Below are 72,089 nucleotides of genomic sequence, written 5' to 3' on the forward strand. Positions count from 1 at the left end.
ACTATACCACTTTCATTTATTGAAGTTAGCCCATGTTTGGGCCTAAAGGGAGAATTTTCTGAAACACATGTCTATTTCACTGTGGCAGAATGCTTCCCTTTACAAAGCAATAATATGGGGAAAAAAGTAGAAAGTAGATATTCAGAATTCCCACATCCCTTGTAAAATAAAATGAAAATGCAGATATCCTTCTGTCAAGGTCCTGATCCTGGACAAAATTATATACCAAAATTTGACAAAGCACGTTCTGAGAGATTTGTATTCATTATTATGCATTAACTTAACTAAGTATTGATTACTCTGAGAGGAACAGATGGAAACAGCTATTTTTGTGGATTCCAGATATTGAACTATGAGAAGTCAGGGGAAAAAATCTCATTGATAGCTGAAAACAAAATAATTCAAGAAACAAGATAAGAAAGGATACTATTTTATGTACAGTATATCTGGTTGAAAAAAATTATCTCTTTTGTTGCCTCCATATATTATTAAAGATTTCTAACCATAATAGCTAACTGTCATTGACAATATAGGTGAGACATAAAAAATTCTTAGTATTTTATCAGGAATGCACATAACAACTATTTCAATTAATTATATGTATTTTCTATGAAAAGATTTTTTCACACATTCATTCTATCTTTTAATTAGTTATAAATTGAACAACTTAACATTTGTTTCAACTGTATATCTCTGTAAAATTCAGGTATATTTACATGTAATACATATTTGCATGTGCAATATACTCCTTGAAATTGCATAGCACACAAACTACTATATTCTGTGGCCCTGATCTACTCAGAAGCAGAATTGAGGAGTCATTTGGTATTTATTTAAATACTTGATTTCATTAACGACTGCTAGATTGCTTTCTAGACCAGCATTTACCCTCCTACCAACACTTAATACTTTCCTATTCTCTAGCTTGGGGGAGCGTTTAATCTTATCTTTCTGATGTTTGCCAGTCATGTGAGTCTTTGCTATGTGGCCCTCTCTTATTTGAAGTTACTGGTTTTCTCTGGTATTAGAACCCAACCACCTTTTATCTTCCTCAGGACTTTTCAGAATAAGCTTCAGAATCCATCACCATCCCTGTTCCTTCTGAGACGTATCCTGGGTTAGGTTTAGAGAAGGAAAACTGAGCTACTGAGCTAATTCCAGATCACCAATGTTTTGGAAACATGCGTTGTCCAAAGTGTGTGTGTGTGTGTGTGTGTGTACACAAATATTAAGTTTGAATCTGCTTGAGTGATCTCAGTTTTTATTCAAGCTGTGTTTTTGCTTCCACCTCAATTCTCTTTCAAACAAGTCACCTGTTTTGAGTATTCTGCATATCTCCCCCTTCTTGTGGGTCTCCTTAGATGTGTTGCTTTCTTCTCTATATATAATATGTCCTAGGTCCAACTGCTAGGATGCAATAAGCAGCAGCTATCCCATAAGTGAGGACAGACATAGGAGCCAGATGTTTTGCCAAGTGATCATCCCCTCTCAAGGTAACAGGAAAGAGCTTCTCTGCTCCCTACATCTGTAAAGGCTAAGACTCTCCCAGCCTCCGCTGACCAGATTGATCAGGTGGTCCTTGCAGGGATGCTCATGGATGGATGCCCTGTCCATTTTCTTACAGGTTTGCAGATTGTCAAAGACCACACAGCAGTCAGGGGAGAGAAAATTTAAGAAGGAATGTAAAACTGGGACAAATGCTGAAAGAATTTTTTAAAAATCTGAGAATTGGAAAATAATCTTTGAAGTTCGACATTTTGGAGGAGATTCATGATTTTTCCTTATAGTAATCTTGTAACATATTAGAAAAAAATAAAAAACAAGCATAAGGATATAGAAACTGCTAGTAAGAATTGTTCTTCCAGAGGAAACCTCCAGGATGGTGGAGGAGTAAGACGTGGAGATCACCTTCCTCCCCACAAACACATCAGAAATACAACTACATGTGGAACAACTCCTACAGAACACCTACTGAATGCTGGCAGAAGACCTCAGACTTCCCAAATGTCAAGAAACTCCCCTCGTACCTGGGTAGGGCAAAAGAAAAAAGAATAAACGGAGGCAAAAGGATAGGGATGGAACCTGCACCAGTGGGAGGGAGCCGTGAAGGAGGAAAGGTTTCCACACACTAGGAAGCCCCTTTGCGTGCAGAGACAGCGGGTGGCGGAGAGGGGAAGCTTCGGAGCCACGGAGGAGAGCACAGCAAAGGGTGTGCAGAGGGAAAAGCAGAGAGATTCCCGCACAGAGGATCAGGGCCGACCAGCACTCACCAGCACGAGAGGCTTGTCTGCTCACCCGCCGGGGTGGGCGAGGGCTGGGAGCTGAGGCTCGGGCTTCGGTCGGAGTGCAGGGAGAGGACTGGCGGCGTGAACACAGCCTGAAGGGGCTAGTGTGCCACAGCTAGCCGGGAGGGAGTCCGGGAAAAGTCTGGAGCTGCCGAAGAAGCAAGGAGCGTTTACTTCACTCTTTGTTTCCCGGTGCGTGGGGAGAGGGGATTAAGAGCCCCGCTTAAAGGAGCTTCAGAGACGGGCGTGAGCCGCGGCTATCAGTGCGGACCCCAGAGACGGGCATGAGACGCTGGGGCTGCTGCTGCCGCCACCAAGAAGCCTCTGTGCGAGCACAGGTCACTATCCATACCTCCTCTCCCGGGAGTCTGTGCAGCCCGCCACGGCCAGGGTCCCGTGACCCAGGGACAACTTCCCCAGGGGGAACACAAGGCGCGCCTCAGGCGGGTGCAATGTCACGCCGGCCTCTGCCGCCACAAGCTCGCCCTGCATCCATACCCCTCTCTCACCCTGGCCTGAGTGAGCCAGAGCCCCTGAATCAGCTGCTTCTTTAACCCTGTCCTGTCTGAGCGAAGAACAGACGCCCTCAGGCGACCTACATGCAGAGGTGGGTCCAAATCCAAAGCTGAAAACCCCAGGAGCTGTGCGAACAAAGAAGAGAAAGGGAAATCTCTCCCAGCAGCCTCAGGAGCAGCGGATTAAATCTGCACAATCAATTTGATGTACCCTGCATCTGCGGAATACCTGAATAGACAACGTATCATCCCAAAATTGAGGTGGTGGAAGTTGGGAGCAATGCCCTGTGGCTAACAGGGTCTTGGTGCTCCAGCTGGGTTTCAGGCCTGTGCCTCTGAGGTGGGAGAGCTGAGTTCGGGACATTGGTCTACCAGAGACCTCCCAGCTCCACATAATATCAAATGGCGAAAGATCTCCCAGAGATCTCCATCTCAACGCTAAGACCCAGCTCCACTCAACAACCAGCAAGCTACACTGCTGGACACCCTAAGCCAAACAACTAGCAAGACAGGAACACAACCCCACCCATTAGCAGAGTGGCTGCCTAAAATCATAGTAAGGTCACAGACACTCCAAAACATACCACCAGACATGGACCTGCCCACCAGAAAGACAAGATCCAGCCTCATCCACCAGAACACAGGCATTAGTTTTGCCCAGCCAGGAAGTCTACACAACCCACCGAACCAACCTTAGCCACTGGGGGCAGACACCAAAAACAACAGGAACTACAAACCTGCAGCCTGCTAAAAGGAGACCCCAAACACAGTAAGTTAAGCAAAATGAGAAGACAGAATAACACACAGCAGATGAAGGGGCAAGGGGAAAACCCACCAGGACAAACAAATGAAGAGGAAATAAGCAGTCTACCTGAAAAAAGAATTCAGAGTAATGATAGACAAATGATACAAAATCTTGGAAATAGAATGGAGAAAATACAAGAAACGTTTAACAAGGACCTAGAAGAACTAAAGAGCAAGCAAACAATGATGAATAACACAATAAATGAAATTTAAAATTCTCTAGAACAAATCAATAGCAGAATAACTGAGGCAGAAGAACGGATAAGTGACCTGGAAAATAAAATAGTGGAAATAACTACTGCAGAGCAGAATAAAGATAAAAGAATGAAAAGAATTGAGGCCAGTCTTAGAAACATCTGGGACAACATTAAATGCACCAACATTCAAATTATAGGGGTCCCAGTAGAAGAAGAGAAAAGGAAAGGGACTGTGAAACTATTTGAAGAGATTATAGTTGAAAACTTCCCTAATATGGGAAAGGAAATAGCCAATCAAGTCCAGGAAGCACAGAGGATCCCATACAGGATAAATCCAAAGAGAAACACAGCAAGACATATATTTATCAAACTGTCAAGAATTAAATACAAAGAAGAAATATTAAAAACAGCAAGAGAAAAACAACAACTACCATACAAGGTAATCCCCATAAGGTTAACAACTGATCTTTCAGCAGGAACTCTACAAGCAGAAGAGAGGGGCAGGACATGTTTAAAGTGATGAAAGGGAAAAACCTACAACCAAGATTTCTCTACCCAGACAAGGATTTCACTCATTTTCGACAGAGAAATTAAAACCTTTACAGAAAGGAAAAGTTAAGAGAACTCAGCACCACCAAACCAGCTTTACAAGACATGCTAAAGGAACATCTGTAGGCAGGAAACACAAGAGAAGGAAAAGACCTACAATAACAAGCCCAAAACAATTAAGAAAATGGTAATAGGAACATACATATCAATAATTACCTTAAATGTAAATGGATTAAATGCTCTAACCAAAAGACATAGACTGGCTGAATGGATACAAAAAAAAGACCTGTATATAAGCTGTCTACAAGAGACCCACTTCAGACTTAGGGACACATACAGACTGAAAGTGAGGAGATGGAAAAGGTATTCCATGCAAATGGAAATCAAAAGAAAGCTGGAGTAGCAATTCCCATATCAGACAAAATGGACTTTAAAACAAAGACTATTACAAGAGACAAAGAAGGACACTACATAATGATCAAAGGATGAATTCAAGAAGAAGATATAACAATTGTAAATATTTATGCACCCAACATAGGAGCACCTCAATACATAAGGCAAACAATAACAGCCATAAAAGGGGAAATCAACAGTAACACAATCATAGTAGGGGACTTTAACACCCCACTTTCATCAATGGACAGATCATCCAAAGTGAAAATAAATAATGAAACACAAGCTTTAAATGACACATTAAACAAGATGGACTTAATTGATATTTATAGGACATTCCATCCAAAAACAATAGAATACATTTTCTTTCTGCTCATGGAACATTCTCCAGGATAGATCATGTCTTGGGTCACAAATCAAGCCTTGGTAAACTCAAGAAAATTGAAATCATATCAAGTATCTTTTCTGACCACAACGCTATGAAACTAGATATCAGTTACAGGAAAAAATCTGAAAAAAAATACAAACACATGGAGCTAAACAATACACTACTTAATAACCAAGAGATCATGGAAAAAATCAAAGAGGAAATCAAAAAATGCCTAGAAACAAATAATAATGAAAACACGATGGCCCAAAACCTACGAGATGCAGCAAAAGCAGTTCTAAGAGGGAAGTTTATAGCAATACAGTCCTACCTCAAGAAACAAGAAACATCTCAAATAAACAACCTAACCTTACACCTAAAGCAAATCGAGAAAGAAGAACAAAAAAACCCAAAGTTAGCAGAAGGAAAGAAATCATAAAGATCAGACCAGAAATAAATGAAAAAAGAATGAAGGAAACGACAGCAAAGATCAGTAAAACTAAAAGCTGGTTCTTTGAGAAGATAAACAAAATTGATAAACCATTAGCGAGACTCATCAAGAAAAAAAGGAGAAGAGTCAAATCAATAGAATCAGAAATGAAAAAGGTAAAGTAACAAGTGACACTGCAGCTATACAAAGGATCATGAGAGATTATTGCAGGCAACTATATGCCAATAAAATGGACAACCTGGATGAAATGAACAAATTCTTAGAAAAGCACAACTTTCTGAGATTGAACCAGGAACAAATAGAAAATATAAACAGACCAAATGAACACTGATATTGAGACTGTGAGTAAAAATCTTCCAACAAACAAAAGCCAGGACCAGATGGCTTTACAGGTGAATTCTGTCAGACATTTAGAGAAGCGCTAACAGCTATCCTTCTCAAACTCTTCCAAAATAGAGCAGAGGGAGGAACACTCCCAAACTCATTCTGCGAGGCTACCATCACCCTAATACCGAAACCAGACAAAGATGTCACAAAGAAAGAAAACTACAGGCTAATATCACTGATGAACATAGATGCAAAAATTCTCAAGAAAAAACTAGCAAACAGAATCCAACAGCACATTAAAAGGATCATACACCATGATCAAGTGGGGTTTATCCCAGTGATGCAAGGAGTCTTCAATATATGCAAATCAATCAATGTGATAAACCATATTAACAAATTGAAGGAGAAAAACCACATGATCATCTCAATAGATGCATAAAAAACTTTGTACAAAATTCAACACCCACATAGATTAAAAACCCTCCAGAAAGTAGCCAAAGAGGGAGCTTACCTCAACAATAAATGACAAACCCACAGCCAACCTAGTTCTCAATGGTGAAAAACTGAAGACATTTTCACTAAGATCAGGAGCAAGACATGGTTGTCCACTCTCACCACTATTATTCAACATAGTTTTGGAAGTTTTAGCCACAGCAATCAGAGAAGAAAAAGAAATAAAAGGAATCCAAATTGCAAAAGAAGTAAAGCTGTTACTGCTTGCAGATGACATGATACTATACATAGAGAATTCTAAAGATGCTACCAGAAAACTACTAGAGCTAATCAATGAATTTGGTAAAGTAGCAGGATACAAAATTAATGCACAGAAGTCTCTTGCATTCCTATACACTAATGATGAAAAATCTGAAGGTGAAATTAAGAAAACACTCCCCTTTACCATTGCAACAAAAAGAATAAAATACCTAGGAATAAAGCTACCTAAGGAGACAAAAGACCTGTATTGCAGAAAATTATAAGACACTGGTGAAAAAACTTAAAGATGATACAAATAGATGGAGATATATACTGTGTTCTTTGATTGGAAGAATCAACATTGTGAAAATGGCTATACTACCCAAACCAATCTACAGATTCAATGCAATCCCTATGAAACTACCAATGGCATTTTTCACAGAACTAGAACAAAAAAATTCACAATATTTATGGAAACACAAAAAACCCTGAAGAGCCAAAACAATCTTGAGAATGAAAAATTGACCTGGAGGAATCAGGCTCCCTGACTTCAGAATATACTATAAAGCTGCAGTAATCAAGACAGTATGGTACTGGCATAAACACAGAAATATAGATCAACGGAACAGGATGGAAATCCCAAAGATAAACCCCGCACATATGGTCACCTTATTTTTGATAAAAGAGGCAAGAATATATAGTGGAGAAAAGACAGCCTCTTCAGTAAGTAGGGCTGGGAAAACTGGACAGCTACACGTAAAAGAATGATATTAGAACATTCCGTAACACCATACACAAAAATAAACTCAAAATGGATTAAAGACCTAAATGTAAAGCCAGACACTATAAAACTCTTAGAGGAAAACATAGGCAGAACACTCTGACATAAATCACAGTAAGATCCTTTTTGACGGACTTCCTAGAGAAATGGAAATAAAAACAAAAATAAACCAATGGGACCTAATGAAACTTAAAACCTTTTACACAGCAAAGGAGAACATAAACAAGACAAAAATACAGCCCTCAGAATGGGAGAAAATATTTGCAAATGAAGCAACTGGCAAAGGATTAATGTCCAAAATATACAAACAGTTCATGCAGCTCAATATCAAAAAAACGAACAACCTAATTCAAAAATAGGCAGACCTACATAGGCATTTCTCCAAAGAAGATATACAGATTGCCAACAAACACATGAAAGGATGCTCAACATCACTAATTATTAGAGAAATGCAAATCAAAACTACAATGTGTTATCACCCCACACCAGTCAGAATGGCCATCATCAAAAAAATCCACAAAAAATAAATGCTGGAGAGGGTGTGGAGAAAAGGGAACCCTCTTGCACTATTGGTGGGGTTGTAAATTGATACAGCCACTATGGAGAACAGTATGGAGGTTCCTTAAAAAACTAAAAATAGAACTACCATACGACCCAGCAATCCCACTACTAGGCATATACCCTGAGAAAACCATCATTCAAAAAGAGTCATGTACCACAATGTTCATTGCAGCTCTATTTACAATAGGCAGGACATGGGAGCAACCTAAGGGTCCACTGATAGATGAATGGATAAAGAAAATGTGGCACATATATACAATGGAATATTACTCAGCCATAAAAAGAAATGAAATTGAGTTATTTGTAGTGAGGTGGATGCACCTAGAGTCTGTCATACGGAGTTAAGTAAGTCAGAAATAGTAAAACAAATACCATATGCTAATACACATATATGGAATCTAAAAAAAAAAAGTTGTTCTGAAGAACCTATGTGCTGGATAGAAATAAAGACGCAGCCATAGAGAATGGAGTTAAGGACACAGGGAGGGGGAAGGGTAAGCTGGGATGAAGTAAGAGAGTGGCATGGACTTATATACTTATATATACTACCAAATATTAAATAGGTAGCTAGTGGGAAGCAGCCATATAGCACAGGGAGATCAATTCAGTGCTCTGTGACCACCTAGAGGCGTGGGATAGGGAGGGTGTGAGGGAGATGCAAGAGGGAGAAAATATGGGGATATATGTATATGTATAGCTTATTCACTTTGTTATAAAGCAGAAATTAACACATTGTAAAGCAATTATACTCCAATAAAGATGTTAAAAAATGAATAAAAAATAAAGAAATATAAGCTATGTTCTCTAAGAAAAAAAATAATTGTTCTTCCTAGGAAATCTCTGATAAAAAATGATATGCAGGTATAAAAAATGCAGATGGCTAAAAGTAGACACAGGGCTAGAGGTCAAGAGATGTTTTTAATTTCACTGATGGGGGATCTTGTATATGTGTATACAAATGGAGCTAGCAGAGAGAGTATTTGGAAATACAGGAGGCAGGGGGAAAACCAAGGACACATAATTCTGGGGTTAGTGGTAAAGAAATCATAACTAAGGTAAACATCTTGAGCAGAATAAAAGACACCTCTGAAACAGCTGGAAATGAGGTCAGAGTGAGGAAAACTACAAAGAAATTTGTAGATATGGGGGAAAGAAATTAACAAAATTATGTACAGTCTGTTTTCTCAGTAAAGTATGAGGCAGGATCACTGGCACAGAGAAATGAAGGTTTGCCATGGGAGAAACAATGATGTGCTGGTGCTGGCTAGCATGGGCTAGCAAGAGCTAATTTCTGAGTTTTCAAGAATTTCGTGAACCAGTTGTAAAACATGGCCATTATTGCAACACAAATTACATAAATTTACAGTTGAATTATTGTAAAAAAATGTAATAAATGCTCAATATTCATCACTTCCTTTCTACTTTCTGTGCTCTTGGTATTATATTTATCTATTGTGTCTGAGCACCGGTACACTATTGTATCTGGGAATGCCATAAAAGTTGTGCTACTTACTACACACTGCTTCCCACTCTGCTTTTAGTGGTGTTGCTGATGCCTTGAAATGTGCCCTGGTGGAAGTATCTGTGACTTGAAGATCAGCAAATGCTATTGTACAAATCAGGGCTTTTTTTATTTCGTTTTGTTTTGCAAAGAGCTGTTGATTGACCATATACTGGCAAACCACGAGGTAAAGTTTTTGAGGCTAACAGTAACTATTTTGAATGAGTTCTTTGAGGAGTAGGAAACAGCTGATTATTGACTGTTAAAGGATGGTCACAGCTGCTTGGGCCAGGCTGAAGTTAGGGGCTACATTTGTAAAGGCAATCTACCCCACGAGCCCCCCAGCTTTGGAAACAGCAAAATAGTTGGGTTGAATTTCTTGGATGCAGGGCCTGAGGTGGAGAGGTGGGACTGGTTGAACTGGAGCATGTTGAGACTAGTTATAGAGAGTAGGGAACTCAAGAGGAAGCTAATGTACTGGGAGAAAAGGGTGAGAGTGTGGAATCAGAAACCTTAAAGTCCAGGTATAGCTGAAATGATGCAGAAGAAAAGTAAAAAGGATGCAGAATTGTAATCAGAGAGTGGGGTTTTGGAAGTTATTATTTCATATAAAGCCATTTCCAGACCTTGGGTGTGATGGTACTTATGAGTTTGCTCAAGTTATCATGACTGTAGATACAGTGGGATTAGAAGAAGAGTTGCTGGTTTAGGTTGTTGGATGAGTTGATCTTATGGGCTGAAGGCACCAGGGATGATGGCAGGAATTAGAGTGAAGAGCTGAGAGTTATGTAGGTGTTAGAGTGGAGAAATGGGGATGATGTGGGTGTTGGAGTGGAGAGCTGCATTGATTTGGATCAAATAGCTCTGGAATTCCTTGTGTGCAAGGAAATCATTCAGTGAGAATGGCTTCTGTGGAAATACACGGACAAGGCTACCTTACCAGCCACGGTCATCCTTAAGCTATAGCTGCACTGGGTATAAACAGTGTATTGGAGTGCATAAGGAAATAGTATTCTTTTTAAAAAATTTTTATTGGAGTATAGTTGATTTACAATGTTGTGTCAGTTTCAGGTGTACAGCAAAGTGAATCAGTTATACATTTTTTTTTTTTTTTTTGGCTGCACCGTGTGGCATGTGGGATCTTAGTTCCCAGACCAGGTATCAAACCCTCACACCCACTGCATTGAAAGCACAGAGTCTTAACCACTAGACCACCCAGGAAGTCCAGGAAATAGTATTCTTAATGTAAAAACATTTTTAGTGTTTTGCAAAATTTAATTTGCTTAACATTCTATAGCATTTCTGATGAAACTGACATACAGTTGTACTAATGGGTTGGGGACTGTGGCAAGGATGTCTCTTTTAAAAAAGATTTACTTTTTCTAACCCACTTCTTCCAGGCCACTTCAGAGAGATTTTTTTTTCTCTTTTGCATGTTCATAAACAGTTAAGGAAATATCCCACTTATTTTTTTCTCTGTTGAATTCTTAAACATTTTCAAATTCTTGGTATTGCGGTATATTCTCCAGAATTTATTTTAGTATTTATTATGTTTCATTTCCTTTACTGTTCCCACTAGGTATCATTTTCCCTTTCTACCTTTAGTAAGGGTGTCATATTAGCTCTATAGAGCATAAGCTTTCAATTTTACCTTTCATTTTTTTGATACAAAGAGCATATATAAAATATCATTTTATCCTTTAGTGTTGCATCCCCTTGTAGCAGTTTTAGCTATTATTTTTCACCAATGCTTTGAAAGTAGGCACTTAGCACATATTTCTTAATGATGTATTTTTCAAGATGTAGATGACATTGTTAAACAGGTGTATTTGTAATAAAAAATTTTTCCCCAAACTTCTGTCTAAATCTCTTGCTCAGTGCTACTCAACTGGGACTCAAAACTCAGCAGTGTAACAACAGGTTATTCTCTTTCTACATTTTCTCCTTCATTACAAGTATAGCCATGGTTTTAACAAGGGCCAATGGCTTAACCCGAAGGATTGATCTGGGACCCTTTGACAGGTCAGTGCATGGGTATCAAGGATATCTATCCCTCAAATCTCATTAGCAAAGCATTTCTTAAACAAGGCTATGCAAAGAGGGAGAAGAAAAGCAACCTTGAGAGAGAGAGAGAGAGAGAGAGAGAGAGAGAGAGAGAGAGTGTGTGTGTGTGTGTGTGTGTGTGCGCGCGCGCGCGCGCGCGCGCGCGCGCGCGTGAACTTACAAGAAACAATCTTTCTTTTATACTCACAGACTCAGTATCTTCATGCAAATTCCCTTCTATTCTCTACCTGAAGGTAAACACTTGAGTTGAGTTGAGTCATTCATATTCCTATGTAGTTTAGTTTACTCTTTTGCCATTGCTATGTGAAAATGGTGAGTTTTGATAAGACATCAGAGAGAAGAAAGTAGTATTTTTAAAGTCCAGGCCAAGTTTGGATGAGTGATTTGGGCAACTTGGGCCTCAGCGAACTGCCAGGTGCTTGAAGGGTGAAGCATGGTTCCATTTCCATGACAAGGAGACGGTTTGATGTGGTGAAAGATATCAGATTCAGCCCCACAGTCATGAGTTGCAGCTCTTTCTTGGCTTTGCCTTACTCTGGGATTTTTGGCAAGCTGTTTAGCTTGTTTAAATCTCAGATAAGATCTATAATTTGGGGATATTAACATATGTCTCAACTGTTTTTTAAAGGATTATATGAGGTGTTTTATTAAAAATCCTTGCCACTCACCTGGCACAGAGTAGGCCTTCAATAAATAAGAGTTTCCACATCTTTAATACCCTGAAGGTAAAAAGTTGCATTGCTTTGCCATGATCTATCAAGATGCTAAAGCACTGCAGTATTTATAACTCTAATTTCTACAATTTGAATTAGATTTCCAATATAAAAACTCTTGAAACAGGATAACTGGGTAGTGTTTACGATTCAGATTTCTTAGAAGTACATAAGAAGTTTAAGAAACACCTACATAGAAAACAATAAACTATTAGTGAAAAAAGAAAAATTGTGGAAATGGCACTCTTTCTTATATTCTAGGTGTAATAGCCATCACAGCTGAATTGGTAATTTTATTTTTCTTATGAAAGATTTGCTGCTTTATTCTTAACTCTGGGAAAATATTCTATTATCTTCACCAAATGATTCAACTATAGGTTTTTATTTTTGAATCTTAGATCTTTTAATTGTAAAATATTATCACTTTTATTCTTAATAACCTAATAACTATTATTGATCTGTGATTGTTCTCTGCTGGATTAAAATCCTAATGTGACATAATAAAATATTTCCTCCTCTGGTTTCAGCCACCTGTTAAGATAATCATTGTATACTGTTGGTCAGTTTATTTAATGTTATTGAGATGATTTATTATACATGTTATAACTTCTCTTATGTTTACTCTCCATCCAATAATACTTTAATATTAGTAATTGTTATTGGAATTTACACAGTAACATTATTTAAGAAGTAGAGAGAAAGATGTACATTAACTTCCCAGTAAAGTAAACTTTAATTGAAAATTTGGGGTTTATATTAGTTTTGTTCAAAGATGAAAATTAATTACAGTGTTCTGTAGGAAAATTTACTATATTCTGTATATAACTAAACTGGCCATTAGAAACCAGACCTATTTGTTGTCTACGTCTCACACTGACAATTACAAAATGACATAAATTCTGGATTTATTTAAAATACATAATATATATTCCTCTACTGTCAAGATCATCTGTGTTATAAATGGGGGTGTGTCCACAAATGCAAACTTATAAATCAAAGAAATGGCGATTTTCCCAAGTAAAAACAACAGTAAAAGGCAATTGGCTGAAATTCCTTTTAAACATATGAAGGAATCACATTATAGCTTTGCTTAAAGACTATTAGTTTCTGTTCATGGTGTTGTAGAAAGTCTAAGCTTCTTTAACAGAAAACAGTCTTTTACAAAAGTATCTAATCCTATCCTAACACTGGTTGCTAGGAGAACATTTGATGCAAATTAATCAGTAAACATCTAGCAGCCAGCTACCTAAGGAGATGGGGAAGGGGAGAGACTTTGAAGCTGGCCAGCAGGGAAACCGCTGACGGGAAAATGACTGTCGAGGGTTTTTTATACACACCAGCAGCATCACACTGTGATATGAATTTTTTTCCCTTTATCGTTCTTGTAGGTAAGGAGGGGAAAAGAAAGCAGGAAAAATTGAAAAGATAAATGGGGTCTTCCCAGTGAAGGTGAGCATGATTGTTTTCTGTTGAACTTTGGCAACAGCAAGGATTAGATTAATTAATGATTAATAACAAATGAAAATTAGTGAGAATGGAGTAGGGTGCTTAGTCCTCCCTAGATATTTGTATTTAAATTTTACTCTACTTCCATCATGTGTTCTATTTGCAAATAATGTTTCTATAAACGACAACAACAACAGAACAGTTTGAGTGTGAAAAAGAATCTCCTTCACCTAAAATTTCATCTGGGACAAGATCCTAGAATATTTTAGAGATAATAAAGGATAACTATCTAGCCATTTTAAAATGAAAACTATGCTTTAAAATATCAACATGAGAAATACATTTGCTTTCTTAAATTTTAATGGAATTTAGGTGTGTCCCACAGAGAGATTTATGTCATTGATCAATATTCATATCTGTAGAAGCAAAGTATCAGTCTTAGTAGAGCTGAAGAAATTTACACACCAGGAAATTGTTATCTTGGTTTACTGGACCTGGATTAATTCCTAACCTTTAGTCTTTTCGAGCAGTTTTTTTGTTTTGTTTTGTTTTGTTTTTACTACTGAAGAAAACCAAAAATTGGAATTCAATTTATAGAATTTTCATTTTGTAATGAATATGAGAACATAGATGCTTTATGTTTAGAAATGATTATCTATGGGACTATATAAATACATAATATCCTACAAAATCTGCAAAGGAAGTAACATAATGAAAAATATGTTTATTAGTTTTACATAAACCTATTAAATTATCTTTTTAAAATAGGAACAAATTTGGTGTGGTTAAAGAGTTTATTATTTTTAGACTAAAAATAAATCTTTTTAATTTTTCTATAATAAGGAAGTTAACTTTATTTATATTATTTCTCTTTTAAATGATTTATACATATACATATTAAAATCATGCCATGTATTTCAATCATAATCCAAGGTTAAAAGTCATGAATTCTGCTCAGCATTTTGCCACACATGGTACTTGATCTAAGGTCTACAATGTTGACTAAGATTTTCTATTTTCTCTTCTGTACAAAATTGTGAAGTGTTCAGTAAGTTTAACTTTCTGCTTCACTTTTAAATTATCTGGCAATAACATACAGAATATTATCTTATTTCCCTTCTTTCATTCTTTCCTATGTATGGCTCAGGATAAATAAATCAACCAATATACAGAGCACAAAAATATAAAATCAAATGGTTGCAAGGGGCTATGGACCTCAAAGTGAGAGATTAGGCCCTGACCTCAAAGATATTACCATCTGCTTTCAGAGTTAAAATTAAAACAAATACAAGAAACAATAAGTCAAGATGATACATTTTTGATGTGGATTATGTTCTAGAGAAGTTTGGAAACAAACAAAGTTTGGCAACATCTATAGGAACCAGGGTAGGCTCCACAGAAGGGATGAACTTGAGTGGAAGTTGAAGAATGAGGGGAGTTGGAGGCACCCAGAGAGCCCTAGAGTTACAATATGTTGTACAATTAAGTGTTGAATAAACAACTAATATCAACTTATCTACCTTTGCAAATGATATTGAAAATATCATTTTCAAATGATATTGAACGTATTCAGTTTTTGGTATAATCAGAGAGCATATTCTCTCATGGAGCTCCACACAAGAAAAGTTAGCTGGGTAATTATTGTTTGTGATTAGTAAAAATATAATTAATATATGTTAAAATACATTAATTTTATATGTAGCAAAGTCCAGGGTTATGGAAGAGCTATCTACACAGACACAAATAGTTTGGAACAAAGATAATTTAATTAAGGGATTTTTTTTTTGTATTCCTTTATTGAATAGCTATTGATTTGTTTTCAAAATAAACAATGTTATTACTATTGTTTCAAAACACTTGCATGAAAAGATATAGAAAATAGAAAAAGTATAATATCCAACAAAAATATCAGATAAAAATATTAAACTAAAATTCTTCAATACCAACATATTAATGTCTTGATAATATAGTGAATCTATATATACAGTGTAAGTGGAATATTGACTTTACTTATTCTTTTTCTAAGGGAAATGTAGATCACCTTAGTGCTCTAAATTCTCTTATATTTGATCATATGAAAGAGACCCATACTGAGTGGTTATAATCTAATAATAATTGGTTACATAAAAGTTGTCTGTCTGAATGCTTATAATGACCATGTAAAGCACATCTTTATTTTAGTGCAAACTTCTGCATGCTGGTTTACCTCACATGTACTACTTCAATTTTTCCAAACCCAAACTTCCCTATATTTACCCTTCCTCAGGCGCATCTCACAGTAGTCAGTGATATCACATTTTACCCTGGTGTGCAAGACAGGCTCTTGGGCATCACACGTGTCCATCATCTCTGAGAGCCATTTGATCTCCCATTTCTATTACATAGACTCTTTGTACTCTTCCCACAACTGTTCTGACTTCAAGGCTGTGATGGTTAATTTTATGTGTCAATTTGACTGGGCCAAGGGGTGCCCCGGACATCCCGGACATTTGGCTAAACAGTTTTCTGGGTGTGTCTCTGAGAGTGTTCCTGGATGAAATTAACATTGAATCAGTAGACTGAGTAAAACAGATTTCCCTCCCTAGTGCGGGTGGGCCTTATTCAATGTTGGAAGCCGGAATACAACAAAAAGTCTGATCCTCCCAAGAGTAAGAAGGATTTTTTTTCCTGCCTAGCTGCTTTCAAACTAACATTGTTTGTTGTTTGTTGTTTCCTGCCTTTGGACTCAAACTGAAACATAGTCTCTTTCCGAGTCTCAAGTTTACCGGCCTTTGAACTGGAACTACACCATAGACTCTCCTGAGTTTCCAGCTTGCCAACTGCAGATTATATCCTATTGGTTCAGTTTCTCTGGAGAACTCTGACTAATACAAAGTCCTTGGCACTTCTCTTCTTGGATTTTGTAGTATTCTCTTAATTGCTCTCCATTTTCTCACCCTTCCCATATGTCTAACATACACCCGCCATACTTACATTTCTCAAATGTAAATCTCTCAGGCCTTTTCCTAGATTAAAATTCTTCTTGGCTCCTCATCCACTTCAAGATAAAACACAACTGCTAACATATCAAATAAAGCACCTCAGTGACCCAGGCCAGCCTTGTTATTTCCCTTCCTTCCAGCAAAACTGAAAAAGTTCCTGTTTCCTGAACTGAGCTGCCGAACATCTTTACATGTTCTACTTGGTCTACCTATACTGTCACTTTTTTCACTTGTCCATTGTCCACTGTTTAATTCCTATGCTTCCTTAACACTTGGCTCATGTTGTATTTCCTTCTAGAAGCCTCCTATTAGTTCCTTCTCCTCCCGTCTCTTTGATTTCCTCTTTTATAGCATGGGGTTGTAATAGTTGATTGTTCACACCTCTATTTCAGAGAAATGATAAAATCCTTGGGCTTCCCTGGTGGCGCAGTGGTTGAGAGTCCACCTGCCGATGCAGGGGACGCGGGTTTGTGCCCCGGTCTGGGAAGATCCCACATGCTGTAGAGCGGCTGGGCCCGTGAGCCATGGCCGCTGAGCCTGCGCGTCCGGAGCCTGTGCTCCGCGATGGGAGAGGCCACAGCAATGAGAGGCCCAAGTACCGAAAAAAAAAAAAAAAAAAAAATCCTTGAAGCGAGGAATCTTGATCAAGTCATTTTACTCAGTGCCCAGCATAGAACAGAGCATATAGTAGGTATTCACTAAAGTTTTGCTGAGTAAGAGAATGAGTGAACCTCACTCATGTCAATTAAATTCATTTTTAACACACACTTTCATATTTAACATAGAAAAATTTCAGAAATTCATCTTGTTCTGAATTTAGTTCTCTCTCTATTTTTTATGTTCTTTATTTACCCTGTCACATCCACCCCACTCTGTGCCTCCAGAGACTGACGTTTATGAACTTTATTAATGGGCTCCCCTGTTCTCTGGCTTAAGATTGGGTTCAACCAATAGTAGATACAGGCAAAAATTAAAGGGTGGAAGTGGAGGGAGGCTGGGGTTTTATTCCCATGACACCCTCCGCAACGTGGCAGTAGATGCATTCCTCTCCCCAAAATCTCTGTGGTCTATTACCTGCTTCCTCCCATTGCCCTTCAGACCTGGGGTGGCAACAACTCCCCACTATTAGCCTGAGAGTACTTAACTTTCTATTTCTAGTTTCATTAAGCTTCCTTAAACTTTTCTCAATTACTCTATTGGGCAGGGCCACCAGCTTCCTGCCAGGAGTATGACTAATGCAATACAGAGCCTTTTTTCCCCCTCTAATCTATTTTAAGAATCTAACATGATAGCACGATAACTCCACCAACCAGGTCATATGTTGGACTCATCAAACACATTAAATATTCTAGTAACTATACAGTAGGCCAAACCATACCATGATGGGGAATCTAGTATTATTATTTTTTTAAGGTAACTAAAAGAATCTTACAGCTTTAAAATGCTTTTCAGTTTAAAAGATGGTTTCAAATGCATTGTCTCATTTCATCATATCATGTGTAAATATCTTACTGGCAAACAGTGGAAGTACTCAAATATACAGCTTTGAAAGGTTTATTTCAATTTTATTTAAACTTTAAAACAGAACTTAAACTAAAATTATATTCTTGTTAAAAAAACAGTCATTTTCATCAGCGAAATAAGAATAGAATATTACCCCAACTCAGTAGTCAATTATAACTCATGTCTCGTTTGTGCCTAAGTGATTCCCTCCCATTAGGGAGTTGGAGGCCAGAGTAACTCAGGACTGCCAGGGCATTTTACCACACCACTGGGTGTGCTCCACTCATGCTCTTTTGCCCACAGTAAATGTAATACTTGGAAACATAGTGTTCTCTTGAATGCTGTAGACAGTGTGTATAAGCCTATAGTCCAAAAAGCATCACCAAATGTGTGTTCTGTAGATGCTGCATTGTGGTGCCTGCCAGCTGGGGAAAGCTCTAGAGCTCTTCATTGTCTTCCCCAGAAGGAAAGCACTAAATGCTCCCTTGTTCCTCCAGAGTTGTTATCCTTCTCCATGTCGAACTCCCAGGAAATCACTGAAGCACCCAGCGTAGTCTGGCTCGTGATATAGCTGGTGGTGCAACACTCCTTTTTTCTGCCCTTTTTCCATTTTGATCAAAAATATAAATATGATATACAAAGACTTAAGAAAAAGAGGATGGATACGCTTTCATGATCAAACACTTTTGAAAAAGGAGAAACTTTGTTTCTGGGAAATTCATGCAAACAAACTAGCACAGTCTTCAAGGATCTTAGATTCCAGAGGTCAAATTATCTTATTCATTTAAGGTAAAAGGACTGATTAGGTTGCCCATGAAAGCTACTATTCTGGAAGCTACTTTTAAAGGGTTTAAAATTCCAGGTGATTCTTGTAGAGGCAACTGAGTTTTCTGAGAGCTTCTTCAGCTTTATATTGCATATGCAGAGTGCACTTGAAAAACACCCCTGAATAGATTCTTTAATTTTTTTAATATAATGCCTTGTATACATCTGGTAGGGTATCCAAAAGACACTCTTTTTAAGTATGTCATTTAAATTTGATAAAAATGCACAAAGAGATTGGTCTCCAGACTGTATCAATGTACACAGCACTTTTGATGCATGCCTAGTCCTGTGTCCATATTAAACTAATAGAACAGAGTCAGCAGAACACAAAGGGAATTTAATGCATAAGCTCTGCCCCTTTTTAACTTCAAATCTAGATTGAGACTCTGTAGTGTCCAGAAAGGCCCCAGATGCAAAGTCAAGTATAGTGACTGAATTTTCCCCCAGGCCCTGTTAATTTCACAAAGAAAAATTACAGGATGAATTAGACAACTATATGCACCCAGTAAAAATTTATTCAAGTACATGAACATTTCAGTTCTCATTTCAATTTAAACAACTGATTAATCACATAGTTAAAGTGTATTATCAACAATGAGTTCTGTATATTGTAATCAGACCCAAACTAGGAGTGTCTCAAGGGAAGGACTGAGCCATGGAGGCAGGACCCCAAGGGTGTTTCAGGTCAGTAACTGTCAGGGGTGATATTCATGTATTTACTGACCCTACCTCCAACCTCAGTGGTATCAGTACATCCTGGCTGATTTTTGGTTTTATCATCAGAGGAAGTTTGTAATGGAGGCAACCAAATCCTAACTGAGGCAAGAGATCCTCAGGGAGTGCACAGAAACCTGATGAGTGGGAAATCCAACAAGAAGGACACAGTAAGTCAGGCCTGTTACCGTATTTGCCAAGGCATTTGGTAATGCTATGATGGAAGCACTCAAAAGCACCAATATAGGGATAAAAGCAAAGCAGAACAAATAGAAAAGAACAAGGTACTATAAGGTATACTCTATATGAAGTTTAAGTGCAATAGAAGCTATGAAACGAGGAGAGACATCAATCATATTTTCAATTTCCAAAACAATGCCAAGAGCTTCAGTTTACTTTGAAGCCTCATTCAGGATAAATTGATTATCATCTGGGAAAGAGGAAATTTTCCATGTACTTCCATAACCCTAACATTTTTAGCAGAATATCTTTCCAGAACTTTAGTGATTGGTAACTGCATAAAAAGACAGAGGTAAGACTAGGTACAGGGCTCACCAACAACTGGATCCTCAGGGAAGCCAGGACCTTTTGAGGATATAAAACATAGAATTCAGGGATCATAATTAAATTGGCAGAGACATGAAGGTGAGTCTTCAAGCAAAGCTGTGTGTTTCCAGGAGGTTCTCAGCAGGTTGAAGCAGGACTCCAGCACATGATTTCTCTGGGTGGACAGGCAGGGTAAGGCAAGTTGGCAAAACCCTCAACAAAAGGAGTGGAGTTCAGAAAGGTGAAAGCCGTGTGGCTGCCCTCAGGTTGATATGGCTAGGGATGGATAGAAGGTGAGGATTTGGCTAAAGACCTTGTGAAAGAGTATTATTTTAAGAGACAGCAAATAGTCAAATTGATCACAATTGCCTTCCTGCTAAATGACCAGGGCCAGCTATAAGTGGCTTTTGGAATTGTGTCCTAGTTAGCCATGGTTAGAGATCTTTAGTAGTTGAGTCTGAATATTTATCCCAAGAAAACAAATACTGATGCTTATATAGGACACTTCTACTTCAAAAGAAAATGTTAAATAATAGTATTTAGACATCATCAGAAGATGGCAAAGGAAATGTCCATTTCCACATCAAATCCTGCCCAGTCCTAGATGCTAGCATCTACTCCTTGTTATACTAGATTTCCACTGGTGAAGGTCCCTTCCATAGGGTCTATTTGCTTTCACCAGTTGGTGGGTTGTATCTGTAATACTCATTGCAGGCTCCTCTTAACAAACTTATTCAGTGCCTTCTACTGAGTGGCCCATCTATCACCCAGTCCAGTATCGTATTATAGTCTATAACTCTCTTCATAAATGGTCTTTTGATAGAAAAGAGCCTAGAAATTTCCCTCCCAATGTGGTTAGGGAATAGAGTATAAAGATATCACTATAGCAACGTAAAATCAGTCCCAGATTCTCTTACAGGATCCAGCCCAGAGTAGGTGATCAGTTTGTTGAGTGGAGGAATCATATCTAGCAAAGTATGTGCTAGATATACTCTTTGATTCTTTTCTAAGAGTAAAACTCACTGTTTAAGATTTTTTAAGACTTCCTTGATTAGACTAAAAGCACACATGCCTCACTCCTTAGGGAAAATTCCTTCTGGCCCAAGTGTCTTACCAACCCTCCTTAGGAAAGGGTTCATTGCTCTATCCAAATGCTGATGCACAGTAAGGGTAAAATATACACTGAATTTTGAATACTGTGTAGAAAAAAAAGAATGTTAAATATCTTAATAGTTTTCATATTTATTTCATGTTGAAATCAAATTTTTAATATACTGAGTTAAATAAAATATATTGTAAAAATTAAAAAAAAAAGCAATGGGACATTGTACTAAATAAGAAACAAAACTCTTTCAGCAATGGAATATGATTCTGTTTCCCAGAGCTTACAAAGGAAACTTATTTCTTCTAGTATTTCAACATATTTATTTACTTTTAAAAATTTTGTCACCTGTGAAGAAGTCTTATGATAGCATGTCTTAACATCATATAGCCAACAATTCACAGTTCATAAATAATCCAGAAGAGAGGTTGCAAACATTTTCTATAAAAGACCAGAGAGTAAATTTGGGGGCCGTTGTGGGACATACAATCTCTGTGGCAACTATTGAGTTCTGCCTTTGTAGCCTGAAAGCAGCTATAGCCAATACAAAAAGAAAAAGAAAAAGAAAAAAAGAATGGTGTGGTTGTGTTACAACAAACTTTTATTTACAAAAACCGACTGTGGGCTAGATTTGACCCATGAGCCATTCTTTGCCGATCCCTGCTCTAGAAGATAATACAGAAGTATGGCCTTAAAGATGGAATTCACTATTCTTTGCCTGCCAAATTCCAGCCAGGAATAATGCTCCTTTTCTAGGATTCACCACTCAAATGAGTGTATAAATGAAATTAAATGGTAGTGATATTGTTTTCTTGCATTTCAACCTGGCAACTTCCATAGGAGGGAGAAAAAATTTAGTAATTTATTTCTTATTGTTTTCATGCATTAGCTTCTTTTTAATTTCATATAAGAAAAATGCATTCATAGTATAAAATGGAATGGCTAATTTGGAAGATCAGTCAGTGTGTAATAGTTATACTGAGATATGCAAAACTAGCTAGATATTTTTTTTTTAGTAGTTACACCCGTTAAGTAGATCAGTGGTGTAGGACAGATGCAGCATTTGACAGATCCCACTCCTGTAGAAGAAAGGAGGGTTTTTAAACTGTACATTACACATTGTCACCTTATATAAAGTTATTGCTACCTCAGGTGACACAGAAGAAACTGATATTACATGACCTGATGCAAATTCAAATGGAAAATTTGGAGCATACAAATGGATTAAACACCCTTGAAAATCAGGTAGAGTACAATTCCAAAGGATTTCAGGTCATTCAGAAATGCTATTACCTCCCAGCTAAGAAATGTAGACTGTTTTGTTAGTGATCACACTGAAGCATGAAACTGGGGAGGAAGACTATTAATCGGTCAGTTAAGGTAAGAAATCAGAAATATTATTTTAAGGTGGAATGTTGTGACAAACACGTAGCAAAATGTAAAATTACCTCTCAGAAGAATCTGTGTTTATTTTCAGTCACTATTTACAGTATGGAAACCATATTATGACTGGAAAATCTCACTTGAAAAGTTCTTAGCCTAAAAACCTCACAGACCTTTTCAAAGTAGGTCTACCATTTTTCATATATGCTACCAAATTCTTCTCGGAAAGCAATTTACATGTCATGTAAAATGTATACTTTTTCTAAAATAGCATTTTACAGTGTTTTAAAAGGTTTTCATTTTTCTAGATATTGCTAAACTACTTATGAACATATAGTGGAGGAATGAGTCAACAGCTATGTTAAGGCTGGAGTACTTTATAACACTACTTACGCAGTAAATGTTTACTATCCAGCAAGCTCTCTATTGATTAAAAAGACAGTCTTGATTGTAGTCGATGGTTGTCTGTCAGAAGAATTAAGCTCCTCCTTTTTTTAAAATATTTTGAATACATGTCCGATTACTTAATTGAAACCACTCTCTTTGATTTCCCTTAAGAAAAGTATTGCTTGATTCTTCTCATCCCTTCAGGTATTTTTTTTTAATAAAGAGATCATTATTTGATATTTAAAATGGAATATCAGGCAAATGAAGCCAATAATAATTGAGGATTTATTACTTAGTATATTTTATATAACCATATGTCATGTGTATTAGAATTGCTTATAAGAAAAGGTATTTACCTTGGGAAATTACGAACATCTAAATTTTGAAATGTAATGCGTAGCCAAGGGATGGTAAAAAATTCAGTAGAAAGTTATAAAATCTTTGCTGTGAAAATTTAAATACTCTGGTGATACTGTAAGAAATTCATTAACAAGTTAATTTTGGTTGGATTCTTCCTTTACCACATTTGTAGTGCTTACCACCCTTTGTGTCATCACTAGTAGGTAACAATACTTTGCACTTTGAGGGTGTGGTGCATACTTTGTTCATCTTTTTATTCCTACATATTGCCTAAATACCATAGTCCCCTGGCCAGTCTCTTTTCTGGTGTCATGGGTATGCAATAAATGTATTTTAGAATGAATGAATGAAGTAAAAAGCCAAATCAGCATATCATACTCTCTATAGGAATGATGCCATAATTTTTTTATAACTTTTTTATAGTGACTGTTTTTAGATCTTTAATTATCAAATTCACTCACTTGCTAAGTAATACTACTCCAAAATAATGTCACCAGAGAGCGAGTTTAATGTAGTCTAAACTCAGGCATGAAAATTATTATGGAATGTCTCAGTTAATAATTCTTAATATACTTAAAATAATTGATCATATGATTAGCACATTTGTGTATTTCTTAGCTTGTTTAGTATGTTATTTTTAAAACATTTCTGTATTCTAAATATTAAATACATTTATTTAAAAAGCACATAATGTACTTACCAAATGCTACAAATCAGAAATACATTTTACTTGAAATGAGTATCTATTATTCAAAATAATAGTTGAAATATATAGAGCCCTTATATTTCAAAATATTAACCTTTCACTGAATTGATTAAAAGCAGGTAATATGACTTTGAAGCATTTTGAAAACCTGACTACTGAAAATCAATCAAATTATTTTTGTTGTTTGGTAATGTAAAACAGTTCCTCCATTTTTCAAAGCCTGTGATTATCCTGTGCACCCTGCCAATGAATAGATTTAGTAGAAACCATAAACTGTAGAGAAGAATCATTAATAAGAAAGAATCAAAAACAAAGGAAAGTAAGTGGGTTAATTACAGTAAATATGATTTAAGCATCTGTTTAGGCTATCAAGGGAATACGAAAGGGAATTTGAGAGATATTATAATCTAAACCCAAATTGACAAAACTCAAATAAGGGTAAAATTCTCTTCACAGCATGATGAGCATTTATTAAATATTATTTTTACTTAAACGTAGACTTGGAAATGGACAGTAAGCAGTACTTATGCTTTAAAAAAAAAAAGTAATATAAATACCTTACCTAAACCCTCTTTCTATGACAGCTGCTGTACAGAATCTATGACAAAATCAAGCTGTACAGATATGACTAAGGACCAAGGTACACAAGTTTAAAAACACTTAAAAGGGTTTTCAGGGCACAAAGTGAGGGATTTTCAGTATGATAATTATACATTTTTTAAGTGACATGTTGTGTAATACTTTTTTTTTTACATTTTGCTATGCTTTTAAATATTATTGATAGTTGTAGTATTTATCATCAGATACTATAGCCTTTAAAATTTCTTCTTTGTTTTGGATTTAACATTTTCTTTGTGGTCAGTTATCTGATGGGTTCTTTTAAGTATTCCATGGATGTATGAATATTTCATGGACATTCCTTTAATTTGTTTAATCACTTTATTTATTATATGATATAATTACTCTAGGTCCTTAATTTTAACTAGGTCTGTCTGATTTCAAAAGAAAGTCTTCCTAATATGCATATCTGATTATGTTCTGCTTCCTTTTGAATTCTTTTTTTTAATTTAATTTTATTTATTTTTATACAGCAGGTTCTTATTAGTTATCTATGTTATACATATTAGTGTATATATGTTAATCCCAATCTCCCAATTCATCCCACCACCACCACCCTCCACTTTCCCCCCCTTGGTGTCCATGCGTTTGTTCTCTACATCTGTGTCTCTATTTCTCCTTTTGAACTCTTAGTGGCCTTTCATGCCAACAGAATAAAATCTGAATTTCTCTGTATGACAGAAAAAGCCCTTCACCTCCCTTATTTCTTTCAAACTTCCACTGTGCCTCCACATCTAACATACTATCAGCTGATCCATACTGGAAAATCTTGTGGTTTCCAAACTTGGCGTGCTCCCTCACACTTTTGTAACTTGACTATGCTTTCCCCTGACCTTTAAGTCCCTTTACTAATACATCTGTCTCAATTAGTGTCACTATTCAAAACTCATTTTAGTAATAATCTCTGGTTCTCCTCCAATGTATTTGTTTATTTTATAACTGTGCTGTTCGATACAGTAGCCACTAGATACATGTAGTGATTTAAATTCAAATTAATTAAATTTACATAAAATTTGAAAATTCATTTCCTCAGTAGAGTGTCAGTCACATTTCAAGTGCTCAGTATCCACGTATAACAAGTCACTACCATACTGGACAACATAGGGAATTCCCAGGTGGCCCAGTAGTTAGGACTCTGCGCTTTTACTGCAGGGGGCACGGGTTTGATTCCTGTTCAGGGAACTAAGATGCCCCAAGCTGCACAATGCGGCCAAAAAAAAAAAAAAATTGGCATAGATATAAAATATTTCCATCTTCACTAAAAGTTCTATGGGAGAGCACTGACTTAAAATCTTAATTGTGAAATTGTATTATATATAGTAGTCTTTTTATTTCTCTGTTTCTCAATCTGGAGATTTCTAAAAGCAAATAACCTAAACCATTGGCCTTTTAGGCCACATAGTAGGAATGCAGTGTTTTTTCATACTTCACATGCCAACATTCATAAACACTTATAAGAGGAAACCACAGTGATCTATAACCTGAGGGATAAGCAAGATTATTAAAGCACAGAAAACATCCATAGGAATAAAGACATTTTTCTTTTTTTCTTTTTTTTTTTTTTTTTTTGCGGTATGCGGGCCTCACACTGCTGTGGCCTCTCCCGCTGCGGAGCACAGGCTCTGGACGCGCAGGCCCAGAGGCCGTGGCTCACGGGCCCAGGCGCTCCGCGGCATGTGGGATCTTCCCGGACCGGGGCACGAACCTGTGTCCCCTGCATCGGCAGGCGGACTCTCAACCACTGCGCCACCAGGGAAGCCTGGAAAAAAGACTTTTGAGTCATGGCAGTAAAACCTTCTCAGCCTAAAACATAGTTAAAATCTGAAGAAAAAAAGACCTAAACTCTTCCATCACAACTGCTACAAAGAGCATGGGGATCTTAAGCAGAGTTTATTTTGTAGAAAACATGGATAGAGAATGATACCTCTTAGGTTTTCAGCATTTTTTGTTTTGCAGTAAGCAACAATTAGATATTGAAATAACATTGTTGATCATTTGAATCCTGTGAGACCGAACGATATGAGACATTGTTAGAAATGACTGAAAACTTCCAACATTTAATATACTATCCATGAGAAGGAACTGACCATTGTGGGCATATATAGTCCCACGTGGGCCATAGGTACAGATGGAAGAACTGGAGTGGAAAGATAAGCTTATTATTATTATTACTGATTTCTCATTTTTGTACTGCAAATAAAATTTTATATTCTGTAATTTTCATTCTTTTGGAAAATACTGATGACTATTGCTTCCAATTCCAACCCAATCCATTACTCAAAAGTCATTTTTTCAGTGAAGTTTGTCCTTGCTCACATTATCTAAAAGTTCAAGTTCCACAGTCCATATCTCTTTCTTTTTTTTCTTCTTATCACCATTTAACATTCTAAATATTGTACATATTCGCCTTGTTTGTTTGCAACCCACAATAAATTTAAGCGTTTGAGTGCAGGTGTTTTTGTCAATTTTGTTGACTGTGGTATCACTAGCTCCTAAATGTGTCTGGCACGTAGTAACTACTCCATAAATATTTGTTAAAGGTTGAATGTTCAATACAGAACTCATTATTTTATTCCCCTATATATGCTATCTCAAATTGTGGTACTGTAGATATTCTATAGGGTTACTGATCTTAGAAATGCTTTTTCTTAACTTCTCAAGTTCAATTAATTACCAAGTTTGACCCATTTTCCCTTCTAAGTTCTTTGACTTTCGTATCTACTTTCATTCTCCCTTGTACTACCAGAGAGAGCCTGCTAACTGGCCTCTGTCTCAGGATGCCTTTCTTCAAATAGCGCCATCCATACTGCCGTAACCATGAACTTTCTAACATGCAATGCTACTTGTGTCATTCCTTTTCTCAGAACTCTTCAGAGGGATCTCAAACACTTTGGAATAAAGTCCAAACTCCCTATCATTATGCACAAGACCCTACTTCCTTTTCCATCCTCATCTCCTTCTACTCCTTGTTTGCAAGCACCTGCATAGAGCCTCTTGTTTTACCCCTGGCCTCTCTAGCGCAACAACCTGTCCTTGAATGTCCTCCCACCTTTCACAGAGCTAACCACAGACACTAAGTTTGGATTAAACATTCTCTAGGAACTTTTTTATAATGTAGTTACCAGTTAATGCGCTGATCTTCTCTTACAGACCATGAGTTCCTGGAGAGGAGAGAGTACATCTTACCTTTATAATTAACACAGTGCTGGGATAGACTAGGAGCACAGAATTGTTGAAAAAAAGATTAAATAATTGAATATCATCCTAAGGGACTGAGAATGTATGTTCACAGGCAGATGCCATTTATATGACAAACCTCTTCGGGAAAATGGCTAATCTATTAGAATTAGAAAAATCATTTCAGATGTTGTTGTGTTCAAATAATACATAAAAAATCTGGGCACAAATGTTAAAATAGCTTTTTTAATGGTTTTTAGTGAGTTTTAGGTCTAGCAGTTTCAGCTTCACTAACATTTATATTCATGATCTTCCTAAATAACCCTGTCGATTTCCAATACTTTCCGCCTTTGGTTTAAAGGAGAACAAGACGTGCTTGTGGTGAATATTTTCAAATTTTCAAATTTTTCTGAACAATGCTTACCTTAACTGGGCATAGAAAGACTAAGCAAAGTCCATCCTCTGTTTATCTTGAGCAATTTCCAGCTACAGGTTTGGGCAGAGAATTTATATTCCCAACTGGATTGAACTACTTTCACCTTTATTAAGTGGTTTTGGTGCTGAAATGGTTTTTATTCAAGCTTAAATCCTTTTGTTCTTTATACATTTAAGAGAATTACTTTTGCTTTGAACATTTTCAGGTTCCCATGATTCTTATCTCACTCTATTCTTTGAAAGCTATGAAGCATTATTTACATTTTATTTCACAGAAATTGTTTTTATAAATGTGTAGTTTTGCTTTCACTGTGTCTATCATTTTCATTTTCTATGAACTGACTTTGAAGGCAGAATACGTTGTAGTATTGTGATCATCATTTTGGAAAAAATACATTCCCCAAATTTGGTTATCAAATAACTTCCATACTGTTAGTTTTAACTCAGGAAAAAAATCAAATCAAATCAAAACAAAACAAAACAAAAACACAAAACCTTTAACAGTTACCCAGAGTTTATAGGTCTACAGCAACTATGAATAAACTGCTAGAGGCAAATTCTTTTCAGCAAAAATTCTGCTCTGCCGTATTTTTTTCCTTAAATTTTTTTTCTAAACAAATGTCATAATTATAATCTTTTAATTAATTTGATACTCCATACAGAGGATTCCTAAATGAAAGCGAGTAGCTGTTTTTGCCATGGTGCCCAGAAGGATGCCTCTATTTTGCCAAAAAATTTTCTGTCACTAATGTGAAGCCTGTTGACAAACTGTTGTTTATATGTTGTCAATGTGATGCCAAGTCAATTGTTTCACTACGGGAATCCTGGCTTGGCCCCAGTGGCTGTCTAAATCTTTGTAGACACACAGATACTTCTGGGAAATAAATTAAAGGTAAAAACCTCTTTTTATTTGGCTCTTAACTGAAATTTCATGAAAATAGGAAAATAACTGGTGATCAAATAACTTTGCAAGAACTGTAATTCTAAAACTTTGACATATGGTTGGCTTTTAATTCCTCTAGCTGTTAATTAAGAGGCAAATTGTACAAGATGGTTAGGTATAGATCAACTTGCAAATTCTACCTTTTTTTCTTGTCATTAAAAAATAGCAAAGTAGGAGCTTTATCAGTCTTATTTATCCTCTAAATCAGTGGTTGTCAACTGGGGGGAGGGCGTAATTTTGCCCTCCAGGGGACATTTGGTGATGTTTGGAGACACTTTTTTTGTCACAATTAGGGAAGGGGCTATAGTATGTAGTAGATGGAGGCCAGATGGATGCTGCTAAACATTCTACAATGCACAGGACAGTCCCCTACAACAAAGAAAAATCTGGTCCAAGTGTCAATTGAGTCAAGGTTGAGAAATACTTATCTATCTTAAATGGTGTAGCTGTGTAGAGAATAGCATTTAAAAGTTATAAAAACTCAGTAAAGGTTAGAGAAAATATATAATTATTATTGCTAGAAAGTTAAGCGAGGGCACTAAAAGAATGGGAATAACTTCCATGTTAGCAGAGAAAAAAAAAAAAGGCAAGGATGAGATAAACATTATTGGTTCACAAATAGAAATAAAAAGCAGGGAGAGGTATGAAGGCAAAAGCAAAAAAAAGCTGTATAAACAAAGACCAAAAATATGAGTCTGGAAATAATCTTTTATACATCACTAATAGAAATATATGTAAAGGACATGACTAAAATTACAGAATGAAAGATTAGATATATATTTTTAACATATAAGAAATACATAAAGAAAATGGCACACAAGGTTAAAAATATAAAGATAGCAAACAATGGCCCAAACAATGCCATTGTAGTGAGATCTATATTGGATAGTGCAGGTTTTTAAGGCAAAACCGTTATTCAATTAAGAAGAAATATTACACATAAGTAAAAGTTACAGTCCACCAAGATGATTTAAAAATATGACTCTGTATACAGCTAATCAAATAACCTTAAGATATGTAACCTAATACTGATAAAATTACAAAAGGAATTGGGCAATTCCACAAGCATAATAGATTGAATATCCTTCTGTCAAAAAAGGATAGATCAATCAAATTCCAAGTCAACAGGATACAGACAGTTTAAATTATAAGATTGCTTAGATATCTGTCATTTATCTTAAATTACTTCAACATACACAGTTCAGTATAAATGGGTGTGTTCATCATGATATATACCCCAGGGGCTCAGATTAGTTGTTTTATCAGAAATGTACACTCCATCGGTTATAGAGCATTTAATCTAAAACCCACAGTCCAGAAGTGGCTACTATAGTGCTGCAGCTATCTCTGACTCCCATCAACACCAGAGACTTTGCTAATTATCACAATGAATGTTAGAAATGAGTTTCCATTGATAAAAGTCTTGCTAACCAGCATTGTGGATATTAAAAACAGGTTCTCATTGATGAAATTAGTGGCATTTGACATAGATGGATTGGCTAGAATTTTGTGTACACATGAGCAGGTTGTGAAAGTCCAGCCAGCACTATAACCCACCACTTAGGAAAAGCACCCTAGATTAGATACCTCAACTACAAGATACAGTTAGCTGAATTCTGCCTTGGAATATTGTCATATTTGCTTCAGGTGAAACTTTCATGCAAGGTGTTTTCTCCAAAGATAACAGAACTGGGACTTCAAGATACTTACAGAATAATTGGTATGTAGACATGATTGATACTAATCATCTGTATTAATAAAATATTTCAACTGGAGGCACCAAGATCTACAAAAGTGAGCCTAAGAGTCAAGTATGACAAAATTGTCTAAGGGTAATTCACAAAAATAAGTTGGATTTATCCTGGCCCCAACAAATAGTGAGTATACATTCTTTTTAAGGCACATAAAACATTTATAAAAGGCAGTGACCACCTATTAGATCAAAAAGTAATTCTCAACAGAGTTCAAGGAATTAATTATTTATAGGCCAAATTTTCTTACTGAAATATAATTGCAAAATAAATCAACAAGAAAATAAACATTAAAAAAATCAGATAAAATCCTTCCCAGCGTTAGCGATAACATTAAGAAGAAAATAGCAATGAGAATGAAATAATATTTAAAACTGAATGATAAAACGTCTGCATATCAAAACTCGGAGCTTATGGGATAGTTATAAATCTATATACTTACATGTAGTAAAAGTGTAAAAATGTGGACTAGGTACAGATCAAATTCATTGCGGTGGTTCTTTTTAGAGAGGGAAGAAGAGACATAGAGTTAGAGGAAAGAATATTGGGGATTCAACTTTATCTGTAAGTTATTATTTCTTAAACAAATAGAAAAAGGAAGTAAAGGAGGGATAATATATATTTTTAAAAATCGCCCTTTGTTTACTTTGAGTGGGATATTCTGTATTATCTTTTGTATTTCTCTTCATTTTAAAGTCTCCAAACAGTAAAATGTATTAAAGTATTATTTCAAGGTAGGGCCATTTTACATCAGCATTTTTCTATAGCAGAAAATATCTCAATCAAGCACTAAACACTGACTTAAAAAGTATTGCAAATTAAGGTGATATTAGATTTTATGACACAAATATGGTTCTTCCAAAATGTCAGCCTTCTGTCCCAAACTAAGGTTTATGAGGAATTTTTAGCACTATTTTTTTTTTAAAAGCAATTGAGGCTTATGGCCACCTTTATTGAATTGTGGTATTAAGAAATTCATTATCATCAGACTAAATTTTCCTATATTTCTCAACTAGAAATCTACTAAAAATTCAACTTTTTACTGTTTCTCAGGTAGGATATCATTGATCCATATAGGAAATATCCAGAATAGAAATGAATATATTATATTTAAAGTACATTCATTCTAATAAGAAGCTTATAGAAATGACTCAGGTTACATGTTTGATTTTTTCCATGAATTTATAGTTTTGTAAATAAAATAAGATAAATCAAATTTTTGTTATGCTCTTAAACTGAAAGTTTCTTATAAAATATTTTCAAATGTTCAAATATTATCCGTAAGTTCAATATTTAGTATTTCCTTTCCAACATTCTAAAAATGTTTTAAATGTTAATGAAAAATAATACTAGTTAACGTTAAGTGTTTACTATATACCAGGTAGTATTCTAATCATAAACACACACGTACACACACATGTATATGCACACATATACATGTACATATTTATACACTTAATACATATATCCATTTAATTAAATAACTGATTACTTAAATCATCATAAGACACTTTAGTGATTTTTTGTGTGTGTGCTTAATAAACAAACACCTTCAGCCAGTATATGTAACCTTATTTCTACATGCATTCTGGGACTCTTCACAAGTATATCTTGTGCCACAGAGGTACAGGCCACTGGTTGGGAATCATTGCTCTAAAAGTTATCTGTAAAGCACAGATGAAGTTAATGTAAACTGCTGAGAGAAATAGAGCACCTTTTACTTATTTCCAACAAAGACAATTTGTTAAACAAGATGTGTCTTATGCATTATGCTCTCCTTTTAAAAATTAGGGGTTAGGATGGAACAGAAGAGTCATCAGTATTTACCAAAATAATGAAAATTAAATAAATTATTTGTATTTGGAAAAGTAAGAATTCAGTAACAAAAATAATTGCCTTGAGAAAATACGATGGCTATAAATAACTAAACTGTACCTGTTTTGAAGTGGATATTTTTAGTATCTCATTTTTCCATTCACTTATTCATTTAGCAAAATTGTATTGAAAGCCTACTGCTTATTATCGTGGGTTATGGAATAGATCCACCTTTTACATGTTATATTTGGACTTTCTTTAATGTATAAGTTCAGATTTTATTAAATTAACATTTTAAGTTAAATATTAAGAATATTCAAAGAAATAGTACAATGTGGAGCTAGTAGAAGGCAGCATTTTATTTACCTTACCCTATGGCAGATTTGAGGAGAAATTATGTAAACCAATGAAGTGGCTAGTCCTTCTCTTGAAGAAACCAGGTTTGGTTGATTATTTCTCCCTGAAAATAATTAATGTAAAAGGAGAAGGATAACCACAGGATCTGTTAGGTCTTCAAAGAAATCCACAGTTAATTCATAATTTGTGGTGTCAGAGACATTTTATGGAGAGAAAGTTTACTTCAGAGGCAGTAATCCATTCACCTATGCTCCTTATGAGACTATTATAGTGCTATAAGAGCTTACTAATGATGTCTTCTAAATAAAATTGATTATTTGTAGTTACTTTATAAATATTCATTTTTTAAACTTTATTTCAAGGCCATCAATTTTCACTATCAACTGTCATTTTAATCCACTCTTTATTTTTTCCTCAAATATTCTCTAGAATTTGATTTTAAAGTAGTTTCTACTGCTATATTTTTCTGTACACACTTATTTATCCTTTATACATATTTATTATTTTCATTCACATAATTATAATTGCTTTATGGATTTATATAACTGGCAAATAGATTTTTCATATAAATTAAGACTATAGAAATTCAATATTAGTTCTTATTTGAAAGGGAAAATTAAAGAAAGCAAATGTATAATGAGAGCATATGATTTCAAGATTTTATTGAGCATATTTATTTTTTAAATGCTTTTTAAAATAATGATGTGGCTGATTAGCTAAATTAGTAAAAATATAGCTATGATAGGTAAAAATCAAGAGTGAAATTGTATTGTATCCTCTGAATGAGCTATATTGCTACCCTTAACCACGTGTCCTTTAAGTTGCTGCTGTACTCCTCAGGCTAGGGTGGGAGCTAAGTAAGTAGAGTAGCAAAGGAAAATAAATGAAATTTGAGTGTTCCCTATCTTTCCTTGATCCATCTTTCCCCAATCTATCCTTTCTTTATCCTTTATCCTGAAGGAGAGTTTTTGCTAGCCCAGTTTCCAGATCTTCTGTGATGCAAATTAGGAAAGTTGGATATAAAGAGTCAAATCTGTAGAAATCTGAGGAGAAAGGTGAAAGATTGGTGTGAGGGGCTAAAACAATCTCTGTAGTGGGGATGGGAGTGATGGCAGAAATGCAGTATGGGATGGAGCTGGCGGTAGAGTCCTCAAAGTACCTGCAACTCCCCAAATCTGGGGAAAGATACGGCCATCCAGGGACATGAAGATTAAATATCCCCAAACAGATTTAATTAAAAGAGATTTCCACCAAGACACATTATAATCAAACTCTCAAAATTTAAAGACAGAGAATTCTGAAAGCAGCTAGAGAAAAAGCAAAAAACTCATCACATACAAAGGAACTTTGATAAAGCCATCAGCAGAAACCTTGCAGGCCAGGAGAGAGTGGGATCATATTTTCGTGCTCAAAGAAAAAACTGCCAACCTAGAATACTTTACCTAGCAAAGTCATCCTTCAGAAATGAAGGAGAGAGGAAGACTTTCCAAGACAAACCAAGGCCAAGGAAATTTACCACCATAATTCCTGCTTTACAAGAAATGCTAAAGGGAGTTCTTCCAGCTTATATGGAAAGATATTAACTGGTAACATGAAAACATTTGAAAGTATAAAATTCACTGGTAAAGGTAAATATAAAGTCAAATTCAAAATACTCTAATACTGCCATTGTGGTGTGTAAAGCACTTTGATCTCTAGCATATAGATTAAAAAACAAGTGTTAAAAATAACTATAGCTATAACATTTTGTTAATGGATACACAACACAAAAATATGTAAATTGTGACATCAACAACCTAAAATGTGAGAGGGAGCAAGCAAATGTGTAGAACTCTTTTATGCAATTGAAGTTAAATTGTTACTAGCTTAAAATAGACTGTTATAACTGTAAGATGTATTATGAAAGCCTTGTGGTAATCACAAAGCAAAAATTTATAATAGATACACAAATGATAAAGAGAAAGAAATCAAAGCATACCACAACAAAACATCATCAATTGACAAAGGAAGAAAGCAAGAGAGGAAGCCTTTTAATTTGATGTAGTCCTGCCTATTTATTTTGGCTTTTGTTGCCTGTGTTTTTGGTGTCTTACCCAAACAATCATTACCAAGCCTAATGTCTAGCTTTTCCCCATGTTTTCTTCTGGGAGTTTTATGTTTTCATGTATTACACTTAAGTCTTTAATCCACTTCAAATTAATTTTTGAGTGGTATAAAATAGTGGTCCCATTTCATGCTTTTTGTATAAGTATATAAAGTTTTCCCAACACCATTTATTGAAGAAACTATCCTTTCCCTTTTGCACCCTTGTCAAAGATTAGTTGACAGTATGTGGGTGGGCTTATTTTCTAGTCTCTCTATTCTGTTCCCCTGGTCTATGTACTTGTCTTTATGCCAGTACCATACAGTTTTGATTACTGTAGCTTTGTGATATAGTTTGAAATCAGAAAGTATGATGCCTCTAGTTATCTTCTTCTTTTTTAAGATTTCATTGGCTATTTGGGGTCTTCTGTGATTCCATACAAATTTTAGGATTGTTTGTTCTAGTTCTATAAAAAAATCCCATCGGGGGCTTCCCTGGTGGCACAGTGGTTGAGAATCTACCTGCCGATGCAGGGGACATGGGTTCATGCCCCGGTCTGGGAAGATCCCACAGGCCACGGAGCTGCTGGGCCCATGAGCCATGGCCGCTGAGCCTGAGCGTCTGGAGCCTGTGCTCTACAACGGGATAGGCCACAACAGTGAGAGGCCTGCGTACCACAAAAAAAAAAAAAAAAAAAAAAAAAAAAAAAAAAAATCCCATTGGAATTTTGATAGGAATTGCACTGAATCTGTAAATTGTTTTAGATAGTATGGATGTTTTAACTCTATCAATTCTTCCAACCCAAGAACATGAGATATTTTTCTGTTTGTGTCTTTAATTTCTTTTACCAGTGACTTATACTTTTCAGTGTACAAGTTTTTCACCTCCTTAGTTAAATTTATTCTTAAGTATTTTATTGTTTTTGGTGCTATTGTAAATGTGATTTCTTTCTTAATTTCTCTTTCCGATAGTTCGTTAGTGTAAAGAAATGCAAATGATTTTTAATGTTGATTTTGTATCCTGCAACTTTACTAAATTCATTTACTAGTTCTAGCAGTTTTTCTGGTGAAATCTTGAGGGTGTTCTATATATAAAATCCCTTTTTCTGTTTGTTTTTGTAACTCAACAGCAAAAAAGCAAATAATCTAATTCAAAAATGGACCAAAAAAACCTGAATAAACATTTTTCCAAAGAAGACATACAAATGGCTAATAGGTACATGAAAGGTGCTCAATATCATCAATCATCAGAGAAATGCAAATAAAACTGCAATGACATATTACCTCACATTTTTTAGGATGGCTATTATTAAAAAGACAAGAGATAACAAGTATTGTCAAGGATTTGGAGAAAAGGGAACCCTTGTGGACTGTTGGTGAGAATGTAAATTGGTGCAGCCATTATGGAAAACAATATGAAGTTTCCTCAAAAAATTAAAAATATAACTACCATATAATCCAGCAATCCCACTCCTGGATATATATACAAAGAAAATGAAATAAGTATCTTTTTAGAAAATCTGTGAAATATTAGTTATCCTTAAAAAAAGTGGGAGGGCATTATGCTAAGTGAAATGAATGTGAGAAGAAAAAAAAAAATCCCTGGAAACAAGAACTAACTACTGTTTCTGGAACCAACTGGCACTGACAGGAACAAGATGTAGACTGGAAGGAGAAATCCCTTCTGCCTCTGTTATGGGTTGAATTGTGTCCCCTGCAAAATTCATACGGTGCAGTACAGCCCCCAGTATCTTAGAAAGTGACCTTATTTGGAAATAGGGTCATTGCAGATATAATTAGTTAAGATGAGGTCATACTGGAGTAGAGTTGGCCCCTAATCCAATATCGTTGGGGTCCTTATAAAGGGGGAAATTTGGACACAGAGAGAACACAGTGAAAGTAGGAGAACACCATGTGAAGGTTAATGCAGAAACCAGAGTCATTCTTGTACAAGGAAGAACTAGCAAATCAGATCTTACATATAAGATCTCATTAAACTTTATGCATGGAAAGTGACAGACACTGGTTGTGCTGTTTGATACAAAATGGTTGAACTTCATCTTCAGAAGACTAAACCTGACATCTAAACATGCCAATATAAACATCAGAACAAAAGATATTCTAACCAACCATGGGAAGCAGTCTTGTATCAAGAAGGCAATAAGGATTACACCAAGAAATTCCAAAGATTGTCAGCAACCAGAAGCTAGAAGAAAGGCATGGAACAGATGGTCTTTCACAGCCCCTAGAAGGAACCAACCGTGCTGACACTTTGATCTTGGACTTCTAGCTTCCAGAACTATGAGACAGTAAATTGCTATTGTTTAAGCCAAAAACAAATGAACAAACAAAAAACCAAAGTGATCATCATCAATAACAGAATAAATAAAAAGTGTGTGCCACTTGATACAAGATGCAATTGGAAGAACACAACATCGCATATGACATTTCTGCTGAAAATGCATAACAAATCTAATCATGAAGAAGCATTAGACAATCCCAGATTGGAGGCTATTCTCCAAAATAACTGGCTTGTGACATTCAAAAGTGTCAAGGTTACCAAAGAAAGACTGAAGAACTATACCAGACTAAAGGTGACTAATGAGACATGACAAATAATGCATGATTCTGAACTAGATCCTTCTGCTGTAAGACAGTTGATGAAACTTCAAGGGGGGTTGAGGATTAGATGATAGTGTTTATTTCCTGACTGTATGCAGTTATGTAAAATAATGTACTTATTTATAAGAAATAAATAATATTTCAGATGTGATGGAGCATCAGGTTGACAGGTTACTCTCAAATATTTCAAGAAAAAATATTTTACTCTGTTATTTTTTGTAACTTTGAGATTGTTTCAAATTAAAATTATTTTTTAAATTGCCTAAAAACACCTACAAATTGTGAGAGAATAAGCTTTTGGGTTTGCTTGTTTTAGATCTGTTGATGGATATGAATTATGGATTAGATCCTTTTCAAACTTATTTGAAAGAGACAAAGATTGAACTTTCTTTTAAATTATCGTTTGGTGGTTTGACTGTGGTTTTAGGAGTATGACTTCATGAATTGACTGAGCCACATAGGCTCAAATTTATTAGGATTATAGGTGAAATCATATGTAAGTGACTAATGTAAATTGTAATACTACTTGGACAGTAGTAAAATTATATGTATAAGCAATTATAAATATGTGCAAAACTGTTACATACAACTTTTTATATTAATGATGTGATTAAGAAGGAATTGAAATTTAGAGTTTATTTTAGTTATATTATTAGAGAGTCAAACTTGAATCTATACAGTCACATAATAATAGAAAAACACCCACCTACAGGTATTTATGAAGTTTTGCGTATTTTGGTCCCACATATTATGTGATTATTTGTGCTTGACTTACAGAGACCTAGCAATGTCAATCACATTACTGTGTATAATAGCTGTTAATTTTGTAATTCTATCTTTGAATGTAGGAACTCAGTTTTAATCTTTAAAGTTTCTTCTGTAAAAGCTATAATCTTATTTACTAGTTTCAATTTTACTGAAATTTTAGTGTACAGCTTTGAGATAACAGTGAAATAAAAATTGCTTTTAGTGGAAGTTACAATAAATATATCTGAGGAATATTTTAGAGCTAAGTTTTGTTTACTCTTGCTCAAAATAGGTACTATATGGAGAGACGATATTAGAAAATTGTTACATAAAGCCATATATTTGCAAACTTGTTCAAGTGCTGGTGGTTTACAAAGGATTAATTCTTGGTACTTTTCTTTTCAAATAAATATGTCAGATGTCACATTATTAGAAAATTGTGTTTTCACAATGATCAATTCAATAAAGCATCAGTCCAGGCAGTCAAGCACTCAACTGAACACTTTGCAATCAAATCTCTACAGGGCATCGACAAAGCCACACACTTTGTTTTATTTAATCCCCAATTTACAAGATACCAATTGAAATAGTTCAAGTCTAATTTTTTCCAGAAATTACTATTATAGATTAAAATTACATAGCCCCTTAGTTTAAGAGAACTATCTAAATGTTAAATTGTACCATCAGCACCACAAGCATCACTACAAATTGTGGTGGGATACACTACATGCTTATGATTCATGGCACTGTCAATACTTGATCATAAACCCCATAGACCAATTTAATAAACTCAGTATACTTGAAAGTGAAAACCTCTACTTTGTATTTTAAGTTACATCTACCTTTGTATTATCCTTTGCCTTTAGACACGAACATCATACCCATAAGATGTGAAGAGCTTGTAAAAGATATCACTGGATGCAGTATTTTCCACACAGGTAAGTTGTTTTAACAAACCACTGCTAACTTACAACTATCAATCAGTAGACTGATATGAACCGGTGTTTAAAATCTTTATCAGATTCCTATGCATGAAAATGTCATCTCCCCTTACTAGTAATGGGAAGTTCGTAGGTATTTTATTAGATTCTCCTTGACTTTCCTGCATATACTTCTAATTTCATTGCAATTTCTCTAAAGAAAAACAGAATCCTGAGTATCATATGAGATACACATACTGTGGTTTCTGTAGGTTATTAAATCTAATTTTTTCATGTGCCTAGCCTAATGTCCTACAGCAGTGTCAAAAGGGTTTTGAATTTTATTAAACTAGGTCATCATTAAATACTGGGATTTTTAAATTTGTACAGGAAAACATGGTCATAACACAGCCTTTATAATATAATATACCAAACATTAGCTACAATTCTCTTTGGAAGGAACGTGCAAATTTTCAAGTTTTATTATTCTGAAAGCAGGTAATTTCCAAAGTTTCCAAGAACATGGTTATAGTTCGAGTCTACCTTTCTCCAGTCAGCTCAAAAGGAATCTTGATTCATATGGCTTAAGTGACTTGCTTTTCCTTAATATGAATCTCGTGATCTGATTTGCATAGCCAAACCATCCTACAGGGGGATTCTTATTTGATCAGGAAAACTTCTTTTAAGAACTGTCTACTTTATAAAATACCCAGAAAGTGGATGTAAGTTTCCAATAACATTCTGACTCAGCCTTCCTTTACAGGCTCATCTGAAGCTATGCACTTACATGTAGTTTCCAACATAGCCAAACAGCTACATATTCTTTCTAAAACACCTTTTATTCTATTTGGCTGTCTTTTCACCAGAAATACCCTCCTTCATCCTCTTCCACTAAAGCAAAACCTATACAACTTTTGATGTACACCTCATATTACATGTTCTTACAGAAGCCCAAGATGTCCCCCAAGACCCTCAGTGATCTCCATCTCCTCTGGCACCTGTATGGCCTGTTGTCTGGCCTATTCAGTTACCAATAGAGCCTGTATGTTTAGTTATGTTAGGCCTATTCAACCAAATGGTAAGTTCATTGAAGATAAAGATCATGACTCATGACTTCTTTATATCTTTTATAGCCCTTAATTCAGAATTTTGCACACAGCAATCATGAATTTTTAAATCTAGAAGGAATCTTAAGAAAATCACAACCATTTTAGACAGATAAGAGACCTAGATCTAAAAGGTTAAAGTAAATGTTGAAAAAGATATTTGGTGATTAATGAATGCCAGATTTACTCCTTAGTGTTGGAAAGGGTTTCATTTTTTTTCTCTTTCTTAAAATATTCTCAAAGAACCATCTTTTTCACACTTGTGGATGCATCAGAATCAAATAGAGGGCTTGTTAAAACACTGAGGGGCCTGAAGCCCAGTGGTTTTGAGTCAGGAGGTCTGTGATGGGGCCTGAGAATCTGCCTCCCTAACAAGTTCCCAGGTGACACTGATACTAAGGCCCATGGATTGCCTTTGGAATAGCATTGCTGCAAGAAAAAAATTATCATATATAAATGTTATCTCAATTACAGTTTTTCTATTTTTGAAAAAATACATAATTTAAAACTTTTATATTAAATTGTCATCTTCTAAAAAACATATCAACAATTTCTATTCCTAACATGCTTTTAATTTGCTTCTAAGAGTTCCACTTTTATAATAATTCAGTGATATTAATTATCAAAGCAAAGAATTTTTAAACCTCTTTTTATTCATTCTAATCAAAATTAGATCTTATTGGAAGGGACAACACGACTGTCAATAGGGCAATGATCTCATCTAAATTTAGGATTCTTGTCTATATCACAGCATGGCTAATTGTAATAAGCTTCTGGAAGGCAATTTGGCAATATATAGTGAAAGCTTTAAAAATGTACATACCTCTCACTCCACAGTCTAGCTCCTAGTGATTTATCCTAAGAAAAGAACAAGTCATCAAAGATGGAAATATTCTATATCTTGATGTGATGATAATTAACCAGGAAAATAATTTGTCAAAACTCATCAAATCATATACCTTTGGTACCAAATAGATACTTTTATGGAAATTATACCTCAATAAAATTAATTTAAATTTTTCTTAAGAGTATCAGTAAGCAATTATTATTTTTTTAAAGCTGCAGTCATGGCATTAGCCACCTAGTCACTTACTTTAAAATAAAGTAGGGGGCTTCCCTGGTGGTGCAGTGGTTGAGAGTCCGTCTGCCGATGCAGGGGACACGGGTTCGTGCCCCGGTCCGGGAAGATCCCACACGCCACGGAGCGGCTGGGCCCGTGAGCCATGGCTGCTGAGCCTGCGCATCCGGAGCCTGTGCTCCACAATGGGAGAGGCCACAACAGTGAGAGGCCCACGTACCGCAAAAAAAATAAAAATAAAAAAAATAAATAAATAAAGTAGGGACACAGTTGAATGGGAAATTGAGTAAGAGGTATTTGCCATGGCCTTTGTGGTAAGTATTGTAAGTATGTGGAGAAGGCCAGGGTTTAGAAAGTGTGTGTACCCAGAAAATGAGGAGTAGTCCTGCAGCCACTTCTCTGGTTTTAAAGTGCTGGAGAGTGCACAGCCATTTTAAAGACTCACCTGTTGAAAGTTCCCTAGAGAGTTAGAGACCGTGGAGACCTTGATATGACTTTAGGAAAGGTATAGTGGTCCAAAGACGCAGGTTATCAGCTTGGGTTCTAGCCATTGGCTAGGGTTCACTCTAAGGGTTTTGAGTTGAATCTCAAGTGATTTCATGGACACACCTCCCTCAGAGAGAGTGAAGCAAATAAAGAAAAGGGCAGGGCAGTAGCTTTCCTAACCATCTTTCTGGGATCACAGACAGGCTTGCCATTTATTTCTGCATCATCTTTCTGCTTTCTCACCTAGATTGTCAACTCCTTGAAAGTACTTACTCATCCTTCTGTCCCCTGGAGCCCTGCTTTACTCCTTACTATTGAGATTGTATTTTGAAAACTTTAACTTCAGCCTAATGCAAAGATACCAATGTAGTAATTTGGGCAGATACTAACCAGCATATTTGGAAGGCATTTCTAGCAGTATTAGAAATTATCCTTTAACAAAACTTTTAAAATAGCATCTATTTTCTTCCTAAGTAACTTGCAAATTAGATTTTCTTAATTTTAAAAGTAAAAAACAATGTTTTTCTCCCTATATCCCAGAACTGCAGATGAATGTAGTTTCTAAAACTTTTGCCGAGTCATATATTTTCATTAGCCACGGCGATCTTACAACCAAAGCTTAGCTATAGGCTCTGTTAAAGATACATGAGTCAGAATATAAAATAGCTAGAATTTATTGTTACACGGTATTGCAAAATTAAGGCTAGCTGCTTTTTTTCTTAATCTAAACACATATAGTCTGGCTGCAAAGATGCTTTGAGGTCACTCTTTCAAATAATAAGTTATATTTCAGTTAAAACTAAAATAAAAAATTGTTATCACCATATGGGTGAAACTGTCTGGGAAATGCCTGTATTCTTGGGAATCTGCTGGTGTTCTTAATGGTTATTCCAGAAGAACAAGGGCCATTCGTTAGAAGAGCGTGGTGTTATGGCAGCTGTATCCAGTGCTATGATAGAAGGAAGTCTATAGGGAAAGAGCACTCTACTGCCTCTACTTTATTGGAACTTCCTATTGACTCCTATATAAAATCTCAATTCCACTCATCGCTTGCCTTTTGTTGAAAATGTAATTAACCTTAGCATTTTCTACTTTGTACCCTCTAATTCTTTTTCAGTGGTGCAGGCATTTGCAAACTGCTGTTATTTTGTATGTTAAAGTATTTTTCACCTTGTAAGAAGGCTAAGAATGTCTCTTATGGAATCCAAGTCTATGAAGTAGGTACTGTCAGAGAGATAAAGTGACTTGCCCAAAGCCACTCAGTTGATGGCCTCAGAGAGAGATTTAAATTCTGGTCTGTCTGACTCCAGAGCCCAAGTGTATTTGTCCATATGTCAGAGTTTTAGACATTTGTACCCACTTTTTAAATATCCTTATTTATTTCTGGTCCTCCTTCCTTATACCCCTGTCAAAATCTTGGACATACTTCTTCTGAGTGAAATTGGCTTTAAATAATTCTTAATTTTTCCCTCTAGAGAGCTGTATCTACAGTAAAAAATAATTGATTATGCTACATAACTTCCATAGTTATTTGTCTTATCTCAAATCTCACCCTCTTTAGACTTTCCCTGTCTATACTACCTACTGTTGCCCAGTTACTCTCTGTAGTGATTGCTGACTTTATTTTCTTCAAAATGTTTTTCATTATCTAAATTTACATTATTTACTTGTTTACATGTGTCCTGTTTCTTTCCAAGATACCTTGGAGCATAAAACTCATCTACTTATTCCACCTTTCCCCCTGGCATTTATGTACTGCACATGGAATAAGGCTCACTTGATTTTGGTTCAATTAGTAATAACTAGGTACTTAACGATGGGCTAACAATTAGCAGGGCGATGACATCATGCTCACACTTGGCTGCAGTTTTCCTAGTATGAAAGCAGTATATTTTTGTTTCTAGTCATTACTTTCCTACAGAGCTTTCCAAATGGGTTCCAGTGTAACTAAGCTGAAAATTATTACCATTAACATGCTTCCTTTCCTCTAGAAAGTTATATAAATGAGATAAAAGATTAAAAATATTATTCTCTTTTGGTTACATGAGAGCAGTTTATGTTTTAAGGTCTTCAAAACGTTTTCCTGTGTGTATTCGCAAAATATCACATTTTGTTTAATTATTAATTTCAGCCATTTGCAGACATTTATTATTGGATAAAAGTGAATATTAACAAGGAAATCAAAATCAAAAACATCTTCAAGGTTTTTCTTTTCATAACCTAAAATCATTCACACAGTGCTTGTACATGACTTTTTCTCTTTTCTTCTAAATCAATCGTGCATTTTTTTTCTATTAGTAAGTGAACACATAGATTGTTTAATAAATGTGATTATAACCCCACACTTAAAAGCTCAATCACTTTTAATGCCCTTTTATGGTAAACTGAGAAACAGATTGACATTAAATATTATGAACAACTGTTTCCTAGTGAATGAGTTATATTTTATACCATGTTTAGTGATAATACTCTTTCCATGGGCAAAAAACAGAAAGCAAGAATAGAGCACAAGTAGATGAAATCATAAACTGTGATGGGAAGTTCTCCTAATTGGAAACAGTTTTGAAATAGGTATAAACGCATGGGTCATTTTTTTTCAGTGCATTTGAGCTGATAGTAACACTAAATCATACACACACATATTTGAATACGTACATTTGTAAATATATATATGCATATACTTATCCTGACCTCGTTTAAAAGTAAAGTGACTTTTAATCATATTATTTTTTATTCATAATAATCCTTCTTAGAAGCAGGTGTTAGGTATTTTCCATATTTTACCAATGAGGAAAGTGGGGCATGGGGATATTGTATGACCTACTCGAGACTGATTAATTTTGATAAGAAGTAGACATGGACCTTGAATTCTGGTTATCTGACTAGTATTTCACTACCTAAAAAGAATAGAAATTAAAGAGAAAAAAATCTACAAATCAAAATTTAACTTTTGACTTTAATTTTTCAATTTTGTAAACTTTTTGTTTTGTCAGTTTTGTTGGCACATGGTTCTTAATAGTGTTCTCTTACTGTTCTTTAATGTGTGTAGGTTCTAACTCAGTTTATTTTGCTACTATCATTAAACTTGTTAACCCATTTTAAAAAATGTAAAAGTAAGACAATCACTGTCTCAATTCAAGGTTTGGTTGCAGGTAACATGATCTACTTTAGTTATTTAATGGAAAATACATATTTCAGGGCATCAGTTAGCTAACAGAATTACTGGGAAGGCCAATGTTGCAGGCTTAAATACTACCAAGTTAGTAATACCAAACAGTACCAAGAGACTGTTTCATGGAAATTCAATTATTGCTGCTGCCTGCATCTCAACTCTTATAGGATCAGCAGTTTTAGCCGCTGTAGAAACACCATGCCTCCAAGACTGTGCAGGCTTCTTCAATCTTCACTCTAGCCCTATAATTCTTACTAGATAGAAGCTAGTAAGCTTGTGACAAGGTTGCTGAATGAATGAATTTATTAAAGGCTCTATCTACCATAGTGCTGCAGCATAAAATACTACCTCAGATTCGTTTTTGCTCACACATCTACACGGTGGCTGAGGTTAGCTGCTATAGTTGGGGCTCGGTTGGGTGGCTGTGCTTCATGGTATAAATCTGGCTGGAGTAGGCTCTTTGATATGGGTTGAATTCATTCTGGATCCAAATTGTATTCATTTTGGGACCCAGGCTGAAGGGAAAACACTTCTCATGGTGATGGCAGAATGCAGGAAAGCGAGCAGAAACACACAATGTCTCTTACAGTCTGCAGCCTGAATCAGCAAATTCTCATCTGGCTGTTTCTTTGCCTAATGCAAGGCACACGGCCAAGTCCAAAGTCAAGATGAAGTACATTCCACCTCTAGTGGGAGGGACTGCAGGTCACATGGCAAAGGGAGCAGGTAAAGGGAGGGATGAAGAACTGGGACTAATTCTTAAATCTGTCACACCAGGAAATAACATTTTGAGATTCTGCCCATGAAAAAAGAAAGGTGTAATTGGAGAGTTATGAAAATACAGAGTTTTCAAAAGATTTTGGGCTATGACAAAGAAAGAGGTTACTACATACATTTAATGTAATGGAAAATCAAGAACTACCATATTCCAGGGCTTCCCTGGTGGCGCAGTGGTTGGGAGTCCGCCTGCCGATGCAGGGGACACAGGTTCATGCCCCGGTCCAGGAAGATCCCACATGCCGCGGAGTGGCTGGGCCCGTGAGCCATGGCCCCTGAGCCTGTGCGTCCAGAGCCTGTGCTCCGCAGCAGGAGAGGCCACAACACTGAGAGGCCCACGTACCATCAAAAAAAAAAAAAAAAAGAACTACCATATTCTGCATGGCTTTTATAAGCATAAATGTTAAGACATCAATGAAATATTCTGGGTCTCAATTGTAATTTCAAAAGATTTCTATATTGCATAAATAATATGTTCATGTGTAGTACATGACATCGTAGGTATGAGTATATATAAAGCAATCATACCAACTGTTGCATCTTAGTAAGACAGAAACAAGATATATATAAAATTGACAAAGAGATTTAAATTTGAAATAAATTGGTGTTTCTGTATTTTTTTTTTTTTTTTTTTTTTTTTATGTAGTAGACACATGGCTATGTGCTGAGGATGAGGAGAGAACTCTGATTTAGTTTCTACTGGTGCAGCCTAGGGCATACTTGAAAGAACAGAGACACAGGCTCCAAGATACAAGTTGTATAAAATGTAAGATATAGGCATTACTTATTACGTGGAAATTACATAATATATTTATGAACTGGAGGAATTAACAGGTTACTGATTTTGTGAGACTTGACTCCTTGGCCTCAAAAGATTCTAGATTGTGCCATTGCTCCAGCTGCAGCTTGAACTCTGCTCAAAGTCCCTGGCAACCTTACCATGGTTCATGAAACATTCCATAATATTCCATAACCACTCATCTTCCAAGGTCACACAGTACTTTGCTAGGCTCTGTTAGCAATAATTGTATAGTCCTGGATAGGTGGAGTCTCCTCTTGTGTAACGATACCATCACATAGGGAAAGAAGACAAATAGCCTTTTCATTTCTTGATCTTTCAAGACACTGGGAAGGGAATGATTTCATTTAATTTCAAAGATTGGAAGTGTTAGTCCTTTGTTTTAGCAACTGCCATCTTTCCATGCCAAGGGAAAAATCAAGCTATGACTGCATAGCAATGTAGAGTATTACAGTTAACCAAATAGAAAAAGGCCAATAAATCTGAGAGATGATAACACTAAAAAAATGTAAAAAGGTAAATATAAATAATTACCTTGTATACGATTTTTTTAACATACTGAGTTGTAAAGGCTAGTGAAAAAATTTAATTTGATTTCACCAGATATAAGAGAGCTCTATTTTCTATTACTCTAATATATTTTACTTGCAGCTATGCTTATTTTATGATTATTTTAAATCATTTTTAAAATATTTTGAGGCCTATAAAACATTTTATGTTGTTGTTAGGAACTTAGTCCATGAGCTAGATCATTTAAAAATGTTAACTGCCTTAACATTCAAGTGGTTAAAATTCTCCCCCAGTAGCAGAAAATACCCCTAATTTTATAGCAGATAATAATGGAAGAAAAATAATGCTTTATAAGGAACTGAATCGTTAAAGGGCTGTACGGCAACATGCCGGATACCATAGCAGAGAGAAAAATAATCCAATTATCAGAATCAACAAATGGTTATTCAACTTCTACTTTTTTGTTATGCTAGTTGTATTTTTTTAATACACTCTACAGTAAATGCATTACAGTTAAAATTTTAGAGAACAGTTTCCTGTGTATTGCTTAAAATCATCTCAGGTACCACCAGTGATACACATACCGCACTCGTTCAGGTGAGCAATGGGGAGTCCCTGAAGAGTTTTCAGCAGGTAATGATACAGTAAGATTTACATTTTAACTAGGCTGCTTGACAACTAAGTGAGGGATAGGTTTTTCCTATTAATGTTTTTCAAAACCTCTTGACTTTTACTTTTTTCATAATTAATAAGCTCTACTTTTTAGAGCAGTTTTAGGTTCACTGCAAAATTGAGTGGGAAGTATAGAGTTCCATATACTCCCTGTACACACACACACACAACCTCCCTCACAATCAATATTGCCCACAAAAGTGGTACATTTATTATAATCGATGAACCTACACTGACACATTATTATCACTCAAAGTCCATAGTTTACATTAGTGTGCACTCTTGATGTTGTACCTTCCCTGGGTCTTTACAAATGCAAATTCCATGTATCTGCCATTGTTGTATCATACCGAACAGTGTCACTGCCCTAAAAATCCTCTGCTCTGCCTATTCACTTCTCCCTCCCACACAAACCCTAGAAACCACTGATCTTTTTACTGTCGTTATAGTTTTATCTTTTCCACAATGTCATACAGTTGGAATCATACAGGTTGGTTTCTTGCAACCTGAGTATATTATCTTCTTCCATGCCTGATTCACTTTGCTGTACAGGAGAAACTAACACAACATTGTAAAGCAACTATACTCCAATAAAACTTTTAAAAAAGACTCTACAGCCAAAAAAAAAAAAATCATTCATATTGATTACATTTGAAAATGATAGTATTTAGGTTAAATAAAATACATCATTAAAATTATAAATAAATAAATAAAATTTTTCCATGGCCATCCATGGCTTGATAATTCATTTCTTTTTAGCACTGAATAAAATTCCGGTGTCTGAATGTACCACAGTTTATTTATCCATTCACCTACTGAAGGACATCTTGGTTTACTTTCAGGTTTTTGCAACTATGAATAAAACTGCTGTAAACATCATTGTGCAGGGTTTTCTCTTGACAGAAGTTCCAACTCCTTGAGAAAATAACAAAAAGTGCAATTGCTGGGTCAAATGATAGAATATGTTGTTTTGTAAGAAACTGCCAAACTGTCTCCCAAAGGGGTTGAATCACTGCACATCCCACCAGCAGTGAATGAGAGTTCCTGATGCTCCACAGCGTCCACAGCGTTTGGTGTGGTCAGTGTTTTGAATTTTTACCATCCTAATAGGTGCGCTGTGGTATCTTATTGTTGTTTTAATTTTCAATTCCCCAGTAACATGAGATGTTGAACGTAATTTCATGTGCTTACTTATCATCTGTGTATCTTCTTTGTGGAAGTGTCTGTTCAGGTCTTTTGCCCACTTTTTAATCACGTTTTTCCTTTACTTACTGTTGAGTTTTTAGATTTTTGGGGGTTTTTTTGCGGTATGCGGGCCTCTCACCGTTGTGGCCTCTCCCGTTGCGGAGCACAGGCTCCGGACATGCAGGCTCAGCTGCCATGGCTCACGGGCCCAGCCGCTCCACAGCATGTGGGATCTTCCCGGACCGGGGCATGAACCCGTGTCCCCTGCATCGGCAGGCGGACTCTCAACCACTGCGCCACCAGGGAAGCCCTTATTATTGAGTTTTAAGAGTTCTTTTTATTTTTTGACTGACAGACCTTTAGCAGATGTGTCTTTTGCAAATATTTTCTCCCAATCTGTGGCTTGTGTTTTTATTCTCTTGACAGTGTCATATACAGAGCAGAACTTTTAAATTTTAATGAAGTTAAGCTTATTATTTCCTTCATTCATCATACCTTTGGTGTTTTATCTAAAAAGTCATCGCTATACCCAAGGTCATTTAGATTTTCTCCTATGTTATCTTCTAGGAGTTCTATAGTTTTGCATTTTACATTTAGGTCTATGATCAATTTTGAGTTAATTTTTTGAAGAGTATAAGATCTGTGTCTAGATTCAGTTTTTGCACTTAGATGTCAAATTGTGTTAGTGCTGTTTGTTGGAAAAAATACCCTTGCTCTATTATATTTCCTTTGCTCCTTTGTCAGGGATCAGTTGCCTATATTTAGGTGGGTCTGTTTCTGGCCTCTCTATTCTGTTCCATTGATCAATCTGTCTATTCTTTCACCATTACCACACTGTCATTAGAATCAGTTTGTAGATACTCACAAAATACTCATGGGAATTTGATTTGAATTATGTTGGATCTATAGATTAAGTGCAGAAGAACTGAAATCTTGACAATATTTAGCCTTCCTATCCATAAATTTGCCCTATGATCTCACTTCTCTGATGGATCAAAGAATGTTGTTGATTTCTCAGTTTGTTTAGCTGTTTACTTGTTGTTAGGATGGAATGATGACTTCTAAGCTCCTTACTTTTGGATGAGAAGCCAGAAACCCTGACTTTAGTAGTACTTTAAAAGCCTCAAGTGTTTAATGCTAAACAGAAAATGAGGAGTCCAAAATGGCAAAATATTATTTTATAAATTTTGTCAAACATATTTTTCCAGTAACAAAGTAAAGATGAGCAGACCAAAGTGTAATGGAAAACTATAGGGTGTTATTATAGGACCTGTAGGAATTATAGATAATCCATCTTCGCTGTGAATTTTGTAATTTAATCAATCCCAGCAACTGTAGTAATAGGTGGGTAGACTTTAAATAATAATCTGATTACTTGAAAATAATTCCAGGTAAATTGAAATAAATTTTATCTTGAAAACATTATATCAATGAAAAGGAAAGCAGAAACAAAAACCTCTCTGAAAGAAGCTGTTTAGGGAAAAGTGCCTCACTTTTCCTTTTATTTTTTATTGTTTTTGATCTCTCCAAACAGAATAGCATCCTGAATCCTCTTCAGGCCTGAATTAAAAGGAAATTAATACTCAAGGCTCATGAATGCACCTTTTATGTTAGGCATTTGCATGAAACATACTTCAACATGATATTGTAAGCTTGGACATTCCTAGGGACAATACTTTTTAGGTTCATAGACTTTAACTGATATATTATCTATCACAGAAAGAATTTCTAGAAGAATTTGCATCCAATTAATATGGTAACTTTGTCCTAGATATGTCTTTAAAGGTTACTTATTCTACTGTTTTAGCCATCAGGTAAAATAATTGAGACAGATATAAGTAAAATAAGATCTCTAGAATATTCAAATATTCTCCAGCCTTCTCTGGTACCACAGTCCAGATCTTAACAATCCTTGCCATTAAGAAAGTTTACCAAATGCCTAAACTAAATCATTCCTATGACATGAATACAATTCTTCTGATTAAGTCCATGGACAGAGGGCTGCTTTCCTTGGAGGCAATGTTAGAATCTGACAACTGAAGAGAATTTTAATGTTCTTATTATTTTTAAGTTCACTTATTAGTTTGCTCAGGCAAAAACTTTGAGGAGTCTAACTATCTTTGGCTCAAATATTGGCTCTCCCACTTTCCTGCTAATGTAGCCATGAACAGGTGATCTAATATTTCAGGACCTCAACCTCCTCACCTATAAAATGGGCATAATAATTCCAAATTTAGCAAATTGTTGTAAGGGTGCAAGACAAAATATGTGTTAACTGCTGAGAGGGTGAGAGCATGTAGTAAGCACTCCTAAATGCAGTTGCTTCTGTCATTGCGATTATTCATATTATTTGATTAATTCATTCACCAATTAAAAGTTGGCAAGCATTTATTAAGAACCTTCAGTATTATAGTCTGTTGACTGCTTATTATTGCCTTGTGCTCCTGAATTAGGTTAAATTAATATAATCTATTATTTTTATCAAAAAATTTTCCTGATCCTGTAACAATATCCACTGTACCCTTACCCCCCAACCCCACACACATGACTAAATTCAGGAATATGCTAATTTATGTTCACAAATTTATTTTCTTTTGTGGCCCTCTTGTAGGTGCCTAATTCAAACCAGGGACTTCTTTCTCAACATAAACACTGTATTTCTTTCCCTTCTTTTATACTAAATATATTATAACAGTTTAACTTGGTGGGAGAAGTGCATGCATTGGACTCTGGCTGACCTTGGTTTCCAGTTTTAGCATTACCACTTATTCACCCAGAAACTTGGATTATCATGCATTATTCCTAAGACTTAGTTTCCTCAACTTTTCCAGACTTAATACCAATTTCAGTGAATGGTTGTGAGACTTAAGAAAAGGTTACTAGTTAGCATCTGATGCTGAGTTAGCTCTCAGTAGATGGTGATTATTATTATTCAATGAAATAACTTAAAGTTAAGCACAAATTTTAATCTGAAAGTGTCATTTCTTCTATATTTAAAAGTTTTCATTAGTCTTAATTCTACAGTTCTCATAATTTTTTAAAACCCCTTCTGCTAAAGAAACTGCCTGTTAGAAGAGCAGCATACTACAAATCTTATTATTCTTTGTCAGGTGAGGACCTCATGAAAACCAGTTGAGGAAAATTTTAAATGGAAATCAGGTGTTAAAAGTTTAATTAGAAAAATTCATCCCTTATACATGGGCTAATGTAGAGAATGGCAAGCTGCTTAATTGTTGATTCTAGGGCTATTTTAACATTGTCAACATTCTATTTAGTAATCTTGGGGGAAATAGCATCAAAAGCAGACAAAGAAAAATGTTTCACTTTCCTGCAGCTGATTCCCATGATTGCCTGACGCTTAGTTACATTTGGGCATCTGTCTCAGGAACTCCCATTGTCTGGAACCATTGCAAACTGAAGCGTGCATTGGGGTATAGACACGAGGACAGAATTTACACTTGGATATGCCATCTGACAGCAGCAGGAGAAGCTAGACAAGCCTGGGCTACTTCATACAGTTCATTTAATGAACTGTTACTTTATTATTTTGTAAGGTTTCTGTAATGCACATTTATGATATAAAAAGTGCCTTGCATACTGCTTCATCGGAAGGGGACCTCATTTAGATTAACCTGTGACTTCAACAGCAGGTGGTAGAATGAACCAACTGCTTCAATTACTGCTTTTGCGCATGACTTTCATGTGTTGCTAAGATTATCAGAGGAACCTGATTACATCCCCTTAGACACTATTGTTGGCACGATGATTAAGCTGTTATTTTTTTTTTTTGTTAAGACTGGGAACCTAAAAACCTTTTTGGCATGAGGCAAAAGCACTGTGTATAGAGATCAGTAAGATAGTGTGTATCATTGCCCTGTAGCTTATCTCCACATATACAGCTCCCTGGTGGATCCCTATGATAAACATTATTGGAACAATTAGCTGCTGCTGACACAGAATCCAGACACAATAGCCATGGCCAGCAGCACAGAGCCAAAAATTATGGAGCCAAAAACCATAAAAAGCAACACCAAGCTAGTCTCCCTATTCAACTGCTGTCATAAAACCCTCCCAGTGCTATGTTTGCATAGCTGGCTTCACCGATATGGCACTGTTAACACAAAAGAAGAAGCTGCAGCACTTGTCTTTGTTTAGCTGAAATTACAAGTCATTGAATTAGTATGTCATCTTTATTGTGCTGTCATGCAGAGGAGGTGAGGAAGGCTCCGTAATGGATGGGAGAGTTTGATGGCCTGAAAGACAGGCTCACAGATGGTTGTCGATATAAAACAGTTTTTCCCCCCTTTAAAAAAAAAAAAAAAAAAAGGAAGAAAGGAAGGGGGGAAAGCAAAAAGCCTGCTTGGAATAGATCTTTAGAGATTTGTGTGTAATACCAAGCGATATTCATACCAGTCTCATATGTAAGAACTTTGGTGGCCTAGAGTACCTGACAAAGGCAGACAGAATGCACATATTCCTGGGGGATGCATTTGCAGTTTAAATGGAAGTGATGCAGCATTTTAGCTTCTTAGAAAGCTGGTGGTGGTGGTTGTTCTGGGGAAGCTTTCTTATAATATTTCTAAACAACTGTGAATGGTTAGGTAATACGAATGAAAAGGGTTAGCATTATAAGACATTTAAATATAAAAGTGAGAATTTTGACCACTCATTAAAAGAAAGGTAAAATTTTACACTTGTGTGATGAAATATATTATGATAGGAATATTAGACCATCAAATAATGAAAGAGACTTTGGGCTCAACTTGGCTTAAAATATTTTTAATTTAGTAATTTTTTGCTTCTCCGGCTTTTCCTCTTTAGTTTTAGTTTTATTTACAACACATCATTAGACACTTGTATTAGATATATCTATTTTTAAATGAAATAACAAACTAATTATCACTTTTAAAAGACAAAATGTTCTGTTCCCTTTGACACAATTGTTAAAAGTCTAAAAGGCCTTGTTCTGAATATAATTCTTTGACAGAGAAAACACTCTTTTAACCACTGTTTCATTCAGGTGGGACTCTAACCCGCCAAACATTCAGGGCAGTGTTTTAATTAAGGAGCAATCTAGTTACACCTAAGAGTGTGTAGCATTTTTAATGTGTTGGTAATTATTTTGGGTCAAGTTTGTCTTTTATTTCTTCTGTTGTGGACAAGTAAAACAGGAGAAAATTAAAGATCTGAATTTCTGTGGTAAAACTGAGACAGATATGTGGCCATATATAAAAACTTCTAATGGGAAAAATATAAATGTGTATATATATTTTAAAACTACACTGAATCACATGTAAGAAAATTATAAGGGCTGAAAATCAAGGATTGTGTAATGGCAGATATTAGCTCTGTTCATGAACATGCATATTTCTCTTGAAATGTGAAAAAAAGCTTTCTGAATATCTCTAAAATAGCACTTGCATCTTCCAGAAGAGTTGTATAAAGGAGAAATGAGGAATTAAATGCTTAGCCGGAACCCGAAATTTATCTATTCAGCAACATTATTACTTTTATTGAATTCAATTTAATGTTTGTTTTATCTTTATTTGAAGATTGTGATGCTGACATTTCTAGTTGGTTATGAAAAGCAGCCTTTTTGGAAAATATTGTTTGTGTGTGTGTATGTTTTGGGTGAGATGGAGGTATGGTGAAAGATTATGAACTTTAAAATTAACCCGATCTGGGTTTGTATTGTGGTTTTGCCACTTGTTATCTGTATTACCTTGAAATGGGTTATATAACCTCTTGGCATCTTACTCTCTTGTTTGTAAATATGAGTGAGGACAAATGGGCAACGAGTGGGGATGAGAGCAGCAGGCATCAGGGATTTGGGAAGCAGGTGACCAGGCCACAGCTTGGAAGTGAATTTTCATGGCTGCAAGGTTACAAATTGCAGATGCCACGTCCTAGCGTCAAAGCGTTACCAGTGTATGGGCTAGAACCAGCAGGGCCTGATCCTGGAAAAGGAGGAGCCTAACGTGGAGGTTTGGGCCCAGAAAAATACAAGGTCAGAACAGAATTGACAGAATGACAGTTTGATGGGGTGTCTGTCAGATCTAAAGAGAGAAAGTTCCTAAATCTGTTCAACTAGGGCTAGTTTCAGTGCCCCTAGACTAGGTCGAGCATCAGGAAATTACAGTTCTTGGTAGAGGTGACTTTTGTGGGCACAAAACTAAGCAAATCGTTACAATTAATGATCATTTACTATTTAATATGACTGAATCAGCTAAGTAAAGATATTGCAAGGTTGAAAGAAGGGAGAAAGAGCATAAATATGAACAACCAAAGAACTAAGATTTCTTCTCTATGGAGGAAAAAGTTTAAAAAAAAGGAGGAAGTTAGGACAACCAGGGATGAGGTGCTTACTCTTTTATTGCTGGAGTCACCTTTTTCATTACCCCAATAGGCAGGGTCTTCCGTGGCAACCACTAAAATGCTCTAGCTCTCCACACTTCAGGTCCTCTATACCAAGTACTGTATTCGTTCAGACACAGTAGCTAGAATAGCCAGCTCCCTGTGTGGTGTGAGGGAGTTCAGGGTTTCCTGTTGTCCCCGCCATTGCTCAAACATCTCCATCTGTTCCATAATCTCTCAGATTCTTCAGTGAAGTGGGTAAAGACTTTTAATCAATAATTAGGCATACACAAAACCTAAGCAATAATAAGTATGGTCTCAGAGAGAATCATTCCTTTTTCAGTTCACGGTCTACAAATCTAGTAAGGTATATGAAAGTCGTGGTAAATCAGAAGATGCCAATGTACATGATAATAAGTAATAACATCTCATTTAATCTGTGCAAAAGAGTGAATGAGGATTAGAAGTTAGTTACATGTTGACTTGAATTTACATAAAGATGTGAACAACAGAAGTGAACCATTACCTGTGAATTGGTGTTGAGAGAAGAATGGGCATGTTAAAGGGAAAGGGCACCTGAGGTAAGTGAAGTGAGAAAAAGGAAAGAAGCAGAGAGGAAGCCCAGGAGAGCTAAGATGAATTTGTTTTCAGCTTTAACAATAGTAGAAAGACCAAATTACCTGGTGTTTATAGTTGTACAAAGCATTTTATTATGTACCTTTTTCTCTCTTCTTTGATTTCATCCTTCCCATAAATTTTTAATTCACTTCCTGGATAAGAATGAGGATAAAGCCAATGAACAAGAGAACATACCTAGTCATTATATTCAAAGGGGAATATTTTTAAAATGTCACACATACACATATTTGTATTCTGCTGTTCTAGATTTATTCTAGACTAGTGTTCCAATGTTTCGGTCACAGAGTCATGTATTCAGCAATATAAGCTAATTTCAGCTAAAACATTTTTTTTTTCCCTTGCAGCCTGCAACTTGTCCTTTTTGAATAAATGTCACTTACTGTGTTTAAACTGCCTTTTGGTTCACTGTTCTTCCCCCTTTTTTTTCTGGGCTCTGTATTTTGCTTAGGCTGTGTGATTAAATGAGAACTGGATGATAATTTGAAATGATAACAGTGTTATAACCTTGTCAAAATCAACTGGAATATGTTTAGCAATTATTTTAATAAGCAATGCCACCTAAGTAATTTCGTCATTTCTTATTGTTATTTTTATTCACCAAATGTATAAACAGTAATTGAATGCATCCTACTCCATCATAAAATTGAATTCCATTTTTCCCTCTTCCCTTGTGCATATGTTCCTATCATTCTACTTTTTTTTCTTTTTTTTTTTCATCTCTATATTTTCTCTCTCTGGATACTATTGCATCCTGTGGTTTCACTCCTGTGCAGATAAATGCTTGCAAATCTAGCCCAGAGGATTCTGTCTCCAGTCTCACTTTTATTATTTAGGATTAGATTAATAGTCACATAAATCTCAGATTTTCTCTAAGTCAGAAGTCAATAATTTACTTCTCAATCACTCCATGTCAGGTGTGACACCATAATTTTCCTACAATCTAATACACTTGAGTGGAAGACTACTGAAAACTTACCTTGTAATTGAGAAATTTACCAGCTTTGTCACTTTATCTACTCAGTTTCTTTGCTAATGTCTCAGACTCAATATATCCAAAACACCTTCTCCATCTCCCCACAAACCAGCAACTTCTTTTACTTCAAGCTAAGGGCCTTCAGAGTCCCTATTTACTCTTCATTCTTCAATCATTTGCCACATTCAATAGAATCTAGCTCTACAATATCTGTAATTTCTCTCCACTGTTTTGTCTCACATTATTAATCTCCTGAATCGGGGCTTCTGACTTCTTGCCTCCACACCAAAGATTAGCTTTCTGAGAAGTCTCTTCACCTTCAATTTCTCATCCTTCACTCCTTTAAAATACTTTTTCTATACCTCATATCTCTGTGCTTCCCAAAGGTTTCAAAGGCTCCTTTTCCCTAACAAATTTGAGGTATCCTCTTAAGCATGCACTGATGGTCTTCTACGTCATGGCCAGTTTTATCTCCTGAAAATTCCTTGAACAGAGCCTATGTTTACACAAGCCTAGCCACTTTTCACAAAATCACCTTCAACCAGTAAAATCCTTTTCAAATGGCATCTCCTCTTCTGATTCTTCCAGCCCGATATCTTCTTTTCTTCTGTGAACTTTACCCCCTTGCATTTTCTAAGTGTTCAGTGATCCTCATCATCCTTGGAGATTATCTTATCCTTTGTTTTTCCACTGTCTTTGCCGCCACTCAATTTTAAGCTCCTTCCTGGCCAGATCTGGTCTAATTATCTTTACATTTCCAAAATGTATCACTGCAGTTTCTAAACCCAGTACTCAATAACAATTATTATTTTTGAAGGAAAGCAACTACTCAAAGTTTCTATCTCTTTGCTGTTTGTCTTAGCAGATGCTTCCCCAATACAATACAGAATTATAATGAATTGAGTTCCAAGGTTCTCAGTCAGCTGAATTAAACTGTGGATTGCATAACTTTTCAAGGCGGTGAAATGGAGAAATTATTGTAATCCACCTTGATTACTGGGACATGCATTCTGTGTGTGATTTTTTTTTTTTTTTTTTTTTTGCGGTACGCGGGCCTTTCACTGTTGTGGCCTCTCCGGTTGCGGAGCACAGGCTCCGGACGCGCAGGCTCAGCGGCCATGGCTCACGAGCCCAGCCTTTCCGCGGCATGTGGGATCTTCCCAGACCGGGGCACGAACCCACGTCCCCTGCATCAGCAGGCAGACTCTCAACCACTGCGCCACCAGGGAAGCCCCTGTGTGTTATTCTTCACATTCTTATTTTGAGACCTGAGGTTGTCTTTGTGAGGATAGTGTAAAATGCTAGTGCACATAGACTTCCCAATTTGCAGGTAAGTTTTCAATAGCTATGCACTCTAATATAATGCTTAAATTGTAAAGATCATCTCACATTTCTCATTGAGAGGAATTGGAAAAATAGTTAATGGCTTTGGACATTGAGAAAATCTGAGTTTTATATGACTGTTCTTTAATTGAGGGCAAAGGACACAAGGAGTAACTCTCCATGTGGAAGTGGTGCTCAAAAGTACCTTTAATTATCAGGCTGTGGTCTAATCTCCCAGACTGGCTGAAGTGGAGGGAGGAGCAAGGGTATTTACAGCACCGCAAAGGCCTTTTTCACCCCTGGACTTGACGCTCAGCTAAACTTGGAAATGCAATTGGTTTATTTTGTATAAATAAGCAAGAATGCTGGAAGAAACTAAATATCTTCATAAAACAAAACATTATGATACCAGAAACCCTTAGGAATAGCACTAATGCTTTTAAATGAAGGTTTTATTTGTCTCCAAGCTGCAAAAAGGAGTCACTAATGAGATGTCATTTAAATTCTAACACCTGTTTAATGGCAGTTTTTCTCTATCCCCAAAGAGTAACTGTTTATGAATGTTTGCAGTTTTCCAAGTGTATCTACAAGAATTGTTTTTTCATAAACAATGTGATGCCTTTCTTCCTCATATGCTACAGTTGCATTACAACGTATGATAAAAATTGTTGGTTGTGGCATTTTTGTATTAGATAGGTTTCAAAGATAGTGTTATTTCATACACTGAAACTTAAAATTTTATAATTCACATAGTAAATAGTTTACCAAGAAACTTCATGTTTTACAGCTCTATGAGTATATATTGGTATAAGAAAAAAATTCTGGTTGTACTTTTTAACTTAAATTTAAATAACGTGAAAAGACATTGCCGAAAAATATGTTTGTTCCTATATTCCCTGTTATGAAAAGAAAATATATTTATAAATGAACATACATACACATAGATATTTAAGAGCTGCAAAAAAGAAATGCTTGTTGACTTCTTTCCTCAGACGATAAATAACTGAAAAAGTCAGAAATGAGACTGTAGCATTTCTTTTGTGATTTTATTCTTCTTGTGTAAACAATTTCTTATTCATGAAAGGAGTCCACAGCAACTACATTGCCATTTTTCTTTATGATTTCTCCATAAACTGATAGTGATGAGTAACAGATACTATATAGATGCATATATGAAAAAATTATTTACTATTGGAAATATTTTTCTTTAGGATCTGTCCCCCTTGGAATTTATAGCATTTTATATAGGCTACTTTTATGTTTAACATCCTTTAATAAAACTACTTGTACCTCAGTTAAATAAATGACATAAGTTTATTTTAAATAAATTACCTCTATCTTGAGAAATTTAAATATAATTAATTTCTTTGGAGTAGCAGAGACGTTAGGCCATGGATTTTTACCAAAATGATTATATGAACTAAGAAAATGCTGGCTTCTAGGGAAGCTGTTAGGATCTCCTCTTTTAAAGTATATATATCTTTGAACTAATATGAGCTAGCATTTTGCTCTCTTAGCATGCTACATGTGTGACAAAGCAATCCTTGTTTGTGTCAGGAAAGCAGGAACTCATCTTGACAAAAGGTGAGACCAGGGCCTGTGGACTAAAGCGTCCTAAGAACTCTTTGGGATTTAAGCTGAATGCACTAGGCTTACCGTAAAAGAGAATGGTTGAGCCATAAATGCTCAAAATGTGGACTTGAGTAATTCTATAAAACCTAAATGTTCTTCACATTAAAGGAGGAAAGAAGGAAATTGTTGCAGATATGATTGGATTTCCCATTATGTTGAGAACAGTTCTAAATTTCTTCCTCATGATCATTAGTCCTTAGATTTCTTAGTACCAAATCATTTCTTTTTCTCCCCTCTCATGATTCCCCCTCCATGAGATTCTTGCCAGTTTAAGGTGCTCTTTTGAGTCAACAGAAGGACTGAATGTTTTTCAGTTTTTAAAATGCTTTCTCTCTCTCTCTCTCCACACACACACACACACACACACAAGACACTGAAGAACTGAAGAGTATCCATTTGCTCCTGGTTTATAAAATTTTTATTTTTTAGGAAGGACCTCAGCGCTTAATCGGTGTTTTCTCTAATTATCCACTGGATTTATTCACAATCAGTTGACATATACCTTGCACTAAGCCAAGGGAAATAAGCATATTCTTTTCTCTGTACCGTTCCTTCCCGACTTATGAAAGCCGAATATCCGTTCTGTATGGAGAGATGAATCAGCAATCCATATAATATCTATTCATCATACATGTTTCACAAGGTGACATATTGTGGTGACTGCAAAGTTCTTACAAAAATAATATGGAAATCCGGAACTTGATCTGAAGTGTCAGAGAGCCTCTTACTATTATTTACCTTATCAGCTTTTGCTTTCTGAAATCAATGGAAGGGCATCAAGTTCAGCTAATCCATATTTCTGAGTATGAAATTGAATTTATAGTCTGTAGTATGTTGACTACCGCTTGCATTTAAGGCATAATTGATTTTTATTGAAAAGCCAGCAGGCACATCAAAAATTTCCACAAACCACAAGGATGTTAAATTTTACCCTGTTTAGATAATAGTGTGGCTTTATTTATCCTTTAAAATGAAGCTTTTATATTTATATCAGCACATGCTATGGAAGTGTGACTGATACCTTATGAAACCATCAATCCATGGTTCTGTAGAACTGTACTGCACAGAAATAAGGAACTTTAGATTTCTAAGGTAAATGTCTATGGTTGGCTTGTTTTAAGGATAAATGGATAAATGGAATAATAAATCTCGCACCATATCATGTCATGTGGCAAAGTTTTTGGGTTTTTTTTCCATTTAAACAACTGCTTACACCATTATTTCTTTCCCCTCAGATTCCTTCTGCATCTCATTTTTCCTTCTGTTTTATAAATTATATTTTTGTATCTGGATTAATTGTTTATGCATGTGAAATGTAATTCCTAAGGACTAAATCTATTCTTTCTATTTTTTTATGTTGATAGTCAACCTTAGCGTTCATGATACTCCATTAAGTGAATTTCACTCAAATGTCCCCAACTGATGTGCTAAGTCCATTTATTTTTAACTAAAAGTTATGATTAGAAGACTCTTGTGTGCTCCTGCCACAGAATTCGTAAACTCAATGTCAAATGCATGGTGGATTTAAAAAAAAAAATCAAGCTTTGCCTCACCTTAGCAAAACAAAACAAAACAAAATAAAAGCAAAAAAAAATGCAGGTACCATCATTTGTTTTAGCCCTCCTTCTTCTGTAATCCTATAGAAGTAGTTCTTACTGGGAAACAATATCACTGTAAAGAGAATTTGGGGAATTTGTGAGGGCGTATTAGGTTTTTACAAATATTAGGTGGAGTGGCACAGGGACCACCACTGACTTGGTGAACCAAGGAATGCTAGACATTTGCAACTTGCAGGAGTTTTCAGCACATTGAAATATTGTTCCATGCCTGAAGGACTTTTGATTATCTTATCAGATATTCATGTAGATGAAAAACCTGTGTATTATTATCTACAATTAAAACCTGCTTCTATTTTACGTGTAATTTTAAAGATTGTTCACATTTTCATGTACACTGAATTTTTCAAAATTCAAACTATTATGTAAATTTAGAGAAAATTGTTGTCTTGAACTTTACCAATTGCTGGTCACTGGCAGCAACTACCTTCATGGTGTTTGCTGCATCAATACAACAATCTCGTGTAGGTTTGCCTTGGTAGCTGACGTGTTTACAAATTTGCAAGGTTCTCTTAGTTATCAGACTTGGCTTCTTTGTGTCTTCATTATGTAGCAATGCTCAGGTATTTACATTTCAAAATACTTGCTATTTTATTATGAAGAACTTTCTTTTTATTTCTCTTTTATAGTCGGGGCATTGTACTGATTTTTTAAATGATGTGCTTAGAATGGTTATAAGATCTACAAATTTTATGTCACTATAGTAAATGGGTTATAAAATATTTGTTATAAAAAGGCACTAAGTCTGATAAGGTTGAGAACAATTGCCTTTTGGCATCAAGGCGTGAATGCATTAGTTAGAAAATTTTTTCAATGATAAATCTAGAGATTATTTTAATAGAACACTTATTCCCAATGAGGAGAGTAGTATCTCAGGGATTTTAAATATGTGGTGATAAGCCCTTAGTGCCTACCTTCTTATGTGTATGGATGAAGAGTGTTCAAAACAATTTGTCATGTGCACAGAAATACAAAAGATGAAACCTAAAGAGATTATACATTAGTCTCTTAAGAGTAAAACTGACAGAGAGAAGCAGTATACCTTTCACAGAGGCAGATATTTTCAAAGCAATGTGTGACAGGTACAGGGACAAATCCCGTTAATAAGTAAGAGGATTTGTGCTTGGCTCTGTCACTTGCAACTTTGAAAACCTACCCTCAAACTGTCTATAAATTTTCATGCCCATCTTTTTCACCTTGCTTTTTCCAGAACGTCTGATTTTCTTGTACACCATTTTCCCCTGCTTTATCTCGTGGCATCCTTTAATAATTTTTAGAGGTAGTATGTGTACTATGATTTTGTGCCTACTTTATTGTTAACAAAATAATATTTGCTGATTTTTCACTGTCCCTTTCACTGCTTTGTTATAGGACATTTTTATACCCCTTATGACTTCTAAATATAAAAAAATCTGCCTCATGGAAATTAAGGAGGAAAGTAGCATTTATCACATTGGTTAGTTTTCTCTTTTAATATGTAGTTTTTTTTTTTAAAAAAAACATTAAAAATGTAATGCTATGATATGTGAATGATACATTATCTGGAAAGAAAAAGAGTTGTTCATTTCTTTTAGTTATGAATTTTTTAAAATCAATGATTAAACCTAGAGATATTTAACTTTTTTGCAAAATAGAATCAAAACCAACTTCAATCCCAATGACTGATGGGCTACCTCTGCTTCTGAACATTGACATTGGTGCCTCATCTCATGTGAATATGCTGATGGAAGTAGAGAAACAGAAGTGTTTGGTAGAACATCTTTTGGTCTATAATTTGGTGCTAGTGATGCAACACTCTTTTTCATTCTGTCAAAGATGATTTTCTTTCTGGCAGTTTATATTTGGTAACTTGCTGTTGAAATAAAATAATTCTATGGTACTTTTCTTCTGTGAAATATTTAATAATAAATAAAAATCTGGAGATTTTGCTGGTAGGAATCAAGTACTTCAAAGTTCAGTATTATTTTAAGATGATGAGTTTCTGAAAAACAGTTGTTCATGAAAGGTGTTTTAAAGTGGGCAGTTCCGAACACATCATTGCTCTATGGAATTTCTGGTTTTCTGCCTCAAGAATATTATCGATACCTAGAACCTATTGAACTGGAAGTGTTTTCTAGAGGATTAGCAATATACATAGGACACCACTTTCCTTGATCATCTTTAAGTACAGACCTAGGTCGTCCTTCCATAGCATCCAACAGCTGGATGAAAAGTAGAAAACTAAGCTAATCTGCCAGATGGTTTGTCTACATTAAATCCAGCATCTGGATATTTTTTAAACATTTAGATGATTGGCTGAGTTTTTCACATTACATCTGCATATTTTTGGCACTTCATTGCTGTGTGTGTGTATGTGTGTGTGTACACGCTCAGGCAAGCATGTGTGCAGAGAAACATGCTGCCACTCAGAACAAGCCAGAAAATAGAGCAATGGGTTTTGAACTTCACACATCCTTATTTATCATCTTGAACTATAATCAAAATGAAACATAAGAGTGTATAGCAATTGTTCTATTGGTGGCATATTATGGTTCTATGAAAATTTGAAAGTATGGTATCTTACCAACATATACATTCCCATTGCTTTTTATAGGTTTATTTGCAACAGACCAATTCTGAAAGATGTTAGGGTCTGGCCATCACTCTGTCATTACATGTTGGTGTGACTGTGAACTATATGATTAACGCTACAAATATTTACTGTGAACCTGCTTTGGGAAACAGGATTCTGGGATGAACCAAATGCAGACACCCCTGCCCTTAAGGAAGATATCAAACAAACCCTTAAGTACATGATGAAGACTAATAAATTGGAGTACACATTTGTTGTGCTTTAGGAACATAAGTGAACGTAAAACTCCAACTAAGAGAGTCCTAGAAGTCCTTATGGAGAAAACACCATTGAGAGTGCCTCAAAGGATAGGCAGGACTTGGTACGTGGAGATGAGCAGAATCCCCAGGGTGAGAAAGCACTGAATGTCTTTGGGAAGCAGCTCTACACTTTGGCCAGCATGTTAGGAGCATTTCTATGACACGAATTGCATGCTCAGTTCACTCAGACAATAGCAGGCCGTGCTAAGGAGTATGAATTTTAAGCTACGTCAATAAGGTAATTTTGAGATATTTGACTATGACATAAAATGACGGATGCTGGGCAATGAGAAGTTACCTGGGCAGGAGTTAGAGGAAGATAGATTGGCATGGGGAAACTTAGCTTCAAGGAAGCTGACAAAGGAAGTAAAATATGTTATGTTTCATGAATTTGCAAGACATCCTTTCTATGTCTAAGTTTACTCATCAATAAGATCAATGGACTGGACTAGATTTATTTTATAGTCCTGCTCCAGCTTTTATTTTCTGAATCAATATTTTCTAAATTGTGTTCTATTGAATGCTATTTCTGCTAGATAATAACATGTGCTATGTTAATTAAAAGAAGAAGAGTTCTGTGATCAAACAATATTAGGAAACACTGAGTAAAACAATAATAGTTTGTTTTTGAGAGGACTTCTCAGAGCCTTATGCTGATGAAGTTCATGAATGGTTTTTATGCATTTCCAAGGTAGAAAGTATATGTGTACTGCTTTCCAAGATTATGTGACCATAGACCCTTCTAGCTTACATCTTTTGGTGTCAGGGTTTTATGAAATATATGTATTTTATTGCTTGTCCCACTATACATAATAGATTCTCTACTGAAATTGGAATAGGCTTTAGTTATCTGTTTTAGGTGATCCATGCAATGTAACTTCAGAAACTCAGGTGGTAATTGCAAGAATTTCAGTGGAATCTTTTCCCCTGATACATTAAAAGCCATGTAGAAAAGACATATAAGGTGTGCATTCAGCTCACACGACATGCAGCTGATATTTGAAGGTGGAATCATTTCCTCAACTATCAAAGGAGAAGTTTGGTGCTTCTTATAGTGGACTGTTGTGATACCCAAACTCTTGAGTAAAAGTATTCCTCCTTTGTTTGGAAAGATAAGTCTCTGACTTATCAGGCACTTTTTGGAGGGGGAAAGACATAGGGTAGTGAGAAAGGAGAGATCAGCTGACTAGTAGACTGGTGCCATCAACCCCTGGCTATCAATGGGGTGGTAGATGTCATGACCAGAAGGGCCACACATCTATCGAAGTAAGCTTGAAATTATCCCCTCAGAAGAGAAGAGTTTTATGGAGAGTCTTAAGTAAGATAGGACACCTGTCAGAGAAAAATAAGGAAATTGTTCCAGATGGTTGAGATTGTGAGAAGAAGGCGAAGAGTTCAGAGGAGGCAATGACTGGAGAGAAAAAGAAGAGGAGAAGTGTTGAAAATCCTTGGGGGCTTGGACAGGTAGCTTCAGCTTCATCTGAATGACAATGAGATTCCAGTGAAGAAACCCAATAAAAAAGAAATTCTAAGTACTTTAGCATGCAAAACCAACCTTTTAGAGATATCACTCAGAATTGAGTAGAAGGAGTTGTCAGGTAGGAGAAGTTCATAATAACATGACATCACATTTAAAAGGAGAAGAGATCCAAGTGCAATGTACGCTGTCATTGGTTGCTTTTCCCCCGTTTACTGTCGCCTGTTTACACCTTGCTGCTCAATGTACTAACAGTTCCCTCTACTGTCTATTTTTTTTTTTTTTTTTTTTTTTTTTTTTTTTTTTGGCGGTACACGGGCCTCTCACTGTTGTGGCCTCTCCCGTTGCGGAGCACAGGCTCCGGACGCGCAGGCTCAGCGGCCATGGCTCACGAGCCTAGCCGCTCTATGGCCTGTGGGATCTTCCCGGACCGGGGCACGAACCCGTGTCCCCTGCATCGGCAGGCGGACTCTCAACCACTGCGCCACCAGGGAAGCTCCCTCTACTGTCTATTAGCAAGATGGTGATAGTGCAGTCAACACTGCCTGATAGTATTTGCTACCTTAACCATCTTAGAGAAATGCTGAAATGAGGCATATGCTTTTTTTATTAACGACTCTTCAGACTTGGAAGCATGACAAGTTACGTGTTTATTCGTTTTTAAAATATCAAAATACATCTCTTCAGATACCCAAAATAAGTATTTAACTCTACCTAAACCTGAATTTCCTCAGATCTGCTACAACAAAACAACACAAAAGGACTGGTCTCTTTCTGTTCCTACAACATACTTGGAAGTGAAAAGTCAGGGATATATGTTTCAGCTATAACATCAGCAGCCTATCCAAGCACTCTGGCACTACAGTTGCATGTGTAACCTGGGCCCAAGGTGTTCTAGCCATGTGATCTCGGCCAAGTTATTTATCCTTGGTCTTCGTTGGTTTATTTATCTTTAAAAGTAATATTTTCACTAATAGAGTTGCTAATATTGAAAAATAAAGTGTATGTAAAGACCTTGGTATAGTTCTGGGACCACGGTAAGGTTCAAATTCTGCTACTTTAGCTCCTGGATTTCTTTCATTCATTTAAACATTAATCACTTTCTAAGTGCTGGGGATACAACAGTATGCAAAACAGACAAAGTTCCTGCCCTTATCAAAATTATATTCCAGTTAGGGAACATCTACAATAAAAAAGCAAGGAACAAAAAAAAAAAAAAAAAAAGCAAGGAACATATGGTATATCAGCTATTGATAAATGCTGTGGCATTAGGAGTCAAATTACTGTTTTTTGTTTTTTTGTTTCTTCAATCATTGGTAGTTTTCCTGGATAACCTAAAGCAGTGATTGATTTATCCACATGGCTATGGGTGCATTTCCCTACTGAATGAATGTGAAGGTGGTTGGGTTACAGTCAGGATATAGCAGTATGATCATATAATTTATGGACCAAACCAGGACGCTTTTAGGAGTGAAAGGGGAGCTGTGGGTATCACATAGGGACAATAGATGCAAATGGGGACTGTCTCAGGTAAACTAGGGAGATACAATTACCCCAGTAATTGGGGACTTGAGCAGAAGTATTTCTGGCAGGCAGTGCTGATGTCAGTGTAGTTTCATGTAGGTAGCATTAGGCAAAAATGATGTAGCCCAAGTAGTAAACGTCTGGACAGGGTAGGATTGATAGTGGCTTGAGGCTAAACAGGATTCATAAAGAAAGTAGCTCAGAGTCTACTGAAAAGTTCTTGTCCTGATGGAAGTAAGCTGCTGGGGGCTGGCTGTTTCTATCCTGCCCTGCCCAGCTGCAAGGTGGGCAGATTCCAACCTTATGTGGGTCCTCCTGGCTCGGCAGCCTGGCCCCTGTGGGTCAGGTAGCTGCCCTTCATGGAGGAAGAGGAGGCCACAGTGAGCCCAGGCTGGATGACGAGGAGAGTAATCTCGTGCCTTTCTGAGGTTTAGTGATTGGCAGGGAGTGGTTTTAGGCTCCTCGGAGACTGGGTGAGGTTTTAGTCCTTAGAGTCTCTGGACTGTCCTTGTTGAGGTCCTGTTTTCCCAAGCACCCTGTCTCCCTTCTCTTGAGCTTTCCACCGCCTTGTTCAACTCTCCCTTGCCTTGGATTAGGGGAAAGCCCCTGATAACGGAGAGTCCTCTGAATAGGGATAATGAAGAAAACCTCTACTTGAGTTTCACAGGAAAAAAAAAAAGCTGAAAGTTTCTAAGTGTGAGTGAAGTCATGACTGGCACTTGGGTCCTTTTTTCTTTCCCTTGAGTCAGGTGTTTGTTGTCAACTCTTACTAAAAGTAATCGTAGTTCTGATGTGTATAGTATTTTAAGTGTCAAAATGCTTTACTGTTAAAAATCTACTTTAATTGATGACAATGGCCTTGTCAGATGTATTGTTAGGTATCATCATTGTCTTTTCTGTGTTTACTGCTAACCCTATTTTATAGGCATTGGGTAGTACAAGAAGACTTATATAGGAAAGTTAAGAGGAGAGTCTGGACTGAAACTTTGGACTATTCTGATCTCTAGAGGATATCTCTACATTCAGTAAACACACAGCACGTTTGTGCTTAAACATACTCTAAAGAGACCATGCTTGCTTAATAATTTTCATACTATTTGTTTAAGTTCGGATTTATCATTTGCAATCTATTTTCTTCAGCAAAGGAATTAAGTCATTCCTTCTTTTCTTTATCTTCCATTTTAGCCATCCAACCAACACATATAGCTCAAATGCTTTTTGAGGAATGGCACAGACTTACGTGCTAATCTAGATACAACAGAAGTATAAGAAATGATCCTTAGCCTTTTCATTGAAATGATATAATTCAAATAGCTTCCATGCAGAAGACACTTCTGACAATTACATGGTTTTTGTTTTTAGGTAGCAATAATAATCATTACACCAAAAACAGCAATATTTACACTGTTCTAAACACTTTACATCTATCATCTATTTAAAGTTTACAGTGTATCTATGAGTTAGGTATTACTGTTATCCCCACTATAGAGATGAGGGAGGTTAAGAAAATTTCCTGAATTTGGACTTGACTCTCTTCAGAGGTTATTCTCTTAACTATTTGCTGTCACTCACCGGTGCAAAATGAATTAATTCAGCATGCCATGGAGAAGAGTGGGGACTGTCAGTCACACTGTTTTCATATTAATTTCTGGTCCTGTAACTGACCAGCAGCATGGTTTGGACATGCCATTTGTAGCACTCAGCTTCTGCATCTTTAACTGCAAACTAGGGACAATAGAGGCTACTTTGGGACATTGCAAGGACTAAATTCATCTCTCCTCTTGACTAATTAATTCATCTCACTTTTTTTGACCACCTACTGTGTTCCAGGCACTGTTCTTGGTGTTAAGGAAAACATAGGTGAGCAAAAGAGGCATGGTTCTGGTCCTTGAGAAGCGTGTAGCCAAGCAAGATAGAGAAACAGAAAAAATGTAAGCAGGTAGAAAAACAGCAAATTACAGCATGTGCTATACAAGGAATGGAATAAGGAGATGAGAAATGAAAGAGTCACATTGACAGATTACCAATTCCATGGGTATAGTGGTTGCATCTGTCCAGTTCATCACCGTATCCTCAATGCCTGGAATATTATGAGCATTCAAGAAATATTAATTGAATGAATATATAAATGAAAGAAAAAAAAGTAGAAATGTCTTAAGGGACAGCTTCTTTAAAGAGTGAGATATAAGTTAAGATCTAAAATATGAGAAGGTTGACCATGTCACATACAGGGAAAAAACACTTTCTAGGTAAAGAAAATACATGAACAAAAATCCAGAAGTGGGCGAGGAAGTTCGTCATTCTCTACCTTGGCACTGGATGGAGGGAAAAATGCCCCCTGAGAATATGAAACCCTTGAATTCGGGTCCCAGGCCAGAATATCGGGCAGGAAATGTTGCTCTGAAGAGACGTTCCCTCAACTCAGACCACATAGAATAGACACAGATAGAGCCCTAGGAAGAAGAGGGTTACTCTTTAAAATTACACAATATGATATCCTATACTGAGTAAGAATTCACAGACATTCACAGAAGGATGAGAGACACAACAAGTTCAGACAGTAGAATAGCCTGATGAATAAAATAATCAGCATGTTTAAAATAATTAATGACATAGAGCAAGACTCAATAAAGCTATATACAAATATGAAGCAAATATTTTAATATAGCTTTGAATATCTTTTACATCCTTTTTGTTAGTTACTATTAAAGTTATATTAATACCACCATACACACAGCTGCTAATCAACAGGAACAGTTCAGAACATAAAACTCTGACCTTATATATTAGACTTGACAGCAGTTGCCCATTTACACATATTAGTTGCATTATTTCTTGCCCTGAAATTTCCAATTTTATATTGTTTTATTTAATGTGCATTTCAGTTCTTCACCATGTCAAGCATACACACAATCGTTTATATTTAGTATTCTCTGAGAACACAAAGGAAAACTAAAAGCAGAGGTCTATGATTGATTGTACGTTTAAATAAATGCACTGCAGATTGAGACAAATGCGCCAAGTGTGTGTGTTTCAATCACTGTATCGTCACACAATTGAATAAACACACATGTACAATACAATGCTTAATTGAGTGCAGCAAGTACATTTATTTTAGTGAATGCACCATTGCATATTCAAGCAAATGCACTGAGTTCACTTTGGTGGAGCTGAAGTTCTATACACATATATAAGTTTTAAATCTTTCACTGACTTTCATAGATCACAAATACCCACATATTTTTAAATGATTGAAATGAAGTGTTTTATATCACAAAATTTACTTTTGATGGATTTAAATAAATTTGAAAAACAATCTGGTTATTAACTCCCTAAAGAAAAAAAACTTAAAAAGCTCTAAACATTTTTTTCTTAAAATGTCACTCTCGTCTCAGTGAGGATGAAACAGGACATTTCCTCTGTGCCCGAGTAGCTTTTCTATGACTATCTTGTCTGGAAATTGCAATTTCAACTCTTTAAGCATCAAGCATTGGACTCATTTTGCTTTAGGATTGTTTGCACATCTTCAGTCAAATTCAGTATCACCTCATGCATGCATGCACATCTGAGGGCCAAATCTGGGCTATTAGGCCTAAAGACCCAAATGGGTCTTGCTAGCTTCTTTCATGCCTCCTTCATGCTCTATTTACATAAATGTTCTTTTTCAGAAGTGCTGCCACACAGATTTCTATGTCATTTCCATTAGTACCATCTTGAAAGGAAGAAAAAAAGAAAACAAAAGCTAAATAGTAGTCCTTGCTTTACTGTGTCAGCTTTCTAACATCTGTTTCATTTTCCAGGTGTGATGGACAGGTGGTAATAAATGTTCAGTACCAGGTACCCAAAAAAGAGGTTGCTCAAGTACCAAGTATTACAGTTTGATCCTCTTTTCTTGAATGCGTTGGTTTTCTTTATAAATGTCTTCCTTTAATAGGTACTTTAAAAAGAAATAAGCTGTTAACTCTTCACATTGAGGATTTATTAGTTGGAAAAATTCTTCTGATAGATATTTCTCACAGAAATCTTACAATGTTAGTCTAGGGGAGTAAGTTCTGTAAGTTTAATTCCAGGCAATGTTACTTGGGAAAAAGATACTTTTCCAGATATGTTTGGAAAAAATATACATGCTGACAATATTAGCTAACTTTGATTAAGTGCTTACTCTATGCTTTGCCTGCATTAATTGGTTTGAGGTCCTGTGTTTGACCCCATTTTCCAGATTAGGAAACAGTTTAAAATGTAAAATAACTTCCTCGTGCATTTCCCACATAAAG

At 35.9% G+C, this 72,089-nt stretch overlaps 1 long non-coding RNA gene across 1 annotated transcript; it reads left to right on the top strand.

Annotated features, from left to right (window-relative positions):
* The first annotated feature begins 13,587 nt into the window (after positions 1-13,587).
* LOC141276084 (uncharacterized) lies at positions 13,588-39,581 on the top strand. The gene is made up of 3 exons (XR_012325023.1): positions 13,588-13,650; positions 19,740-19,840; positions 39,568-39,581. It is a non-coding gene; the product is annotated as an uncharacterized lncRNA (long non-coding RNA).
* Positions 39,582-72,089: the final 32,508 nt, after the last annotated feature.

Source organism: Tursiops truncatus, chromosome 12 (genome assembly GCF_011762595.2).
Source record: "Tursiops truncatus isolate mTurTru1 chromosome 12, mTurTru1.mat.Y, whole genome shotgun sequence".
NCBI classification, from domain to species: domain Eukaryota; kingdom Metazoa; phylum Chordata; class Mammalia; order Artiodactyla; family Delphinidae; genus Tursiops; species Tursiops truncatus.